Here is a 72,089-nt window from a genome sequence, read left to right on the forward strand (position 1 = left end):
TTGAAGTGAAAAAAATACATGTTATTTCAATGAAATTCAATAAACTTCACAGATCCAGAAGTGGAAGGCAAAATATAAGATGAAAAATATCATTTAAAACCAAAGTAACCCAATTCTAAAAATTTATTCTGCAGTAATGACCTCCAATAAGATTGAACTTAAATAAACCCCAGAAAAAGTTTTCAGAAGAATGATTTTAAGAATGCTGAGAGTGATCAATTTTAACAAGAAAATCCTAAGTTAATCCCAATAAAACTGTTACAAATTAGAGGAGACACTGTATATAAATGAGTTCAATAAAAATAAAAACTCTAAAGAAAAATTAATGGAAAATACTAGAAAGAAATATACAAGTTAAAAATGTTCATTTGAATGCCTACCAGTAGAAAGAATGAAGAAGATGAGAGAATATTTGAGTTGGAAGAAAGGATGGGAGAATTTGGAGACTATTCCAGTATGGAGGAAGATAAATTAATAATATGAGTGGGAATTTCACAATATTTGCAACACTAATGAAAAAAATTAAGAATACTGATCATAAAAGATGTAGAGAATTGTATCCTAAAGGCATCAAATAAATTCAAAGAAATAGAATAGAAAATTTCTGTACATTAGTAAAGGAGATGCCAGTCCATATAGAGAAGTTGTTCACACCATTGAACAGAAAAGACTAGACAAGAATTTATCCTCATCATATCACAATTAGGTCACTAGCTATGTAAAGCAAAGAAAAAATATACAAAGCAGCAGGATAAAAACACCAATTATTTAATAAATACAGGTCCACTGGAAGCATAACATATTTTAAATGGAATTTTAAATATATAAGTGGGGTTGTGTGAACTTCTAAATAGATACCATCCCTGCCACAAAAGCTGGTGTACTCAATTTCAATTCCCAAACCCAATGTAAAACAGCCAGCTGCCATGACTTGCTTTTTTAATCTCAGCATGCAACTTAGGAGGAGAAGATGGGTGAATTTCTTGTAAGCTTGTGGTGTGCACAACAGACAACAGCAGCTGAGTGACAATGCAGGGAGAGAAATCCTGCTTCAAAGAAGTTGACAGGTGATGATGACTCCAGAATATTGTCCTCTGGCCTACACATGTATGTTGTGTCATGTAGTGGCACACACACCCACACATGCATGCATACAGATGCATACACACACGCACTCACACACACACACACACACACAGAGGGGGGGAGAATAAAGAGAGGGGCAGGAGTGCTTGGAATGAAGTATACCAAGGTCGGAAAGGAAATAACTTACAGCTAAGAGTCCAATATTCAGCAAAGCCACCTATCATTCTTGATGATGAGAAAGCGTAACCATGATAAAAATACAACTAACGAAATTACACACATTATGCTAGGCACTATTGGACACTGAGAGAGATGATGTGTACAGAAAAAAAAAAGACAAACATATTCATGAGGCCAGAGGGAAGAATAAACCATTAAAGAATAACTTAATCAGAAGAGTAATGGAAATAACCCTAAACTCCAAAGTCAAAAGGGTGTAGGGAAAAACACATTTCTTTGAAAAATAAATCTGAATATAAATGGTTTTAATTCCTCCTTCAAAAGAAATTCAGTAGATATTTAATGATGACTCACTTGTTAAGGCACTTGCCTGCAAGCCTAATGATCCTGGTTCAATAAGTTATCCAGTGTCCACCTTCAGCCAGAAGCATAAAGTCACACATGCATCAGAGGTTTGATGGCAGTGGCTCAAAGTCATGGTTGCCCACTCATATTCATTCCCTCCCCCTCTCTCTCCCTCTTCTTTTTCTATAAAAATCACATACAGCAGCTTATTAAATTACAATGCACATCCCATCTATTGTCTCCAGAAATCCCACAGCACCATAAAGTATAGACTCTTCCTTTCAGTAAATGCATAGAGAAACTTTTTGTAAGTAAATGGAATTAGGAAACAGGCCAATGTTTCTCTTCTAATATGTGACAAAATTACATATAAATCAAAATTAATAAGACAAAGTAAAAGACAAAGGAGAGATGCCTGGGTGTACGTCTGTGAGTGGTTCAGGGAAGGAAGATGGAGGACAGCAATTGGTAGAAAATGAGTTAATTATAATTATAGGTGTCAGGAATAAGCCATATTGAATGTTACTATATTTCTAGCTTTATTTTAATATACAAAAACAGAGTTTTGGAAGAAGTGTTCTGTTGGGGTGTATCATGTTCCATCCAGATGTAGATGCTTACAGAAAACATTCTGTACCATGGGCACCATATATCCCACAGTGAGTTGCTTTGTTATGGAGGCATCTGATGCCCCCAAACAACAGATGCTATTACCAAGGGACTTGGTTGCAAACCAGAACTCAATGGTGATGTTCTATTGCTGAAGACTACACACTATTTGGCTGTATGGCATTTGGACATCAATCTAGACCTGAGCTAGAAGCTTCATCTCAGGTGTCCAGCTTTCATACTGCTGGAAAGGGTGATGCATACTGCTGGTGGAGAGATAATCAACAGTCTTACCAAATGATAGGTACTGATTGCTGCACAACTGACCAGCCAGGTATAATGTGGCCACTGCTGTAATAGTGTCATGACAGATCTCTTAGTCTTCACAACAATCAACTCCAAATGGATCATTTTTGCCTGATATGAGATGTGAAATTGATAAATGAAAAAGTAAGGAAATCAGTTCTAGATATGGGAATAGCTGACAATTTATTTAGGCAGGCAGGAAGGTGACCATTTGAGAAAAGGAACTCCATGAGCTTAAATAGCGTCTGTCCAGGAAAGAAAATAGTTAACTGAGAAAAGAGAGAACTCAGAAAGTAGGACAGAAGAAAATAAAGGGAGGTGGAAGAAAAAGCAGAGGGCAAAGCTTGGCACATGTATTAATTAAGCATAAACAATATATCTTGATAAATGGAATCTAAATGAAATGGAAATGACTATTTTTATTTAAAATGCATACATCTCTGGAAAAGAATATTAATTGTGGTTACCATTGCACAATAGAATTTTGAGTGATTTGCCCATTTTCTATGTGGGATTCCTTGTTTTTAATAATGAATATAAATCATAATCGCATGCAAAGAAGAAATCAATTCAAGTAGGGTTTAGGTGATGTAGATTAAAGAAATATATCAAAAAAAGAACATCATTTGTATATGACCTGAAATGAGTATAAAGGAAGAAAAATGGATTAGAAGTGATGGAAGTAAGTTAAATCTCCACATTTTACAATTGTCACTAACTGAATATTTGCTGGGCTCCTCCCCAGCGGGTAGGGAGTGCTGAGGAAGGACCAGGCTCACTGGATCCTTCTAAGGGGTTGAGGAGGAAGGGGGATGTGCATCGGACGATTCAGAACCTCTCCTAGTCACTGGAGAAAATCCACCCTGTGTCGGGACTCTTGTGGAGGCAGGAACTGACAGGAACTCGCTTTATTGTTAAAAGCAGTTGCCTATATAATGTTGGGGACAAAGGTGCAGATTTTAGGATGGGGGAAGAGGTAATTGCCAATAGTAAACTGTGACTACTGAAATGATAATTTAAACTTCTGTGTGGAAGTAGCAGGCAAGAAGCCATTAGGCATCTTGCTGAGTCCTAGCTGGCCAGAGACAGGTCGCCAAACTTTAGCTAGGCTCAGGAAGTTCCACTAGGCTTCATGTCTGGGCCTCTCAAGGCCCAACATTAACCCTTTTGTTTTTGGAAGAGCATTAGTCACCATGGCCCCTGTCTTAGATTGTTCCACTTTGGGGATCTTACCCATCTCTGGGTACCATGTGTTTAGCTCACTGAGAACCCACTCCTTGGCCTGTCTTAGATTGTCTCAGTCAGTCTGACATCTTACCCGTCATTGGTCACATGGAGGGCAGAGGAAGTGGCAGTGGGTCATCTGAGAAACTTAATTCCTGACTTGCCAGACTGTGGTAATGTATCTCAACTTGATGTTTTATTGCCTCTAGCCACCGGTGAATGTATTGTGTAATTTTGTTAATTACATAAGGCCCAACAGTGAGGATAAGGAGGAGGGGAATGAGGAACCTAAGTACAGGGAGGAGGTTGGGTAAGAAGACATGAGCATCGGACGACTCATAATCTCTCCTAGTCACCGGAGAAAATCCACACTGAGTCGGGACTCTTGTGGAAGCAGGAACTCACAGGAACATGCTTTATTGTTACAAGCAGTTGCCTACATAATGTTGGGGAAGAAGGTGGGGATGTTAGGACAATGGGCTGCCCTGGGGGTCCTGACACCTCCTATCCAAGTATTCCTGGAGCCTCTTAAACTTGTCCTGGACGATCCTTGACTTACTGCCATAAAAGAAGCATTTTTCCTGTAAAAACAAGCATATGCCTCCCTTTTCAGCTGTTAGTAGGTCTTGTCCCCTCCTGTTTTGTAGGACTACCTCAGCCAGGGAATCTAGCTTCCAGGAATGATATCTACATCTGGGATTAAGGTGTCTGCTGCACAAAGGCCCATCCAATTGGTGGGCAGAAAGTTAGAGGTCATGCCTCCTCCACAAACATACACCATTCCTGAAGGTGGGCAGCATTGAGCACTGGGCTCAGTTGTTTTAAAAGTACATAAAGAAGGATTAATGTACCCCACATATATACTGGAGTTATTATGGGAAGGCAGGGCCCAAATGCAAGTTCCAGAGGAAACATTTGGAAAAGTTGGACAGGGATGGGGAAGGTGACAGAGCAATTTTCTAAGGTCATATGGGCAACTGTACTGCAAGCAGCTGGGGAAGCCCAGATATTTTAGGTCTCTTGCAGGTACCCAAATGGGTCTTTTTTTTTTTTTCACAAGGTTTTCCATGGACAAAAGTTTCCTGGCCTTCACATAAGTTTTTATCAAAAAACACATTTCTGATACAGAGTTTTTGCACTTCAATCACTTCTCAGTACAATAGATTATCCCAAGATTGGGAAATAAACAAACCCTTTGATCTCAGCAATACAAACATAAATCTTAAGGAATGGCCAGTTCTTACCAGTAACAATGAATGTGTATAATCTTGGTTACATGTAGGTTTTAAAGTCTTGCTGTCAAATGTCCCAGAGCTATGGAAACAAGGCCAGCCAAATGGCTCCAGACAATTCCTTCCCCTTTTTAATTTTTTTATGAACCGGGCCCTTCTGGGCCTCAGTGCAGAAAGACTATGTCTGTCTTAGGTTGTCCTCTACTATATTTAGGCCTTACCCATCATCGGTACATGAATTCCATCATTCAGGCCCAATCTTAGGTTTACCTAACTCAAGAGAATCTTACCCGTCTTTGACTACCAGCCTCTGCAGGGATTTAAGATAAGGTCTTAGGAATCCAGCGTTGGTCCATAGCTGTATCCGATGTACTTCTGTACGGATATCCATAATGGATCTCAAAAGGCATTTAACGAGTATGGGCAGGAGACACAGAATGAGCAAAAGACAAACACCTGTAGCAGTAAAGCTTCCTATCCAAGAAGTGAGAGAATTTCATCTAGGCAAAGCAGACTTAAAAGCATATATTAAGTCATCAGCCAGCTTTAGCTGCATCAAAAATAAAATGATTATTTTGCAAAGACAAAATCTCTGAATGCAACCGAATCAAATCCAAGGAAATATTATTATTATGTCAAATATGTCTTAAATGCATTTTCCCAATGCTGTTGACTGTCATTATATTTTTTAGAAGTAACACAAATCCATTGAAAATCTACATGACACTCCAAACCCTAGTCTATAGAACATCTAACAGGTGAAACTATATCTAGGGTAAGGATCGAGCCCAACATCGTAAAGGGAGGCAAAGTTTGAACTTTCTCAGGAGCTACTTTAAAGCTGTGAGTATGAAGGATAGTTAGACATTAAAAGTACAAGCCTAAAGCCAAATGGGTCTTTTTTTTTTTATCTTGTGTTAAGACACATCTAAACCATCTCCCTTCTGTGAGGAGCAGATCTGGTCCTCTCCAGGCCCCAGTCAATGGCTCCCTTCTTCTTACCCAGATGGAACTGTAGTTAATGGATGAGGACCAATGTTTTTGAAAAGGTGATAATTGTCCTTCTTCTTGAGAAAATTTTAAAAAATATTTCGGGTAAAGAATGCCTTTTTTAGTTGGTTGTGTGGGAGTAAGGATTCCCCCTTTTGTTTTTGTAATAGAGACTTGAGAGTTTGATGATATCTTTCAATGATAGCCTTGCCCTGGGGGTTGTATGGGATGCCTGTGGAATGTGAGATTTTCCAGGTCTGGAGAAAATCTACAAAGGCCTTGCTTACAAAACAGGGGCCATTATCTGTTTTAATTTGATCAGGCAGCCCGAGAGTGGCAAAACATTGAAGCATATAACTAATAGCATGTTTAGATTTTTTCCCCACCATGTGTCAATGCCCAGCAGGCATGGAAAATAGTATCAACTGAAAGAAAAATATCAGTGAGCCCAGTCACCAGGAGAGAGTGGACTTTTTCCCTGTCCCCACATGGATCCATCCAAGGGAGCCACGTGGCAATCTCCCAGGAGTTGGACTGCTCTCCACCTCCCAGTAGGGGAGGGCTGGGAACAAGCTGCCAGGAGGGGGGCCATCTATCTAAATTACCGAATTCCTCCTCTGGCTCTCAATAGATTTATAACCATCACACATCATAAATTGTACTCAGTATAATTTCAAGGGTCCCCATAGTCTTGACCAATTTAAGATATTAAGACCTGTAAAATCAAACAAGTTAAACACTTCTAACATATAAAGGCACAGAGTAAACATTTTTAACTGGCATAAGGCATAGCAAGGAGAGACAAAAACAATGCAAATTGAACCACCATAACCTAAAATTAGTCTCAGTGCCTGTAATTTTAACTTGCTTGAGGTTTATTAGGTTAAAATCTTAAATCTCAGCTGTGCATGGTGGTGCAGGCCTTTAATCTCAGAACTCAGGAGGCGGAGGGAGGAGGATTACCATGAGTTTTAGGCCACCATGAGGGCCCATAGGGAATTCCAGGGCAGCCTGGGCTAGAGTGAAACCCTGCCTCTAAAAACCAAAAAACAAAAAAACAAAAAAAACAAAAAAAGCAAAAAATAAATCTCAAATCTCTCAAACCAATATCTCTAGCCAAGCACATCAGTCCATTACAAATTTAATCCTGATCAAACTCTCTGGGCCTGGGTAGCAGGATGCAGCCAGCCCTTGTGCCAGTAGCCAAGTTCCAATAAAGTCCCCTGCAGTCTTTCCTTTCCCTTAGAGAGCTCATAAGCCAAGCATCAAAGTTTAATGCTGTCTGTACTTAGCATTCTTAGACTCTCTTCAGAATAGTCCATAAAATTTGGCTTACCACTCCAGAAGACACCTTTAGTTGCAATCACCAAGTCCATGCTTATTCCTCCAAAACAAAGGTTCCAAAAGATTAAAATCCACATGGTCAAGTTCATCTCAGTCTACTCCTCGGTACCAAGTTAGCAGACAGCTTCTGGTTCACTGAAATTAACTTCCAGACCAGACACAGTTATAGAGGAAGGGATATTTAATGGCAGAAAAAGCTGGCCTATCTTCACAGGCCCAAGTTAAGATAGATAGATAGATAGATAGATAGATAGATAGATAGATAGATAGAGAGAGAGATAGATAGATAGGGAAAGAGGGATGGAAGGAGGGAGGGAGAGATTCTTACTTGTTTCCCAGTTCCAGCTATGGGTTACATAACAGTGAGCAGATCTATTAACCTTTCAAAGAGCAGTTGGTTACCCACCATGGCTGTGTGCCAGTATTGCATTTGGGTGACCATCATGTCAGGTTGTCTGCTACTAAGTAGCTTAGACCTCAAGTTTCTTGGACAGATGTTGGTCATTTTCCCCCAGTAGCTCATTTAGTACCTTCTGCCACTAGACAAGCTAACTGTCTGGGGACTGGATCTCTTCCATATTCCAGCGAGATTTCTCCATGGTCTATACCAACAGCATATGGTGTCATTGGAAATATTGTCTTACAATTAACGTTTTGTGGGTCATTAAGTGCTCTGACAGAAGTCTTTCTTGTTTGGGAAAACTTGAAGATCTCTATGATCAATAGATCATTGTGAATGTTAACCACATCCTGGTACTAGAAGTTATAGGCAATCACCAACGGAAAAGAAAGAAGAAAAACATAGGTAATATAAAATAGAAGAGAAGAAAGAGAGAGAGTGAGAAAGAAAGAGATAGAGAGAGAGAAAGAAAGAGTATGAGAGAGAAACAGGAGAAAATTAAGGTTAGGCTTCACTGTACCCTCTGCAGGGACCTTTGATTCAGGTGTTCCCTGTAAAAGGTTCTGATGAAGGTGCATTCAACCTTTGAGTCTGCATTCAGGATATAGGATTTTTTGAAACCAGTTCCCTTTGGTCCAGTTTGTGTCCCCCACCCTTACTTACTCCTCTAGATCTACTCTCCCTATTGTCTGGTCTTCAAGATGCCTACTAGGTATGATAGCATCTCAGGCTGACTCAGGTTAGAGTGACACATGAGTGAGACCATATGATGACTGTCTTTCTGTGATTGGGTGACTTCACTGAGAATGATCGCTTCCAAATTCAACCATTTTTCTACAGACTTCATTGTGTCATTTTTTTCTTACTGCTATGCAGACAAACCACATCTTGGTTAGCCATTAATCTAATGATGGACATGTGGGTTGATTCCAGTTTTTAGCTACTATGAATTGAGAAGCTATAAACACGGTTGAGCAAATATCTCTGAACTGAGGCATGGTGCTTTTAGGGTATATTCCTAGTAAGCATACAACTGGTAACTATATAGTCAACCTTATTCAGATCCTCCATATACAATTATATATTGGTTGTACCATGTTACATCCCCTCTAACAGTGAATGAGGGTTACTATTTCTCCACATCTTTAGCAACATTTGTTTTCATTTAGTTTTCTAATGTTTGCTATCCTTACTAGGGTAAGGTAGAATCTAACAGTTGTTTTAATTTGCATTTTCTGGATGGTTAGGGATGTTGAACATTCTCTTAAGTGTGTGTTTGGCATATGTATTTCTTCCTATGAGAACTCCCTATTCAGTTCTCTGCCAAACTTTGTGAATGGGTTGTTTTATTTTTTATTCTTTCCATTTCTTGTTTTTGTTTTTTTTTCAATTCTTTTTTCCCTTGATCAAATTGGCAAGGGATAATCAATCTTGTTTATTTTTCCAAAGAACTAGCACTTTGTTGTGTCAATTTTTTCTTCATTGTCTTCTTAGTTTCGATTTAAATTAGCTCTTCCCTGTTTTAATTATTTCTTTCTGTCTGGAGCCTTTCGGGTTAGACTATTCTTTTTTGTCAATGTAGTTAGGTGGATTGTTAGTTGTTGATTTGGGATCTCTCCATCTTTTTTATGAAGGCATTTAGTGCTAGAATTTTCCCCTAAGGACTACCTTCATTGTGTCCAATGAGTTCTGGTAAAATATGCTCTCATTGTCATTCAATTCTATAAATTCTGCAAGTTCATTTTTTATTTCTTCTGCTAATCATAATAAATGAGTAAATCATAAGTTTAAAAGTTTTAAACAATAAGTTTAAAAGTGTATTGTTCAGTTTCTGGAAGCTGGTAGGATACCTGGTTCATCTCCTGTTATTAATTTCTAGCATTACAGAATTGTGACATGATGTCATGCAGGAAATTTTGTTGATTTTCCTAAATATATGGAGGCAGGCTTTATGGCCTACTTACTATATGATCTATTTTAGAGAAGGTTCCATGGGATGTTGAGAGGAATGTGCATTCTCTAGATTTTTGGTAGAATGTTCTGTAGATGTCCATTAAGTCTAATTGATCTATGGCATTGTTGAGCTCTTTTACTTCTCTGACAATTTTCTGTTTGGATGATGTATCTATTGCTGATAGTAGAGTATTGAAGTCCCCAACTATGATGGTGTTGGTGTTTATTTCTGTTTTGCTGACAAGTAGGTTTTGTTTTATGAATTGTGCTGCATTTGTGTTTGGTGCTAAAAGATTAATGCTTGTTATATCCTCTTTTTGGATCATTCCCTTGATAAGTAATGAATGGCCTACTTTGCATTTTTTGAATATTTTTGCTTTGAAGTCTAATTGATCTGTTATTAGTATAGCAATGCATGCCGTCTTGTTATTTCTGCTTGTTTGGAACGCCATTATCCACCCATTCACCCTGAGCAGGTGTCTGTATTTAGGGGTGAAGTGGATTTCTTGAAGACAGCAAATTGAGGGGTCTAATTTTTCTGATTTATCCTGATAGCTTATGTCTCTCAGTGGGTGAATTAAGGCCATTAATATTCAGGATCATAATTTTGATTTAACCCAGCCATATTGTGGTAGTTTGTGGTTTGGTGTTTTCTGGGACCTTGTACTTTTGCACCTTCTCTGAGTTTGGTTATGGTGATCTGCTTCTTGTAGGCATTTGAGCTTGGTTGTTTGGCTCTTCGGCATGGAAAATTCCCTGAAGTACTCTGTAGGTTTGTCTTTGTGTTCATTGAGTTGTAGATATGACTTAGATTGTTGAAAGTTTTATTTTCACCATGTATTATGAGTGGTATTTTCCTGGGTGGAGTAGTTTGGATTAGAAGCCATAGGTTATTAGACTTTTCTGTGTTCCATTTCAGGCCATTTTGTCTTTCAGGGTTTCTATTCAAAAGTGTGAAATAATTCTAATGGGGTTACCTTTATAGGAAATATTTTGTTTCTCCATAGTTGCTTTGATGACTTTCTCTTTGTTATTGATGTTCAGAGTCTAAATGGCAATACATCTTAGAGAATTCCACTATTGGTCCAGTCGATTTGGAGTTCTGTTAGCGTCTTGTAACTTCATGAGACTCTCTTTTGAGAGGGTAGTAAAATTTTCTTTGATAAGTTATTGAATAAGTTTTCCCTGCTTTTGGCCTCAAATTATTCCCCTTCTCATATACCTATGATCCAATTGTTGGAGCATTTAAGTATCCTATAGTTCCCTCATGTTCTGTTCACAAAAAAATGAAATTATTCAAATTTTTGGAAACAGGAACTTTTTCTTCTGTCTTGTCTTCCAGTTCTGAGTTTCTGTCTTCCACATGAGTGATTCTATTCTCTCTTTTTTTTCATTTTTTTTTACTGTTGAATTTCAAATATTTTTTTTCTCAATTTATATTAACATTTTCCATGATTATAAAAATTATCCCATGGTAATACCCTACCCCCACTTTCTCCTTTGAAATTCCATTCTCCATCATATCCCCTCTCCATATCAATCATTCTACTCACATATATACAATATCAACCTATTAAGTACCTTCCCCCCTTCCTTTCTCTTCGCTTTATATCTCCTTTTTAACTTACTGGCCTCTGCTAATGAATTTTTTCTTTCTCACTCAGAAGCCCAATTGTCTCTATCTTGGATCCACATATGAGGGAGAAAATGTGGCGCTTGGCTTTCTGGGCTTGGGTTACCTCACTTAGTATAATCCTTTCCAGATCCATCCATTTTTCTGCAAATTTCGTAACTTCATTTTTCTTTACCGCTGAGTATATATTGAATAAATGTGTAGAATGTATAAATGTATACATTGTATAAGTGTGCCATATCTTCATTATCAACACATCAGTTGAGGGGCATCTCAGCATGTTACATTTCCCAGCTATTATAAATTGAGCAGCAATAAACATGGTTTTTGCATTTAAAAAAAATTATCTTTATTTAGGTTTCTGATTCAGTACATGTATCAAAGACTAATCAACATAAAGGAAATAAGGCACTAATCAGAAGTCTTACATCTCTCTGAACTCTGAGCACGAATGTCAAGATTGAACTCCAACATAGTCAGGTTGCAGACAAGCTACCATGACAACATACAGTGCGCATGGGCACACAGTGGCGAAAAGCATGCTAGCATTTGGCACTCCTCTCCTCCCTGTTGATGGTGTTCCATTTGACAGGCCACTTTTTCCATCCAGGCTAAGTTCAAAATAAAGTCCGTGAGGACAACACAGTGTCCATCTAGCCAGACATTCTTCCTGAGGAACGCATTCTTAACTCATGCCTGCAACTTTTTGTCAGGATGCAGTTCAGCCTGAGAAGTATGATACACTCAAGAACACAGTGCAGACCACATCAGACACTAACGTTGAGCAGTAACCCAAGTTAAGGCATGAATGCAAACACGCAAACATGCACACATGCACACATAACATCCATGCTAGTAGGAACACAGGAGTCACTCAATCACCCAACATGAGGCAACTTGGGTGGGTTAATCACAACTGCTGAGCATTCTGGAAAATGCTCCCCAAAACTTTATGCTAACATGTTTCATCAAAAATAAAATGCCATATAAGCATCTAAAAAAAATGTTCTATGTCACTAGTCATCAGGGAAATGCAGATTAAAAGTACAATGATATTCCTTCTCACTCCTGTCAGATTGGCCACCATCATGAAATCAAATGATGATAAATGTTGGCAGGGAGGTGGAAAAAAAGGAACCCTTCTACATTGCTGGTGGGAATGAAATCTGGTCCAGCCATTGTGGAAAACAGTGTGGAGGTTACTGAAACAGCTAAAGATTGATCTACCATACGACCTAGCTATAGCACTCCTAGGCATATATCCAAGGAACTCATCTCATTTCCTTAGAAGTACATGCTCAACCATGTTTATTGCTGCTCAATTTATAATGGCTGGGAAATGGAACCAGCCTAGATGTCCCTCAACAGATGAGTGGATATGAAGATGTGGCACATTTATACAATGGAGTTCTACTCAGCAGTAAAGAAAAATGAAGTTATGAAATTTGCAGAAAAATCGATGGACCCGGAAAGTATTATACTAAGTGAGGTAACCCAGGCCCAGAAAACCAAGTGCCACATGTTCTCCCTCATATGTGGATCGTAGCTACAGATGATTGGGCTTCTGTGTGAGCATGAAAATACTTAGTAGCAGAGGCCAGTAATTTGAAAAGGAGACATAAAGGGAAAATAAAGGAAGGGAGGAGGATACTTAATAGGTTGATATTGTACATATGTAATTACAATGATTGTAATGGGGAGATAATATGATGGAGAATGGAATTTCAAATGAGAAAGTGTGGGGGTGGGGAGGGAGTGAATTACCATGGGATATATTTTGTAATCATGGAAAATATTAATAAAAATTAAAAAAATAAAATAAAATGCCAGACTCTGCTGGAGGGAGCAGGTATTGCTAAGGGAAAGACCAGGCCTTCTGGTTCCTCCCAAGGGGTGGAGGAGGAGATGAGCATCAGACGACTCAGACCTCTCCTAGCCACCAGAAAACAGCCACACTGAGTTGGGAGGCTTTTCAAAGCAAGAACTCGCTTTATTGCTATGAGCAGTTGCCTATATCATGTTAGGAACGAAGGCAGAGATTTTAGGACAAGGGTCAGAGGTAAGGGACAATAGTAAACTTTAACAATTGAAATGGTAATTTCAACTCCTGTGAGGAAGTAGCAGGCCAGAAGTATTTAGGCGTCTTGCTGAGTCATAGCTGGCCAGAGACAGGTCACCGAACTTTAGCTAGGCTCAGGAAGTTCCACTAGGCCTTTCGCCTGGGGCCCAACATCTCCCCCTCTTGTTTTTGTAAGAACATTAGTCACCATGGGCCCTGCCATAGGTTGTCCCCCTCTGGGGATCTTACCTGTCATTGGGTACCAGGTGTTTAGCTCAGAGTATTAGTCATTAGACCCCTGTCTTAGGTTGTCCCCCTCTGGGGATCTTGCACGCCATTGGGTACCATGTGTTTAGCTCAATGAGAACCCACTCCAAGGCCTTAGGTTGTCTCAGTCAGTCTGAGATCTTAACCATCACTGGTCACATAGAGGGCAGGGGAGGTGGCAGTGGGTCATCTGAGGAACTTAATTCCTGTGTTTCCAGCCCGTCATAATGTACTTCGAACAGATGAAGTGTTATTGCCTCTAGCTGCTGGTGAATAAATTATGTAATTTTGTAAATTACACAAGGCCCGACAGTAAGGAGAGGAGAAGGAGGGGAGGGGTCCAAGTAGAGGGAGATGGTAGGGTAAGAAGTCATGTAAGCCCATGCACAGTAGATTGTCCTGGAGGTCCCACTGCCTCCTCTCTAAGACTTCCTGGAGTCTCTTAATCTTGTCCTGGATGATTTGTTGGCATAAAAGCAGCATTTTTCCTGTAGAAACAAACATACGCCTCCCTTTTTGGCCGTTAGTAGGTCTATTCCTCTCCTGTTTTGTAGGACTACCTCAACCAGGGAATCTAGCTGTTGTTGGAGATAGGTCTCCCTCCGATATAATCAAAAGAGGGCATAGGGAGGGCCTCATTTCCAGGAATGTTATCTACATCTGGGATTAAGGTGGCTGGGTCACAAAGGCCAGTCCAACTGGTGGGCAGAAAGTCATAGGCCATCCGGCCTCCACACATAAGCTATTCCAGAAGGCGGGCAGCGTTGAGCACTGGGCTCAGTTGTGTTAAAAGTACAGAAGGAAGGATGAATGTATCCCACATCTATGCTGGAATTATTAGGGAAAGGCAGGTCCCAAATGCCCAGAGGAAACATTGGGAAAAGCTGGATGGGGATGGGGAAGGTGGCTAAGCAAATTTTTAAGGTCGTATGGACAACTGTACTGCAATCATTCGGAGAGGCCCAGATCGGAGGCAAAGCCAGCAATCCCCTGCAAGGGAGGGAGTTATTTAGTTTAGCAGGGTGAAGGACTATTTTAGGAATGGTCCTCATGGGTGGGATACTCCCTAGAGAAGTGATTGTCACTGTCCCCTTGTTGGGCAAATATTTTAGGTCTCTTGCTGGCACCCATATGGGTCTTTTTTTTTTTTTAATAAAGTTTTCCACGGACAAAAATTCCATGAGCCTCATATAAGTTTCTATCAAAGAATTCCCTTCTGTTACAGAGTTTTTGTACTTTAATTACTTCAGTACAAAGGTTGGGAAACAAACAAACCCTTTGATCCCTGCATTACAAATATAAATCTTAAGGAATGGCCAGCTCTTATCAGTAACACTGAATGTGTATAATCTTGTTTACATGCAGGTGCTAAAGTCTTGCTGTCAAATGGACCAGAGCTATACATACAAGGCCAGCCAAATGGTTTTAAACAATTTCCCCTTATTTATTTATTTATTTTCTTTATGAACCGGGCCCTTCTGGGCCTTGGTGTAGAAAGACTGTGTCTGTCTTAGGTTGTCCTCTACAATATTTAGGCCTTACCCGTCATCAGTCCATGAATTCCATCATTCATGCCCTGTCTTAGGTTGACCTAACTCGAGAGAATCTTACCCGTCTTTGTCTACCAGCCTCTGTAGGGGCTTTAAGATAATGTCTCAGGAAGCCAGGTTCAGGTCCATAGCTATATTCCATGTACTTCTGCACAGATATCCATAAAGGATCTTAAAAGGCATTTAACGAGTATGGGCAGCAGATGCAGAAGGAGCAACAGACAAACACCTGTAGTAGCAAAGCTTCCTATCTAAGAAGTGAGAGAATTCCATCTAGGCAAGGCAGACTTAAAAGCAAATATTAAGTCATCAGCAGCTTTAGCTGCATCAAAAATAAGATGATTATTTTGCAAATACAAAATCTCTGAATGTAACTGAATCAGATCTCAGGAAATATTATCGTTGTGCCAAATATGTCTTAAATGCATTTTCCCAACGCTATTGACTATTATCATATTTTTTAGAAGTAACACAAATCCATTGAAAATCTACATGACACTCCAAACGAGTTTTAACTTTTAACTCCGGTATATAGAGCATTTAACAGGTGAAACTGTTTCTAGGGTAAGGATCAAGCCCAAGATCTTAAAGGGAGGTACTATTTGAACTTTCTCAGGAGCTACTTTAAAGCTGTGAGTATGAAGTATAATTAGACATTAAAAGTACAAGCCTAAAGTCAAATGTCACAGCACACTTTAGGAACTCCTGCTAGGCACACTTTGTATTGAAATTTGAAACCCACCATCACACCTTAAGATAAAAAAATGAAAATATTGGGGGCCATTTATTTAAATTACCACATTTCTCCCCTGGCTCCCAATAGATTTATAACTATCACACATTGTAAATTGTTAGAAAAATTTAGAATATTTAGGGTAAATAATGCCTTTTTTTAGTTGGTAGTGTGGGGGTAAGGATTTTTGTTTTTGTAATTGAGAATTGAGAGTCTGATTATATCTTTTAATGATAGCCTGGCCCTGGGGGTTGCACAGGATGCCTGTGGAATGTGAAAATTTTCAGGTCTGGAGAGACACTACAAAGTCCCTGCTTACAAAGCAGGGGGCAATATCTGCTTTAATTTGATCAGGCAGCCCGAGAGTGGCAAAACATTGTAGCATAGGATATGACTAATGGCATGTTTAGATTTTTTCCTGGCATGTGCCAATGCCTAGTAGGTGCAGGAAAAGGTCAGTGAGCCAAGTCTCCACGAGAGGGCAGACTTTTCCCTAGTCCCCACCTGGGTCAGTACAAGAGGGCCATGGGGCAGTCTCCCAAAAGGTGGATTGCCTGCCAATTCCCAGTAGGGGAGGGTTGGGCACTAGCTGCCAGGAGGGGGATCATCTATTTAAATTACCAAATTTCTTCCCTGGCTCCCAATAGATTTATAACCATCACACATTATAAGTTGTACTCAGTTCAATTATAAAGGTCCCCACAGTCTTGACCAATTTAAGATATTAAGACCTGTAAAATTAAACAAGTTAAACACTTCTAACATATAAAGGCACAGAGTAAACACTTTTAACTGGTATAAGGCATAGCAAGGAGAGACTAAAACAATGTAAACTGAACCATCATAGCCTAAAATTAGTCTCAGTGCCTGTAATTTTTACTTGCTTGAAGTTTTCTATCTTAAAATCTTAAGTCCCAGCTGGGTGTGGTGATGCATGCCTTTAATCCCAGCACTTTGGAGGCGGAGGTAGGAGGATTACCATGAGTTTTAGGCCACCCTGAGGCTCCATAGGGAATTCCAGGTCAGCCTGGGCTAGAGTGAAACCCTATCTCAAAAAACCAAAATCTCTCGTTCCAATATCTATAGCCATGCACATCAGCCCTTTACAAAGTTAACCTTGATTAAACTCTCTGGGCCTGGGTAGCAGGATGCAGCCAGTTCTTATGCCAGTTGCCCAGTTCCAACAAAGTCCCCTGCAGTCTTTCATTTCCCTTAGAAAGCTCATGAGCCAAGCCTTGAAGTTTAATGCTGTCTGTATTTAGCATTTTTAGACTCTCATCAGAATAGTCCATAAAATTTTGCTTACCACTCCAGAAGACACCTTTAGTTACAAGCACCAAGTTCATGCCTATTTCTCCAAAATAAAGTTCAAAAAGATTAACATCCTCATGGGCAGGTTCATCTCAGGTCATTCCTCAGTAAATATGACGACTGCCTCATAACTTATGAGGGTACGCTCACCTGCACACTGATTGACCTCCTCAATGAATGCCTCTCACAAGGCACTAGTCTGTCGCATGTTAGGCGGCAGTTGCCATGCTCTGCTGGCGGGGGCAGGTAGTGCTGAGGGAAGGACCAGGCCTACTTGTTCCTCCCAAGGGGTTGAGGAGGAGATGAGCATCGGATGACTCAGACCTTTCCTAGCCACCAGAGAAAAACCACACTGAATCAGGAGACTTTTTGATGCAGGAACTCACAGAAACTCGCTTTACTGCTATGAGCAGTTGCCTATATCATGTTGGGGATGAAGGCGGGGATTTTAGGATGGGAGGGGGTGAGGTCAGGGCCAATAGTAATCTTTAACTATTGAAATGGTAATTTCAACTCCTGTGTGGAAGTAGCAGGCCAGAAGCCTTTAGGCATCTTGCTGAGTCATAGCTGGCCAGAGACAGGTTGCCAAACTTTACCTAGGCTCAGGTTGTTCCACTAGGCCTCACACCTGGGCCTTTCAGGGCCCAACAATAAAAGAGATAAAGTTAAAACAAACAAACAACAACAAAAAATAAACAACCCTTAATCTCTCTGATAATTGCTCTTGAGCCCAAAGCTCACATAGCAGTGTCAATGGCTGTTTCTTTTAATAATTTGGAAATGGAAGTTTGTTTGACTATGCATTTCTTTGGTGGTCATCACTACAAAGTTCTCAGTTTGGGTTAATCTAAAACCCAAGTACTACACAGAAGGTCAGGTCATACAGAAAGCTCTCTTCTTTCCTTGTAACAACATGAAGCTCTCCAAAGCACAAGTGACTATGCCTCCTATTGCCTGAGTGATTCTATTCTTGAGAGCTTCTCCAGTGGTTTGGAATTGTTGGATTTGGTTTCTATTTTCTACTGTCTTTTTAATGTATAGTATCCATCCCTCTGTCGAGTTTCTTTTTCACATCATTTTCTGATTTTTTTAATACTTCTTGGAATTTCTCCTTCCATTTTTTTTTGTCTTCATTGAGCTTAGCCAGCAGATTATAGAGGTCCTTTTTTAATTCTCTTCTTCAGCTCATTTAACTGTCTTTTGAAGACTTACTTGTCTAATCCAGTGAGGACAACATTCATACAGTTATTGGACCTTTGTTGCCTTTCTGCATGTCCTGCTAATTGCTTGGCCTGGGTCATATAGCTTAAGTCTTCATTTTGGGGCTCTAATCCTGTTGTCACTTCTATGTTTTGATTAGAGACTTCCATTGTGGGACTGGACAACCTTGTTGGATTTACTTCCATTTGATTTTTCATAATATTCCTTTTGGTTGTGTTCTGCTTATCACAATGTGGGAGTCTTATTTATTTCAGGAGGAAGCTGCTGTTTGCCCTTGAAGTGTCTCCAGTGATAATTTCATTTTATGTTCGACTAAATTAGGTTTCTTATGGCAATGAGTCCTGTCTGTGCAGATCTCAGGAGTCTGTGATGCTCTGGTGGTGACCAAAGACCTTGTCGAGAGGGGTTTGTTGGTTGCTGGTTCAGGGTATTGGATTGTGTGGTCAAGAGGCTCAATGGTGCTTGGGTTAATGGGATATGCAGTCTGGTCTTGTGGTGTGGTAAGGTAGAGTGCATGGGATTGTTTAGTTCTATGATGTGTTGGGGTGAGTGGATGGGTCTATGGGGTATGCTGGCACAATGAAGCTGGGGGGAATGGGACTGCTGGATCCTGTGACATGGAAGGGTGGAGGGATAGGGCCGCTGCTCACCCAGTGGTGAGGTGAAGTAAAGTATGAAGATGATGGGACTTGGAGGTCTGATGACTGGGCAAAGCTGGAGGAGGATGTGACTGCTGTGGGTACCATGATGAGGAGTGATGGTGGTGAGGGATGGGGCAGAGGTCCTGGTGACAGGAAGAGGGAGGAAAACCATTGGATGGAGGAATGCTAGGTGGCCATGGGGAACTGGAATCGTGTTCCTGCTGGGATAGAGTCCCAAGGAAAGCCATAGGAGGAAGAGGGGGAGAGGGAAATGCAAGCCTGCTGTCCTGGGTCAGTGTAGCCTGTGGGTAGTGCAGGAGGAACCTGTTTCAGTGCATGAGAGAATGGCAGCTGGGGTGGCAGTTGCAGTTGGAAAGGAGGTTCTGGTGATGGAAATAGGGAGGAAAGCCAAGAGAGGGAAAGAGGGAGGAATGTAAGCTGCCTGGCCTGTACACTGGCAGCCTGCAGGCAGTGCATGGAGAACCTTGTCCAAGGTGCTGCATGTGGGTCAGCTGCTTGAGGGGTCTGGGACACTGGTGGGCTACCTAAGGGAGTGGCAATCAGTACATTCCTACTTTGCTCCTCTGCACCCTCCCATTGGAAGTCTGCTAGGATCTGCAAGCATTAAAAACCCCAGTGATCTTGCCTTTCCTTCCCCACAAGGTGAAGCATGGTTAGGCAGAAGCCATCTTGACCAGAAGTGCTATTTGCACATATTATATGGCCCTATTTGCATAGTCTGATGATAGGGTTTTGATTCTCTTGTGCCCACATAAAGCCTGATATAAAAAGTAGCCAAGTGGATGGAGGCTCTTGTGTGTCCTATCTTTCTCTCTCTCTCTCTTATTCTTTCTGTCTGTCTGTTTCTTTTTCTCTCAAGTAAATAAAAAAAAAAAATTTCCGGGTGTTGTGGCACATGCCTCTAATGCCAGCACTCAGGAGGCAGAGCTAGGAGGATTGCCATGAGTTTGAAGCCACCCTGAGACTCTAAAGTGAATTCCAGGTCAGCTTGGACTAGACTGAGACACTCCCTGGAAAAACCAACTAAATAAATAAATAGATGAAATAAATAGATATATAAAAACTGAACTGTACAATAAGAAATTATTCCTCCTGAGGTTTGAATTAAATAAGAATGTGCATCCTCTTTAGTCTTATTAAACACAGTGCAGAAGACTTGGTGATGGTTAATTACATTGTCAACTGGGTTGTATTTGTTAACACGTATGAAACTTATGAGGCTCATCTCATAGTGTGTTAATAATGGCTCTTTTCTTGAAAGGATAAGTTAGGTGGTAGACATTCATCCTGAATATAGGTGGAATCATCCTATAATATGAAGCCCTAAGCTCAATTAAAAAGGAAATCCATCTGAGTGCCAGAATACACATCTGTCTTTTTATGCTAGATATGTTAAAACAATGTCGTATTTCCTACAGCTATGCCTTTCCAATCATAATGGTCATTACACTCTTAACTGTAAACTAAAATGAACCTTTGTAAACTTGTTTCATGACATATATTTCTTCAGAGCATTGCCAAAATATCTAATTTCCTTATCTGGAGCAATAAAGGAGGAGAAAAATAAAGTTACCTGCAGGTGCCACTGTCTGGGGAGGTTATGAACACTCTTAGAGATGGAGACATGCTGGATAAAGTTTGTCACTTATTGTGGACCTGACAATTCAGTCTAGTCCTTCCTCTGAGTCCTGCATGCCAATGTGACTTAGCTTCCAACTCGTACCTGCCATGCCTTCCTCAGCATGATAGAAATGGAATGAAGCCCTTTCCATCCACAAGCTGCTTCTTGTATGGTATTTGTTAAAACTGTTACATGCACCAAAACTGTGTCCTGGAAATGAGTGTCTACATAATAAATGGTGGTGGCAAAATGTATATCCACACAGAGAGAAAACAACCAAGAACCATCCTTCCCATCACATGAAAAATACATTGAAAATCAATGTAAGATCTTAATGTAAGACAAACTTTGAACTTGAGGTAAATGTAGGAAAGATTTTTCAACATTTTTTTTCAAGGTAGGTTCTTGTAGCCCAGGCTGATCTGTAATTAATTATGTAGTCTCAGGGTTCTTCAAAGGACTCCAATGGCTGAAGTAATAATAGCAAAATTGGAATGTATGATGCTTAAAATAATCTGATCTGAAAGAAAACAGCACAGTAAACTGGCATTTTCTTAAGAGAGACAATATGTGTCACCTATTCACTTGGAAAATAATGAATTTGAGAACATATAAATCATATTTAGAAGCTGAGCTAAAACCTTCCCACTCACCAATGGATCAATAGTCAAAAGCAGAATATATTAAAATAAGAAAAATATGTCCAAAATGCATGGAAACATATTCAAAATTTTTGCTACTAAGGATATTCAAATAAAAAGTAAACTGGTTTTACACTCACCCATGTCGGAAAGGCTATCACTATCAAAAGAATCCACAACTATGACAAAGAATTGAGGTAAAAAGAAACCCGTAGAGTTTACAATGGGAATGCAGCTACTATGGGAATGAGTATGAAGCTAATTAAATCTGAAAGTAGATACAGAAGATGATCAAGATGCATCACCCTTGGGAAATACCTAAGTTATCCAAATCAACATATCTCAAGATATCAGTTTACCACTTACTTATGGAGAATACTCAAGATATGGAATCAGACTGCATACCCACTTTCTCATGAATAGGTAGAAAAAAACTACATACCTACCTACACATATGTATGCATGTATATAAACATGTACAGTGGGATTTTATTAAGACTTAAAACAATTTTAATATAATATTAGCAAAGTAGATGATACAGAACATTGTCATGTTACAGGAACCAAATCAGATTCAGAGCAATATATATATATGGTGAAGGAATTAGTTTCAAAGGAACTGGGAAATGAAAACTAACATGGAAATGAGTGATTAAAAACAAGATGAAAAATTCACTTACTCTCATAAGCAAAATATAAATAAATATATGTGACATGAACCACAGGGTACTATTTGGGGTTAGGAAATGATAAGGGGAGAATTGAGTGAGGGATAAACCTAGCTGATGGTAGGGGAGTATGCTCAAGTTACAATATCATGCACAATTTTATTTCATATGAAATACATCATGTTGCATGTTAATACTAAGTAAAAAACATGAAATAATGATAGTAAATACTAATGACAATATGCTCTATACAGTGCACAGAAATTTTATTTTCCACCCTCAAGGATGAATTTTTCCCCCTTTCATGGCTGATTCACCCTACTTTCTCTACATCTGTCTCTTAGAATCCTCCAGGAACATTCTTCCCAGATTTAGAACCAGTGAGTAATGATTTTAAAATATTAATCAGATTTGACATAAGAAATACATCAGGACATTTGAGCCTTATCCTGAGTTTCAACATCTATCTCAACTCATAAACTGAGTTACCCTAAATTTGTGCAACTTTCTATGCAGTACAGATCAATAGAAGCAGGCTCCTCATTCCACATTCGTTTATTGACTGTACAACTGAAAACACATAATGTGAAAGCAACAATAAAAAAAAACCTCTCACTCAGATAGAGGAAGTGCAGAGTTTAAACCTAAAACATAACATTAAATTAGAACTGGAATCCTGTAAAAAGACAAGAAGAAGCAATGGGGAAAACTAAGGTTAAAGATGAGAAACTGGGTCATCACAGGTTGTTGGTCTGTGGGAACTGAGGAACACTGATGAATGTCATGACATAGAGCAATAGTATGAAGCTTAGTGTCTGTAATGATATTGAGAGAATGACTGTGAATTGCTGGACTCCAATGATCATTTCCTTTATTGTTTATTCAGACATTAGGAAACGTGGAGTTGTGGGATATTACAGACATGAAACTGCCATGGAGTAGGGCGTGGAGCACACAGTAAATGCTGTGATGCTGATGGGAGTGAGGTATGTGAGGATACTCTCCTCCTTTTCAACAATGGGGGAAATAATGCTGCACTTTTATGCATGAGCTATGATGGAAAGGAAAAATTTCTGACCTTTTCACTACACATCTGGTTTTAGACATGCTGAAGAAATCCATTTACATGCTTTCAGGTGTTTTTCATCCAAATGGCTTGCTGACATGCGTCTGGGACCAAAAGTGCTCATATTATCTCAGGGGCATTCATGCCTGGATATGCATGACCTCATAGCACCTGAAACCAGAAATAATCCTCACAACATGTTTTTCAACATGTGTTTTTGACCATGATGTAGACCTCAGATGCAGAGCCCCATGGCTGTGTTCTGTACTCCTCAAAGGAGGTGACACAGGCTGGGAAGAAGGACATTAGGGATATAAATATTCCCCCTAGCCAGCAGTAGTAGTAAAGATAGATACATGCACAAGCATGCACATGTGATTTGTGTATCTACTGGATGTTGAACATTGCATCTGAGCTCAGACTGAGAGCTTTGAGAAATGGGGAAGCTGACCACTCTTATGCTTGTCATATTTCTTGTGATGCTTTCTGCACTCTTCTGCAGTTTGACAGAAACAAGCTGCTTTTGGAGAATAAAGAAAAACACAGACAATGATGGAGATATGTGGAAGGATTGTAATTTTGAAATTGTGATATCATGGAAGCCTAGGAGAGAAAAAGATTTAAGAAGAAAGCTTTCCTGGTAAGTGTCAACTTTGGTTCTTAATTTTCTCTTTCAAAGTCACAAATAAAGTGTAAGAAGTCTGAATATGGGTAACAAAAACACTTGGAGGATCCCTTGCTCTTTTATTCCTAAGTATGCCACTTATAAATGAGCCAAATGTTATGTTGCTTTTACAAAGCAGTATTTTCCCACAATCAAGTGAATATGAGTTTTTATACTCCAATGTATATATCTAGGATTTTTGGGCATAGTGCTTTCTTCCTTGCCCCATATTAAATCCTCCTTATCCTGACAATAAACTCCACTGGCATTTGGTCAATATTAAGTGGCTGAGAAAAAGTGTCCCTTCCAGTATCTGCTCATCTTTCATCCATAAGTATGTAACTCCTAAGGTCTTCCAAAGGGGACCAGTTTTCTGTGTTTGTCTAACCATGGACAGTCTTTTCACTTAGAGACTCATCTCTCAAATACTTGTGTAAGAGATTCCTTGATATTTCCTTATAAAATATTATATTTGATGAATATTTTATGTCACCAGACTTAATGTCTCATGTCTATTATCCTAGCATTTGGGAGAAAGATGTAAGATCACCTTGAGTTCAAACCCTGGTTGAGATTCAGGGAGTTCCAGATCAGTCTGAGCTATTGTGAAACCATGTTTTCTAAATATCTAAATAAAAAATCAGTAAATTTTAAATATATTTTCCAAAAAAAGGTGGATTCCTCTGGGATATAGTTCAGTGGCTGAAGCTGCTGACTTGCAAGGCCTTCTGACACAGGTTCAATTCCACAGCATCCATGTAAAGCCACATGCAAAAGGAGTCACATTATCTTGACTTGTTTGTAATGACAGAGAATCTATCATGCCATAAATGTTCACAATAAACAAATAGATAAGAAAACAAATTAAATATTTTAAAAAGTTGTTTCTTTACTACATGTACTGTCCATATATGCATTAATTAAGTTTTATGAGTATTTTTTGAGGTAGGATCTTGCTTTAGCTCAGGATGGCCTTAAGTTCACTCTGTACTTTCAGGGTGGTCTTGAACTCACGATGATTCTCTTAACTGTGCCTTCCACGTGCTGTGATTTATAGTGTGTGCCAACATGCCCAGCTTATGTAACTTTTTTTGCGCCTTCCACATATGAAGACAACCATTTCTTGTACTTTTGTGTGTGGCTCACTTACTTACCACAGGAAAAGCTATGGGTTTCTTACAAATTATGGGATATTCTTCTTAATGACTGAAGAATAAATTTTGTCCACACATCATGTTTTTTATACATTCATTAGATAAATGCTAAGGTATGTTTTATAACCTGTTATTGTGAACAATAAAACAATGAAAACTATAAATGCAAGCATTTTTGTTTTATTTTGTAATTAGCCCTAGTGTATTTTACAAAATGTTATAAACTTCTTATATCTCCTAACAACACTTTCTTTAAGTTTATACCCAGGATTGATATAGCTGGATCTTAGGAGGGAACAACAGTGTTGTTAACAATAAGGACAGGAAATTCCATTCCTAACCAAATATAATAGGACTTCATTTTCTTACACACCCTTATTAAGTACATTGAATAATGCTTCTGTTAAGATTTTTCATTACTATTATCCCTATTTCTTGGGCTATAAGTCATATATATTTAGCTATTCTCTTTGCTATTTTCTGGACCATTATCCTCCACAACATCAATGATGACCAGAAATGTTTTTCATTTGCATTCTGTATTCTTGGTGTGCAACCATTTATTAAAGTAATATAACTTGACCCTTCTCATTTAATACGACAAAACACCACATCTTGGACTCATAATCAGGAAATGTTTCTGCAATATGCTATTTTCTCTATGACTGTCTATTGGATTGAGAGTCTATTTTGAAATTTTTATTTGGGGAGAGAGTTACTATTCCATTTTCATTCTTATTTGAGTGGTTACCCAGTTTTCACAGCATCATTTAGAAGAAAAGCTGTCTTGTCTTCCAAGTGAATTTTCGCATATGACTAAATATTTGAAATTTTGAATTTGGCCATTCATTGTACTCCTTGTCTTACTATGTCAGAGGATTAGCCTGCTCAAGCTTGTTTCATTGAAGCTGAAAATTATATATTATTATACTTCATGAATTTTAAAGTAAAAATAAGAATTCCTCTAATCTGAAGTCTTGTAAAATGACTTATGAATGATTATACTCCTTTAAGTATACATTTTAGGTTGCCATAGTTTAACATTTTGATCCTGATGGATTTCATATTTTACATTTTTAGAATATTACCTTATAGTAGACACATAATATTCATGTATTTTGGGATTAATTTTATCTTTGTGTTGCCAAGGCCTTTTCCTAAATCTATACTTCTAGCACCTAAAATGCATGAACAACATCCTCAAGGACTGCTGTAAAAGCAGAACTTTGGGACTCCAATTCAAGTCATTCTAATTTATATGGGTTCAGGAAGAGCCAAAAGAATCACAACCTGCCTGGTGGTATCAATGGTGTTGTGATTCTTCCTGACTCATGCTCATCAATGGTTTCCAAAATCACTCCTTTGTTCCCCATAGGTACATTAGAATCTGTACTCCAGAGCATACTTTACTGTACTAGGAACATTGCCATATCAGCTATTTTCCACTGCCCATGAAATGCCCACAAAAGAATAAAGTAATTCTCCCTTGATCAAGCATATTTAATATCAGTATACAAAAGAATGATGCTATGGGAAATGAATAAGTATCACATAACTGAACTAATAGAATTTGAATGAAAATTCTTTGATTTCCTACAGATAAAATCCTGGAAGGGCACAGTGATTGTGCCCAAGTTGGCAGGTCAAATGGGAAACACCACCAGGGAAGATGCTGAATAACTCTGTGCACATATAATCATTCTTTATTGTGTAGGGTATAATAGTGTGTCATTAATTTGTAAGTATTTTATTTACCATTTAAGAGAGAGACAGAGGAAGAGGCAGAAAGAAAGAGAGAATGGGCTCATCAGGAAATCCAGCCACGGCAAATGAACTCCAGACACATGTGCCACCTTGTGCATTTGGCTTACATGGGTTCTGGGGAATCGAACTGGGATCCTTAGACTTCACAGGCAAATGCCATAGCCACTAAGAAATTTCCCCAGACCATTCATCATTAATTTTGACAGAGAGAAAAAAAGTAAACTTAAATCAAAAAAAAAAAAAAAAAAAAGATTAGTAGCCAGAAGCAAATTGCCACAAACTGATCTTGGGGCTTAGGAAAAATGTTCTCAATTTTGCAAAAAAGAATGATTATTGGGTATTGGGGATAAGCAAGAAATTCTTTAATACTTATTTACTTTCTTCTGTATTTGACATTTTGACACATGTATAAAAATATTTTCATATTATTCTCACTAATTACCCAATAACACATTCTTCTTGCCCATTTTTCTTTTTTCTTTACAAAATTAGACAAATTAGGGTTGCTTATACGATTATTTAGTGAAAGGTTATGTACCTTGTGTTAGGAAATTTGTCAGTGGCTACATCACCTATTAACATGATTCCCAGATATCATTAGCAGCCATTTCAAACGTTTAGTTCCATTTTTCTTGGTACTCTATCAGCAACCAGAAGTTGCAATTGCCAATATAAAGTGATTACTGTATGCTCAGAGTCAAACAGGACATCAAAACTAGACCCTTGGGCTGGAGAGATGGCTTAGCGGTTAAGCGCTTGTCTGTGAAGCCTAAGGACCCCGGTTCGACGTTAGCCAGATGCACAAAGAGGCGCACGCGTCTGGAGTTCGTTTGCAGAGGCTGGAAGCCCTGGCGCACCCATTCCCTCTCTCTCCCTCTATCTGTCTTTCTCTCTGTGTCTGTTGCTCTCAAATAAATAAAAAACATTAAAAAACAAAAACTTGACCCCTTTAGGTTGAGGGAACTTTGCAGAAGGTGGGATAAGATCTTACAAAGAAAAACAAAATCTCAATTAAGGCTGCACATAGTCTATAAGTTAAAATGTGAAAGGCACAGCTTATCAAAGTTTACTAACTATAGAAGCAATCTTTCTTTTGTTAGTGATAGCAAAAGAAGATAATTGTGAATAGGAAAATAATATAATTAGGCCTATTTGATCTAGAAATCAATTGTTTAAAATTCTGACTGAAAATACAAAATTAGTGAGACAATTCCTCATAGATATTATGATAGTGCTCCCAGTGAAATGTGGAATTGGAAACTCCAAAATGAATTCTTTTGAACATAACCTGTTATAATTATTAGATATTAAAATTTCATAAAAAGACAACATCAGTGATTATTAAGAAATATTTTAATCATAAAGTCAAAATATATCTACAGAAGAATTCTAATGATCTACAAAACTATCTGTCTATCTATGAATAGAGAAGACTTAAAAATGAGGCAATAATAGAGGAAATCAAAATTTTACATTTACAGAGATATCAAAAAGTTTAAGGGACCATGTGAAATATGCCAAATCCTGAGTTTGCTCTGCTTACTTACTAAGCACTAAGGTTAGTAATGTAAACTAGCTGTAAGTTAAGCAGGTATAGTAGTAAACTAGTAAGGTAAACTAGCAGTTTAGTAGTGATACAAATTTAAGAAAAAATGCAACATAAATGCAGAGGACAATGCCAGAAGAATTGTATTCATAATCACCACAACACAATAGATCTACATTGATAAACAATGTTTGGGGGTTGCATAACCCATCCATCCTCTAGTGTAACACAAACCTCAGCTCCCACATGTTATCTTTCTGCCCTTGTTACCTGCACTTGGATCTCACACGTGAATGTAAGCACAGTCTCCTAGTCACTACACCACTTTCTCCTGCCTATGTAATCTATGGCCAGCATCTCACATGGGGCTCTGCATAATCACATACACTAGTTTGGGTAGTTAACCAGTCTCCATGTCCTTCCTTCCACCCACACTGCCAATTGGCAGATTCCAGTGAGAGTCTGGGAGCAAGTTCCCATCTTCATGTCCTTCTGCCTACCTGTCCTATCACTTCTGCGATGCCAAATGTGAGCCCAGGTGCAGAGCCAGTCCATGTGCCCTTCCTACTACTGGTGCCACCTGCTGCTCAGAAGCTGCACATTAATGGACACTCTGCCCCTTGCCTCTTAAAGTCACTACTAAATTACAAAAATAACTCTGAGTATTTGTGGTGTTAATTCTCCAACCAGACCCATCACTGAAATAGATTTAAATACTCCCAGCATGGCTCAGGAAATTTTGAGGAAAGGGGTGGAAAGATTGTTAGATCCACTAGTTGGGACATTGTACACAGAGGTATTCCCCCCACCCCATAATACATGGCCCACAATTCCCATGGCATTGACTTTCATCCCCAGAGAGGAAGGCCTCTTCAGTAAAGGGGCAAGGAGGAGGGAAAGGATGGTACCAATAAGTGTTGTTTACCTACAAAAAATGTCCATATCTAATAAAAAAATGTCTCCAAGTAGAAGATTGGATCAGAAAAGAGAAAAATTTCCTCATCTCAACAAAAGTATATCTTGCCATTAAATAGATGCTATTTTTTTTTTTTTTGAGGGAACAGGTGGAAAATATTTTCTATGACATTGCATTTGATTGCCAACTTGACAAGAATGATATTCTGGATTAGGTCAGCCCTGGGCAGTATTCCTGTGAGATGATGTTGACTATGCAATTGAGGTTGGAATATCTAACTTAACAGTGCGCAGCACCATTCCAGAGCATATATTCTGTAATGTGCAAAAGGGAGAAAGCTGGCTGCAAATGCAAACCCTTCACTAAGCACTGCTGCCTGCTTGTTGGCTCAAAAAAAAAAAAAAAAAAAAAAAAAACCTGGTCCCAGTTGTCATGCCTTATCTGTCAATAATCTCCTTATAAGTTTTGACTGTTATTTAAGATTACCAGAAGTGTAGTCTGAAATGAATACTTCCTCTTTAAACTGATTTTAATTTAATTTGAGAGAGAGAGAGAAACAGCAGAAGCAGAGAGAGAAAACTACCCTGCCAGGACCTGAGGCACTGCAATCAAACTCCAGATGCTTGTGTCCCCTAGCACACATGTGCAAACGTGTGCAAGCCTCACCTTTGTGTTTCTGGCTTACATAAAATCTAGAGATTCAAGCATGGCTCTTAGGCTTTGCAGGCAAATGCCTTAGCTGCTAAGCCATCTCTCCACCCCTTACCTTATTTTTGTCAGCTATTTTGTCCCAGCAAAGAGGAGTTATATAATACAAGAAGCAAATGGAATTGCAGAAACAATGGTCAACTCTTCTAACTGCTGATCAAATAGATTTCACGCCATAATGAGAGGAGATACCATAATTTCAAAGACAATATAACATCCAAATTTTGCCATAAGTGGATAGGACTGACTGAATATCCAGCATTAATCAGAGCATGACCTTAGTCAATGCAGTATGATATGTAAAACATTGCCATAGAGTAGGGATTTATAGTGGGATTTCTGCATAAATATGGGGACCTGATTTCAAGCCCACAGCCCTCAGATACAATTTTGGCATGTTGATGTGCATCTATAATTCCAACACTAGATGAGTTTGGTAGAGTAGTATTCCTGGAGCTTGCTTGCTTGCTAGTCTCACCAAATTGGTGAGTTGCCAGTCATCAGACTAATGATGCTTAACATAATGGAGGAAAACAACTGACATTGACTTATGGGCATACTCAAACAAGCATCTGGCCTCTTCTTCACATTCTCACATATAATATTGTCTCTCCCAAACATGAAGAAGCATATTACCCACATATACAAGCCAAAATACCACAAATTAGATCCCTGGCTCTTTTATTGTTTGTTTCCTACAATTATGAGCTTCAGGATGAAGATATGGGCAGATTTACTGTGTGGCACAGGTCTATTTTCAAGTCCATGAATGACATACAGTCTTCACCAGATTCTCAAGCTGGAAACAAGAAACGAACTATTTAGATATATTTTAAAGATATTTAATTAATTTACTTATGAGAGAGAGAGAGGAAGAAGCACATAGAAAGAGAGAATGAGCACTCCCGGGCCTCCAGCCACTGCAAACAAGTCCAGACACATGAGCCTCCTTGTGCATCTGGCTTACATGGGTTCTGGGGAGTAGAACCTGGGTCATTAGACTTCACTGGCAAATGCCTTAACTGCTGGACCATTTCTCCAGCCCTCTTTAGATATTTTTAAAACATAAATGCATTTAAGATGGTCTGCCATTACAAAATTAAGAAAGAATACTCAGTTGGTCTTTATGTGATGCAGTTTCATATGCTCACATCAAAGTGAATGATTACATGAGAATTTCAGGAAAAAAAAAAACATCATTTATCACAGGTATCGCATGTCCAATCTATCTGTTTCAAGGGTATCCTGCTTGGAAACTCATTCATAATAATCACTGTGTTTCTTTTCAGTTTGCCAGTCAAAAAATATCAATATATTCTGACACTGATTTTTGCCACTGAAGAGATCAACAGGAATCCCAATCTTTTACCCAACATGTCTGTGGGATTTGAATTCCTTGAGTCCAAGTGTGATGACTCACTTAAAATTCTCCCTTATCTAAATAGGATAGCAAAAATACATTACTGGGTTCCTAATTACCGGTGTAGACAACATTCATGTTATGTACGTCTTACTGGACCAACATGGGCAGCAAGTATCAAGTTTGGGACATTTCTGAAGCTCTTTGGCTTTGGACAGGTGAGATTTTTGTGATATACAGTATAAATCCTGACCCCTCCCCCCGTACTACCATTCTCATGTGCTTAGTGGTATTTCAAGTAGGGGACATGAGTTATGCATGAATTGTCAAATGCTTTTCAAAGAGCTAATAACCAGTTATTTCATGGGGTATTAACACTTCATTTTTAAGATTTGATTGGAGGAAGTGGGGAAACATACAAACAGATTTCCTACAACACTCTCATTGCTAAGTAATTTTCCAGAAGCCTATGGACAGTGACATATGACTAATAACTGGGTAACAAACATCCTTCCCACCATTCTCCCTATGTGGTGATTAGCACAATTCAGATCATGGATTGAGTTTTTTTCCAATTCCCTTCCTCATATTGATTTCTATGTTCTGTGTCCTTTAGATTCACTATGGCCCATTTCATCCTATTCTGAGTGACCATTATCAGTATCCTCATCTGTATCAGATTGCCCCCAAGGACAGAACACTGGCTTTTGCCATAGTCTCCTTACTGCTTCATTTCAACTGGACCTGGGTGGGGCTTATCATCTCTGATGATTTCCAAGGTATTCAATTTCTCTCAGACTTGAGAGAAAAGATGCAAGGAAGTGAAGTCTGTTTAGCCTTTGTGAATGAAATTCCATTAAACATGGAGTTATACAATACAAGGGCTGAGACATATTATAACCAAATTGTGACGTCATTGGCAAATGTTGTGATGATTTATGGTGAAATGAATTCCACAGTAGAAGTGAGCTTCAGAAGGTGGGCCTATTTAGGCATCCAGAGGGTCTGGGTCACTACTTCACAGTGGGATGTTGTCACCAAACATACAAGCAGAGACATTAGTTTTGACTCATTTCATGGGACTTTCATTTTTTCTAACCACCATCAGGAGATTCCCAATTTCAAGAAAAATATTCAGACAATGAACACTTCAAAATATCCAATAGATCTTTCTCTGTTGAAGTCAGAATGGATGCACTTTAATTGTTCAAATATTGAATCTAAATGTAGAACACAGAATAAGTCTTCACCCAACACCTCTTTAGAGTGGTATGCAGGTCAAGGATTTGACATGGCCATGAATGATGAGACTTATAATCTTTACAATGCTGTGTATGCTTTGGCATATGCCCACCATAATTTCTTTTTTCAACACGTAGATATGCAGGCAACAAAACCTCAACACCTAGTTGACTGCCCAAAGGTATGTATTGTCATCAGTGTTCCCTTCTAAGTTGTTGCACACATTTTGAAACCCTGGTGCTGTGGAGTACTTTTCTCAATTATGAATATTTTGTTTCATTTCCTACTAAGTGAATCTAGATTTGAGATTATTAATTACGTTTGGGGGGAAAATACCTGACAGAAGAAATTGAGTAAAGAATGCTTTCATTCTAGTTCACATTTAAGAATGCTTTCATTCTAGTTCACATTTTAAGAGTAGAGCCCATCATGCTGGTGACAATATGGAAGCAGGAGCATAAACAACAACAAAATACTGTGTCCATGGCAATACACGGTCTGTACGCAGAAAGTGATGAATATATATTTCTTTCTGTGATAATAGACCCATGGCCTACGGAATAGTGCCATATGTGTTCATTGTGAGTTGTCCCAGTTAAAGTACCTAACAGAAATACCTCAGAGATATGTCCAGAAATTTGTGTCCATGGCAATTCTTACTTGTGTCAAGTAGACAACCATGATAAACCATCACTGTGTGAATATATGAAAAAGAAGACAGTGAAATTAATGATCTCAGTTTTGAGTGGACTATGTTTAATGTGACAGATGATCCTGATACCATTCCAAATGTTATGTTTGATATGTAATCCCAGATATTTTATCATGAAGTGCTTGAATATCTATCTTACTTTTCCCATGCCAAAGTATTTTGATTAGTTCGATTGATAGTACATATAAGTTGTTAAAGTAACTCTGTCTTACTGTAAGTACTGAAAGTTACTTGATTTTCATAAATATAATGGATTTAGAATCTTACATTGCCTCCTACCCATAACTGATGGCTGACTCCACAATGCAGAGCCCATATTCCCCAACTAAGAGCGGAGGGGGAAGACAGGAACGACGCTAACAATGGTACCAACCTGACTGTATTCACTGAGAACAAAAGTAATTTAAAAAGATTATATCACTATCTTTATATAATATTTGGTGGTCATTTTAGCAGTTTCTCCAAAAAGAAACTTAGAAAAATATAGTAATTAATTTATCTGCAAAATTTCATTTATTTCACAGTACTGGAAACTTGCAATAAAGTTTCCTGCTGAAGGATGAACTGAAAAAAAGCAAGGTCTAACCCACAACACATATTATGTTTATATGTGTACAAACTTAATTTCAATATACGTCTCTTTTAGCTTTACAGCTCCCTGAAGACCTTGCAATTTTTGAACCCTGTGGGAGACCTAGTGACTATTAATGAGAAATCAAAATTTGATGCAGAGTATGATATTCTCCACATTTGGAATTTTCCACAAGGTCTTGGAATAAAGGTGAAAATAGGGCAGTTTTCTCCACATCTGCCCCTTGGTCAGCAATTGTATTTGTTTGATGAGACACGAGAGTGGGCAACAGGGAGCAGGCAGGTATGTTGTACTCACTGTAATGCTTTACTGTAGACGTAAGATGCAAACATCATGTGGGGCCATGTGTGCCCTTCAGTGTTTGGTCAAGTGCAACATGTTTTATAGGATCCTTTTTCCAGTGTCCTAGAGTTTCTTTCTGTCTTATGAAAAATATTTGGAAACAACAGAATATTTTATCAAACTCTCCATACGTAAGACAACTTTCAGTGTACTAAATGGAGTGTGGTCCTTAAATTATATTGTATGTTGTCAGACACTGCCAGGCACAGACTGAAGCCTTCAGGAGAGGGGCCTGAGCTGCCAGGCCCTGCTAAGGACCCTAGGGCTACAGGGCTACAGAAGGCCACTCCCTCCCCAAGCCCTGCACACCTGAATTTAGGTGGCATTGACCATACCTCTGTGACATTTGGACAGGTGCCTAGGAAACTCCTTATCACCTGGCAGCCTTCACACAGTCCTGAGACCATATATCACCTGATCCACCACTTCCTCCCCACCCCCACATCCTCCAACACTCCCCACCATTGCCTACATGCTGGAAAGATAGTTCCTAGGCATAGGCTAGCAACATTTAAAACCACCAGTCCCCTTAGGGTCCTCCCCCCTCCCTCACATGCTTATAAACCCATTTCCCTGACAATAAACAGAGAGAGCTGTACATGACAAAACTCCTCCAGTAAGTCTTTTACTTTTGGGTGCTCACCCACCCTGGCCCTGAGCAACTTCAGGGAACCATGGCCAGGCCCCAGAGGACACAGGAACCCATAGTATGTGGGGAAAATAAGTTCATTAATAATGCATTGTTTTAGCATACATTTGTGAATGGAGTAAAAAAAAAAATCCTACCTGTTAAAAATACATTTTTGTGGGGTTTTTGGTTATTGTTGTCCCCCCCCCCCTCAGATCCCCTCCTCTGTGTGCAGTGAGAATTGCAGGCCTGGATCCAGGAAGTTCAGACAGGAGGGAAAGGCAGCCTGCTGTTTTGATTGTTCTCCTTGCCCAGAAAATGAAATTTCTAACAAAACGGGTAAGTTGATGTCTCAGGTAGAAATTCTCCAGTTATTATGGGGATTAGTTTCAGTCTGGAGGGGACCTGAAGAGACAGATAATATCTCTTTCTTGCATAATATAATTACTTTTTCAAAATGATAAAGACTTCTGACCATAAAAATAGGACTCACTTTCCTCCACAAACCTCATTTTTATTACCTAGATCCACTGTAGTTGTTAATTCCCCCACAATAAAAAAAAAGCTCTTTGAAATCTAATAATCCAGGAATATGTTATCCCTTTCAAGTATTATGACACTTGATATTTTCTTCACATACATATAATCTGCTTTGAGTCTACATACATTGAAGATTACAAGAAGGAAGCTTTCACATACTTATTTTCCTATTACCCAGTAGGTTGCCGACAGAAAAGAAATGCCCATAGATGTCATTATTTTAGCTTTAGAAATATGTAATTTTCCAAATACTGTGAGTGTTAGAATAGCATCTACTGAGTACGTACAAAATAATTTCGAAAGGGAAGTTAATTTAAGACAACAGACAATAGCATATCCCAAACATTAAATCCTGTTTCAGAAAACCTAAATATTCTAATTAAAATGTCACAAGTCAGCTGGGTGTGGTGGCGCACACCTTTAATCCCAGCACTCGGGAGGCAGAGGTAGGAGGATCACTGTGAGTTCGAGGCCACCCCGAGACTACATAGAGAATTCCAGTTCAGCCTGAGCTAAAGTGAGACCCTACCTCATAAAACCAAAAAAAAAAAAAAAAAAACCCAAGAAATAAAATGTCACAAGTATTGTTTAACTTTTATATTTAAGGAGGTAATGAGAAATGGTGAGAGATAAAAAGTAATAGTAAATAGATCTTTCTGGAGTGTGAAGACTAAGAGGTTGAACATCGAATGGATGAATGGCTGTAATTTTGTGTTACCCTCTGTTTGACAGGTGAGAAGGGAAAACAACATATGGAGGTGGCATGTTAGAGTTGTACCTAGATTCTGTAAGAAATATGAGCAAAGGGATTTAAATAATAATGTAAATGTTAATACCTCCATATTTTCATCTTAGAGCCTGCTTCGTGTCCTCATACCCAGAGCATGTTTCCAGTGTCCCAGAAATCAAAGAGTGTGGGAGGGGTGGAGTGTTGATAGATGAAGCTAAAAAAAAAAAAAAGAAATATGACTGAGAATTTTTTTGATGTGTACCCACTGGATAACATCATAAAAGAATTAAAATAATAAAATATAGAATAACTATGACATGCCTTCACAATTACTACAATTGTGTGAAAAGAAATTTAGAAAACATGACTAAGAAAAATAACATTAGAGGTATAGATGGAAAAATCTACTTTGATTGAAATATTCAGCATGAGATACTGTATAATTAATGAGATGGTCTGTATTAACTGGCATGGCTATAGAACAATCTACCTTAATTGTTCCCAGTAGGAACAAGGAATACAAACATGATTGACCTCTAAAACGTGTGTTTGCAGTGTACTTTGACTAAGAAGGAAATACTGCCACTATCCTGATGATACTTTGCTTTGTCTGCCAGATATGGATCAATGTGTGAAGTGCCCAATCAGCCAGTACGCCAATAAACAGCAAACTCACTGTCTCGAAAAAACTGTGACATTTCTGTCTTATGAAGACCCCTTGGGGATGGCTCTGGCTTGCTTGGCCCTGGGCTTCTCTGCACTCACTGCTCTTGTTCTTGGGGTTTTTGTGAAGCACCAAGACACACCGATTGTGAAGGCCAATAATCGAACAAACAGCTACATCCTGCTCATCTCCCTCGAGTTTTGTTTTCTCTGTTCATTGCTCTTCTTTGGTCATACCAACACCGCCAAGTGCATCCTGCAGCAGGTCACCTTTGCAGTTCTGTTCACTGTGGCTGTGTCCACTGTCTTGGCCAAAACAATTACTGTGGTTCTGGCCTTCAAGGTCACTGCTCCAGGAAGAAAGATGAGGGTGTTGCTGGTATCAGGAGCACCTAACTTCATCATTCCCATCTGTACTTTGATCCAATTTGTTCTCTGTGGAATCTGGCTGGGAACATCCCCTCCCTTTGTGGACACTGATGCACACTCAGAACATGGTCACATCATCATTGTGTGCAATAAAGGCTCAGTCACTGCCTTCTACTGTGTCCTGGGATACCTCGGATCTCTGGCTGTAGGGAGCTTCACTGTGGCTTTCCTGGCCAGAAACCTGCCTGACACATTCAATGAAGCCAAGTTCCTGACCTTCAGCATGCTGGTGTTCTGCAGTGTGTGGCTCACCTTCCTCCCTGTCTACCATAGCACCAAGGGGAAGGCCATGGTGATGGTGGAGGTCTTCTCTATCTTGGTCTCTAGTGCAGGGGTGCTAGGTTGCATCTTTTTTCACAAGTGCTACATCATTATATTAAGACTAAGTAGAAACTCTCTTCAGAGGACTAACAAAACAACATATGGTTCATCCAACTGATTTTTAAATTTTAACTCACATGTATTGGTTTGATATATATCTCAAAGAAACTCTTACACTATAGTAGCCAATAAATACTAAAAAATGGTAAGATGTTTGTTTATGTGTACAAATCTTATTTGTTCTCTAACAGTATTACCAGCATTTTTGCACAGACTTCAGGCCAGTTTCCATTACCCAGCACCTAATGAAAGCCAGTTTCACAAAGTGGCATATGCCTTTGTAGTTAGGTAGCAACACCAAGAATAATCATTTTCTCCCATCTTACTCAGATTAGTAAATAAAAACATTTAGAAAAAGAAAAAGAAAAACCTGCTAATGTACCATGCATTGTGCTCCTATCAGTCTTGATCATGTGGAATGTATCTGATCCATTCTTCCAGTTTTTCAATGTAAATCTGTTGTAGAATATTGCTGAACAGAGCAAATGTCTTTGGGCCTGACTAAAAATGTTGCAGTCGAGTGCTCAGACTATTCAGATATACAGTGAGGGTATAAGTAAGAGAAAGAAGTATATTACCCTTTGGAAGAAGTCAAGTCTGTACATTAACCTTGTTTCAATATACATTAAGGTTATGGAAGTGTGTGGAATAGCCTTAAAAACTTGAGGATGTATAACTAGAGCTAAGATTGTGCAGACCATCAAAGGTCCATGCCCATTATGTAAGAGAAAATAAATGATACCATTGGCAAACTACTACATTTGAAAGTTAATTTGTTGTTACAATGATATTATTTAATACATTTGTAGTTTAGTGGATGGCAGATCATGAAAACTTTGGTATTCATAAAACCTTTCATTAAATGACTCTTGGTGTCCTTATTTAAAAGTTAATAAACATAGGAATCAATTACTTGTGTATCATTTTAAGTGGTATAACTTTTGCTATCAGTTGCTAAACAGATGTCATTTGTCTGTCAAGGATTCAACTATCTGGGACTGGTTTCTGAATGTTCTAGTATTAGAGAAGTGTGATCAAGAATAGGTTTCTAGTACATCTGCATTGCTTAACCCTTTCCTTTTTTTAAACTTTGTTTTATTTTATTTATAGGACAGAGAGAGAGAGAGGAAAATAGATGATGATGATGATGATGATAGAGAGAAGGAAAGAGAGGGAGAGCATGGGTGCACCAGGGCCTCCAGCTGCTGTAAATGAATCCCAGATGCATGTGCCAGCTGTGGATTTGGCTTACATGGGTCCTGGGGAGTAGAACCTGGGTCCTTTGGCTTTGTAGTCAAGGACCTTAAGTGCTTATCCACTCTCCAGCCCCTGCTTGCCCCATTTTGATGTTAGACTGCTTTCATCCATTCTTTTCTGTCCTTAAACGTGCTATACCCTATTGTGATGACATTCGCAGTGAGACATCACATCCAACGTACTATGCCAAATCTTTGAAATTCCACTCAAATATTTTCATTTGAAATTCTTAGCTTAGTACCCAAAGTAACGTAAAATAAAACTCAAATGTGAGGGAAGAGATAGATCCTGGCTCAGGAGCAGAGAGTTCAGCCCATGGGACCTTTAAACAGAATAGCAATTGTTTAAATCACAGTCATTTGTTGTGCTGAAGAAGAGAAAATACAGAGTGCCTGTAGAACTTCCATGACTGCCAAATTGCCGTTCATTGTCCATATGGAAGGCAGCCAGGTGTGAGGAATAATCCAAGTGGAAGAGAAAAGCCATGGCATTAGTGTTAGCTTCCCGTTAAAACTAAGACGATGATTTACTATGTTATCTTTCCCCCACCTCCCACCCCTGCCGGAACTTTCTTCTTTGACTTACCTGAAGGAATATATCAGCATGTTATTCTCATGAAACATGACCTGATATCAAGCCTGAATGTCTTCCTGGACAATACAGTTTGAATGTCATATTTAGAGTGGAGTAAATAATAGTTGACAAGGGACTAGATCATTAACAGTCCTTTTTTTCCTTCTATATTTTGGTATTTTGAAGTATGGTGTTCCTTTAGCCAGGCTGAGCTGGAATTCACTATGAATTCTAAGCATGGTCTCCAACTCATAGCAATTCTCCTGCTTTAGCCTCCCAAGTGCTGGGATTGAAGGTGAGCACCTCCACCCTGCCCATGTAGTAGTTTTAATTTTGGTTGTTTTCAGCTTGTGTGACACCTAGAGTTGATCGCATTTATGCAAAAATAATATAAAATATTCAAACATTTGTCCAGTGCTGATTTCTAGACCTGTGAATAGATTTGTGGTTGTCTACTTCTCTTTTGTGAGTAAGATTAGGGACTAATCAGCTTTATGCTCACATGGTCTCTGAGGCTGCTGTGACACACCACTGCTATAGTGTGAAAATAGCCATAAGTGATACATAGTGGATGGATGTGACACTTTTTGAACAAATCTCTAATGGATGTAGTACTATTTTGACTTAAGTAGCATTCACATGCTATGAATTACTTGAATTTTAGAAATTTTTGCATATTAATGCTTAGAAGGGTACAATTGTGATTGAAAGCTTTAGCTAAATAACCTGTTACTTATTTTATGAATAATTAAAATTAGAACATTAAGCATGCAAAATTACCATAAAAACAAGAAAGAGAAAGTGAGAGACAGGGTGCACAAGAGGCTCTAGCCACTGTGAACTAAATCCAGATGTTTGGGACCCTTTGTGCACTGGCTTTCGTGGGTACTGGGAAATCAATGTAGCATGGTTAAGTTTTGGAACCAAGAGGCTGAACCACTGAATAATCTCTCCAGCCCAGCAATTTTCAGCTAATAATCTATTGTGTCTATAATTAGCTTTATCCAGCCAAAACATTGCCCATAATACAAATACTTATTTTAAAATTCAAGCCTTGCATTGTGATACATGCCTTTAATCCCAGCACTAAGGAGGCAGAGGTAGGAGGATCATTGTGTATTCGAGGCTACCCTGACACTACATAATGAATTACAGGTCAACTTGAGCTAGAGTGAAACCCTACCTGAAAAATCCAAAAATAAATGAATCAATAATAATTAAAATAAAATTAAATTAAAAATAATAAAATTCATATTTTAAATGCCCTATTAAGTAGCAGGTTTCCAAATGGCTTGTTTATATGTCTCTGGCTTTGCACAACCTGCATTCCAATATGTAAAGGAATTAAGGTGGAGCCGGGCTCAAAGCCTCCTCCCTACTAGCAAGCTGTCTTTGTGAGAGAAGGTGCCATGAAAGCCATCGTTAGAGTAAGTCATCAACATCTGTGTCCCATGTGTGTCCTCCACCACTAACCTTTCAGTCCTGATGTATCCACAGGGACAAAAGTGGTCTCCCTATTATGAGTGTATCAAACTGCTTTCTGGTTGGATTTGTACAATGCTAGTATCTCTAGAATTAATCATTACCACAAAAAAAGGAAAAAACAAGGCAAACAGAGCCACCATTTTTGACATGGCCATATGTTTTTTGTTGTTTTTTTTTTTCCAGATTGTCTGATTCTTAATATGTGCCCTTGATTTTCACCTTAAAGACATGCACTCCTCCACACAATCCACCTGGGTCTTACCATGTAAACCTTGTGCACAAATTCATTGTACAGATTTGTCAGTACTATTGTCTTAGTTCCAAGATGCTGAAGGGAAAAGTGACCAGTGCAGATGACCTGACTTAAGTGTAAGATTCTTGGAGCTACTTGTACTGGGACTGCTAGACCAATTATTTCCTCAAAGGGCCGCTTCTGGTCATTTGGGCCGGCAGTACTGGGCATCCTTCTCCCAAGAGTTCCCTGAGCTGTTTGTGTTCAGGATACACATCCATTCCCTGACTCTGCAGATCCAGAACTGTTCTTGTGAAGAAGACCTATCTACTGCACTTATATACTGACCAGTCTTTTTAGGACCTGCTACATTGAAACCCACATATGGTCTGGAAGTTCCAGCTCCTGATTAATGAAACAGATCCACTTATCCACCGGTAGTTCCTAGCTCCCAGTTTTAACAGGCAACACATGGCTGGTATTCCAGGTCCCACCAATGGTATAACATCACCTATTGATGGGTATGCTGAGACCTGTCATGAGTCAGCGCTGTAGCTTCCAAATATGCCAACTCTAGGTTGATAACTGATACCACTGAAAACCTGGAGGTCACAGCTGTTCCTATTACCATTACATCTTCACAGTTGGGAAACTAATCACATCTCAAGTAGGAGTTCAGAGCATTCAATGTTCTACTTGAAACCTAAGTCGATGTAATAAAGTCTTCAGTTTACTTCCTTTGCAGTATTCATGTCTATTTTATTCATAGGGTGAAGACAAGAACAAAGGAGACTTGGCCTGTAACAGTAGTGACAGAACCTTGCCTTGCATGTTGACTCACACATACTCATATTCAAGAAGAGATCTTGGTAACAAATTACCATAAAATGCTCACAGAGCCAAAATGCATTATGAAAGACACTCAAAATTAGCTTATACTGAAACATTTTTAAAAATAATTTATTTAGTTGTGAGGAGGCCAGAACAAGAGAGAACCAGGTCTCTTGCCACTATGAACAGAACAGCAGATGCATTAACACTAGGGAATTAAACATGACTCATCAGGATTTCCCAGCAAGTGCCTTGAGCATTTCTTTGTACAGCCCATAATGAAAACATTTTAGAGAGGACAGGAAAGATATATTGAAGTTCATTGTAATCTATGTGAAGCAATTTCCACTTGGTTTAATTGATTTCAGCCAGACAGATAATGAAAAATAAGTAAAAAGTTATCAAAAAAAGGTTACTTCACTTTTTTCCATTTTTTGGTGCATGGTAGCATGAATGGACAGCACTAACTCATTGTCCTTTCAATATTCTCATCACTGTAGGTGAGCACAGTGTCTTCTGCATTGAGTGTAACTTGCTACTGAAAGAAAGGGTAAAATGTATCCATTAAGAATTCTTTCTTGCCTGGGAAAATGTGTATAACATCATTTGTGGGAAAGATATTTGCTAGTCTGCTAATCAAGTTTAATGTCTTTCACCTGGACCATAAAATAGCCATGTCATCCCATTGTTGTCCATTGATTCCAGTGGCCTGAGGTCTGCTATGGTCCAAAACACATCTGGGACTAGAATCTATTAAACCCCATGTATTCTTCAAATTGTTAGCATGTATACAAAAATATATATACAACTCAACATGAGGCTATCATTTGATCTAAATATTACTCACCTATGGGCAATTTTGGCTGCCACATTAAAAGTGTGATTGGGTTATCCCCTTATAGAATGACTTTAACTATACTGAATTCTGAAGCACATCAAAATTCTGATTTCCTCAAAGCCTAAACGACTCAGATCTATTAGGCTTTTACTACCTCATGAGAGTCAAACATCACATAGCACTTAGGAAAGACACATACCATCGCTGTTGTGAGGTTGCTGACGAATTGTTTTTTTTGTAAGTCTCCTACTGTTGTATTTACCTTCTCAATGCTGAGACAAACACCCAAGCAAAAGCAGCTTATATCATGAAAGGGGTTATTTTAGCCTTACAGGTTCCTGGAGAAATGTGATCATAGCAGAGAAAGCTGGATAATTCCAACACACATGAGAGAGAGAGAGATCACTAGAGTTCAAGCTGTCTCAGAGAATACATCAGGGCTGCAGAGCACTTCCAGCTCTGTTGCCATTGACTCACCTTCTTCCACAGGGCTCTTCCTGCCAGAAACTTAGTGGGAATCTTAAAGGTGTTCAAAAATGCCTGAAATTATGGAGACAATAATTAAGACACCACAGCTATCCAGACTAATGAAGTGGGTCTCAAACACAACTCTTATCCACTTTCATCAGTGATTCCTGTCCTTCCTCTGTTATCTTATGCAGATCTCAGTTGGAAATAACCAAGTGTCACTGATGGCTTGTATGAGTTCATCCAATAGGATGAACATTACACATGCTTGTGAAGCCTTTGTCTCATGAGGGATCCATAGGTAAAGTGCTCTGATTCTCCACTTCCATGATACTAAGTCTGGCCAAAGCCTCATGATCTGGGTGGTGAAAGGCTCCCTTATTTCTTGTTTAACAGTGTTTCAGTTACACAATTCAGTTATGCAATAACCTTGAACAATGCAGTTTTATATATTTGCCATTTAAGCCTTATATAATCATGCTGAATCATGTTTTTGCCTTCCATTGTAATAAATGTCAAAACTTATAGGTTCTTTTCATTACTCCTGCCTTGCTCTGTGTCTTCCCATTGTCTCCTTCCTCCAATGTGTTCTTCCATTGTGTCATACCAGCTGTAGGAACTGGCAATACCATCTTACCCTTTTCTAACTTCCTTGACAAACCAGGAGACAGTAAAGAGGATATCACAGGCATGAACTTTGGAGCTGTAGCTGCTCCCTTTAGTGGACAAGTTCTATCAGTTCAGAAAGCTCAGTCTCATCACCTGTATTGTCACTCACTGCAAGAAAAACGCTTAACTAAATATTTTGCTCATTATCACATCCTGTAAGAACTACATTCAGGGGCTGTGATATTTTCTCTATTTCATCAAACAATTTAAGGATACCTTAGTTCTCTTGTAGCAAACATCTTAATCAATGAGAAATCTTGTTCAATACCCCGTGAAGAAGATAGTGACCCTATGAAACACCAAAATGCACTTTAATCTCAGACATGTCACCCTTATCCATGAGTTATTTTCCCCAGAATTGTCCATACAAATGTATACACAGGAAGAAAATGTATCATTCAATACCATATGAGTATACCATTCAAAACTTATACACATATTTTGCCATGAACAATTGATCACCATTTTATTCAGCCCCAATTTCTTTTTTAACTTTTAAGAGATTCCCACATAAGCCCACTCTCCAATATCAAGCTGCCATCAATCATGGGGTACAAGAGGGCCTACACCTATCAAACTCTCTATCAAAAAAGTAAGTGTTATCTCAATTTTCCAGGTGCTAACTTACTCTCCGTTGGAGAATCTGCTTTTCTTTTTCAGATAGATGCAGATCCTAAGGACAGAGCTGCCCCAACATACCTCAAAAGGGGCCCACTGAAACTAAGGACAATTGGCGAAACAAGCAAGGTGATGTTTTCCTGTGAACCGGATACCAGCACAAAGGGGAAGGAGACCAGCACAGAGAAAAATCAACGCCTACCAAATCAGAGAGCCAGAGCCTCAGAGGCCCCCAACACCTCAGCGCTGAAGCAGGCCAAAAATGAACCCAACATGGCTCAGGGAAATTTTGCAGAGGGGGTGGGGAAGAATGTCAGAGTCACATGTTGGGTCATGATATGCAGAGACATTTATCGTACCAATAACTGTGGGCTAACTCCACAATGCACGACCCATTTACATCAACAAGGAGGGTTCAATGGGAGGGGGTAGATCATAGATGAGCCTAAACAATGGTACCAAACTGCCTGTATTTGCTGAAAAGAAAACTAATAAATTAAATTAAAAAAAACAGATTCCCTATAAAAGATGGTTTTATTTTTATAAATAGCTTATAATTTTTATTGTTTCTGCCATGTAATAGGACCAAAATGATTGTTTACTTATTGACCTTAATTAAATATTTCTCTCTGGAAAACAATACATAAAAAGTTTATAAAATGTTATATAAAATTCAAAAGTGTGTGTGTGTGTGTGTGTATGTGTGTGTGTGTGTGTGTGTGTGCAATAGAGGGAGAGAGAGAGAGAGAGAGAGAATTATAAAGAGAGTGAGACAGAGACATAAATAGTATGGGCACAGCACAACTTCTTCCCACAGTAAATGTATACCAGATGCATGTGCCAGAGGGTTCATTTAAGTTTATGTGCTTTCTGTAAAATATTAGCTGGCCTGCAGGCTTTAGAAGCAAACACTTTTGACTACTGAACCATCTCCATAGCCCTCAGTTGTGTTTATTCACCCATTACTCAACTTCTTTCAAACAAATATATTAAAGATAAATTTCTGTCCCCTTTGCAAGTGACATTTTTTTTTTTTTTTGCACGAGCTTTCTTTGGAGGTATATATTCACCTAACGTAGGAATAATGACAGATTTCTACGGATCTCCTCAAGGTCCATCTTTGTGATCTTTGAGTTTACTGGGGTTATATGATGAAGGTTTGTTTGTAGTATCATGAGTAATTAAAGGCTCTGTACCAACAGAAATAGTTGCATTATTTGGATGATGGCTCTCAGCACATATGTTAATGGAGTTTCACACAAAGATTTCTGTCCTCTACATTCCTGAAGACTGTCCTACATTCCATTACTTTTCTACTGTTATATATTGAGGAAGGGATATTTATCTCCTATGTTTCATGATAATCTGAGCCTGTGTCTAGTCAAGTGCCTGGGTCATGGTAATTTTGTGAGGTTCTTGAGTTTCTTACCCTGGGGAGATAAGAAAATATGTCTTCACCCAAAATAGGGCTCTGAGGGCAGACACCAATGCCAATTCAGCCAACCAATGATTTTACTGGGGTGTCACTTACAGAGCATGGAGAAGAATTATTTGTAAAGATGTGGAACATCTAAAGCAGCCATTTAATGAGACCTCCTTTGTGAAGAATACTCCTTGAATGCTCCTTCCTCTGCCTAGGTAGGAGGATTACTTACAGAGCATGGGTACCCCACAGCAACAGCACCACCTAGAAGTCTCATCTCATCCTGAATGAGGATTTCCCAGTGGCCATTCCAGAAGCTCCTTGTCACTGGGAGTATGAGACCATAAAGCAGCACTTAAGTGCGGCTCACTATGTCTGGATTACTCCACTGATACGCATTCCTCAACCTTAGGGGATGGTTTACTTACAAAGCATGCATAACTAAGGAAATTGCCATAGTGGAGCTCATTATAACTTTACCCGTTACTAAGAACTTGATCTTCCCTGGAATCCTGAGACCTTGTGCGTTTCTTATATGCAGCTGGCACAGGGAGCGCTTGAATGCCAGGTCGGAGGGACCTGATGACTGTCCCAGGCCTTCTCTCATGAATCGACCCAGCTGCTTGAGATAAAGCTGGCAATAGTTGTTTACACCTTTCAATGAGGGGGAAATTTGCTACACAACAATGAGCAGTTCTGAGACATGTGGAAGTTATAATGTGGAGAAAGAAGTTACACACTCACACACAATGGCTTTTCTTAGGTTGATTTCATATCATCCTAAAGTAATGGAAGACTTTTTCCAATCTGAGTACTTTCTTGTGTAGATTTTACTGCTTCTTTTGCAAACAGCATAGTGCAATCTGCAAATATGTACAATATGACTAATTCTTACAATATTTTTATTCACTTAATATCTTCATTTTAGCAAATAGTTTTACCTAAGGTTCAATAATATAACCAATAAGAATAGAGAGCACAGACATGAACATCTCATTACTGATGTTAGAAGGAATGCTCTCAGTTTTCACCATTTAGTACATGTAATGTTGGTTAAAGGACTAGTTTATACAGATGTTATTAGGTTGAGATATTTCCTTTCTATTTCTAGTAACGTCAGGATATTGTTATGAAATTAAGTAAAGTATATAAAGCAAAAACTCTCTTTTATGGGAAGATCATACAATATAATTTTTAGTCTATTGTTGAATTTTATTTACAGTTCTTACATGAGAATGATCTTTGCATCCTTAAATGAAACTCACTTCATTTTACAAGTTCTTTTAAATGTGTTATTAAATTATGTTTTCAACTGATGAATTAATAAAGTAATTGATAAATTTTGCCCTTATATTCATCATGAAAATTGACCTATAATTTATGTGTGCATTTTTATGCTCATCATACTCAAAAAGAGTGTGGTAGTGTGCTGATCTTTCCATTTTGTGTAATAAATTGTGTGCCAAAAATTTTAGGTGTTCTTTGAAGGAATGATGCTATATTGTAGCCCAGACATTGTCGTCTGGGGAGATTTTTAAGAATTACTGCTTAAATTTTATTGCTCATAGTTTCATTTATGCAGTTTATATTATCTTGAAACAATTTGTTAGAAGATAATTGTATAGATATAATTCATGTCTTCTACAATTATCAAATTTGAGGAACATTTGAGAAACTTGAGAAAGGATGGGAGGAAGGTACTTAATAGGTTGGTATTGTATATATGTAAGCAGAAGAATAGATTAATGGGGGTGAGTCATCTCAAGGTCACTGCCATCTGAAAAGAGAAGATTCTCTACCCAAAATGAGAGTAGCATTAATATAAGGGTACAAATATTAAGAGAAGTGCTTACTGAGCAGTTTGATAAGCATAGTATATACACTTTTCCAGACATCAGCAGATGTTAAACCCCTAGGGCTCACGACTACCCCTGTTTTAAATTTTTAGTATCAGGGATGTGTTTCTCCTCATGGAGCGGGCCTACAGTCCAATTGGAAGGCAGTTGGTTTCCACCATGACAAATGTGCCACTATGGCACCCGATGGCTCATTTGGATTGGCTGGCCAATTAGAAGGCTTGCAGTGTCTACTGTTGAGTACCTTCACTGGTGGTATCTCTTTCTCCCATTGAACTACATGTAGAATGGCTTCTTCCAGCTTTCGGTCAGCTGGTCTACATGGGGGAGAATATCAGCTCAGTTCCAGTAGGATTTCTCAGTGGCCTTGCAGCCCAAGTATGTGAAGTCTTCAGCAATAGGGTCTTACCATCTATTCCTGGTGGGAAACCAAGGGCCTTGGCAATGGCCTATAATAGTTTGGGGTCATCAGGGACCTCCTTGGCCAACAACTCACTGGAAGGTATCCCATCCCTGGCACTGAAAAAATTTTTAATAACAATGTATGGCTCCTGTGTGTTCCATTGTCCCAAACAGGAGGTTTCCATATGACTTATTTATATCCTCTTAGATTTGATTTGACCTACCTCTACATTTCCTCACTCAATCTCTTCCCCTGACTTCACTGAGAAGTTTTCACCCCCATTTATGTGTTTTTCTTTTTCTTTTTTTAAAAAAAAATTATTAGCATTTTCCATGATTATAAAAAAATCCCATGTTAATTCCCTACCCCCAACTTTCCCCTTTGAAATTCCATTCTCCATCATATTACCTCCCCATCACAATCATTGTACTTACATTTATACAATACCAACCTATTAAGTACCCTCCTCCCTTCCTTTCTTTTCACTTTATATCTCCTTCTTAAATTACTGGCCTCTGCAACTGAGTTTTTTCCTTCTCACACAGAATCCCAATCATCTGTAGCTAGGATCCACAGATGAGGGAGAACATGTGGCACTTGGCTTTCTGGGCCTGGGTTACCTCACTTAGTATAATCCTTTCCAGATACATCCATTTTCCTGCAAATTTCATAATTACATTTTTCTATACTGCTGACTACTACTCCATTGTATAAATGTGCCACATCTTCATTATCCACTCATCAACTATTATGAATTGAGTGGCAGCAAACATGATTGAACATGTACTTCTAAGGAAATGGGATGAATCCTTAGGAAATATGCCTAGGAGTGCTATAGCTGGGTCATATAGTAGATCAAGTTTTATATGTCTTAGGAGCCTCCACACTGATTTCCATGATGGCTGGATCAGATTGCATTCCCACCAACAGTGAGGAAGGGTTCCTCTTTTTCCATATCCCCACCAGCATTTATGATTATTTGTTTTCATGATGGTAGCCAATCTGACAGGAGTGATATGGAATCTCAATGTAGTTTTAATCTGCATTTCCCTGATGACTAGGGATGTAGAACTTTTTTTTAGATGCTTATACACCATCCATATTTCTTCTTTTGAGAAATCCATATTTAGCTCCATAGCCCATTTTTTAATTGGCTTGTTTCACTTATTATTATTTAACTTTTTGAGTTCTTTGTATAACCTAGATATTAACACTCTATCAGATATATAGCTGGCAAAGATTTTTTCCCATTCAGTAGGTTGCCTAATTGCTTTATTCACAGTGTCCTTTGCAGTACAAAATCTTTGTAATTTCATGAGATCCTAGTGATTAATCTGTGGTTTTATTGCCTGAGCAATTGGGGGTTGTACTCAGAAAGTCTTTGCCAAGACCAATATGTTGGAGGGTTTCCCCTACTTTTTCCTCTAGCTGTTTCAGAGGTACAGTTCTGATGTTAAGGTCTTTAATCCATTTGGACTTAATTCTTGTGCATGGCGAGAGAGAAGAATCTATTTTCATCCTTCTGCAGATACAGATCTAGTTTTCCCAACACAATTTGCTGAAGAGGCTGTCTTTTCTCCAGTGAATATTTTTGGCATTTTATGGAATATCAGGTGGCTGTAGCTACCTGGACTTATGTCTGGGTCCTCTATTCTGTTCCATTGATCTACATATGTGCTTTTGTGCCAGTACCATGCTGTTTTTGTCACTATTGCTCTGTAGTGTAGGTTAAAATCAGGTATGGTGATACCTCCTGACTTATTTTTGTTGCTCAGTATTATTTAAGATATTCTATGGTTTTTTTTTTGTGATTCCAAATGAATTTTTAGATTGTTTTTTTCTATTGCCATGAAGAATGCCTTAGGAATATATTTTTTTTTAAATTTGATTAGCATTTTCCATGATTATAAAAAAAATTCCCATGGAAATTCCCCCCCCGCCCACTTTCCCCTTTGAAATTCCATTCTCCATCATATTACCTCCCCATCTCAATCATTGTATTTACATATATACAATATCATCCTATTAAGTACCCTCCTCCCATCCATTCTCTTCCCTTTATGTCTCCTTTTTAACTTACTGGTCTCTGCTACTAAGTATTTTCATTCTCACACAGAAGCCCAATCATCTGTAGCTAGGATCCACGTATGAGAGAGAACATGTGGCACTTGGCTTTCTGGGCCTAGGTTACCTTGCTTATTATAATCCTTTCCAGGTCCATCCATTTTTCTGCAAATTTCATAACTTCATTTTTCTTTGCCACTGAGTAGAACTCCATTGTATAAATGTGCCACATTTTCATTATCCACTTATCAGTTAAGGGACATCTAGGCTGGTTCCATTTCCCAGCTATTATAAATTGAGCAGCAATAAACATGGTTGAGCATGTACTTCTAAGGAAATGACATGAATCCTTTGGATATATGCCTAGGAATGCTATAGCTGGGTCATATGGTAGATCAATCTTTAGCTGTTTTAGGAACCTCCACACTGATTTCATCCTCTGTGTGTTTGTTGTTAGCATATAGGAATGCTACTGATTTCGTGTATTTATTTTGTATCCTGATACATGGCTGTAGGTGTTTATCACCTGTAACAGTTTGCTAGTAGAGCCTTTAGGGTCTTTTATATATAGAATCATGTCTACTGCAAATAATGATAATTTGATATTTTCCTTTCCAATTTGTATTCTTTTTACGTGCATCTCTTGCCTTATTGCTATGGCTAAGACTTACAGTACTATATTAAATAAAAGTGAGGACAGTGGACACCCTTGTCTTGTTCCTGATTTTAGTGGAAAAGCTTCCAGTTTTCCCCCATTTAGTAATATATTGGCTGTAGGCTTTCATAAACAGCTTTTACTATATTGAGATGTGTTCCTTATATTTCCAGTCTCTGTAGGACTTTTATCATGAAGGGATGTTGGATTTTGTCTAACGCTTTCTCTGCGTCTAATGAGATGATCATGTTACTTTTGTCCTTCAGTCCATTTATATAATGTATTACATTTATCGACTTACATATGTTGAACCATCCCTACATCTCTGGGATAAAGTCTACTTGGTCAGGGTGAATGATCTTTCTGATATATTCTTGTATCCTGTTTGCCAATATTTTGTTGAAAATTTTTGCATCTATGTTCATGAGGGAGATTGTCTGTAATTTTCTTTGTTTGTTCTATCTTTGCCTGGTTTTTGTATCAGGGTGATGCTGGCTTCATAGAAGGAATTTGTTAGGATTCTTCTTATTCTATTTTATGGAAAAGCTTAAGAAGCAATGGCATTAGTTCTTCCCTGAAGGTCTGGTAAAATTCAGCAGTGAATCCATCTGGGCCTGGGCTTTGTTAAGTTGGGAGATTTTTGATAACTGTTCCGATCTCCATGCTGGTTATAGGTCTATTTAAGTGATTAATCTCATCTTGATTTAATTTACGTTGATCATACAAATCAAGGAAATGATCCATTTCTTTCAGATTTTCATACTTTGTGCAGTATATGCTTTTATAGTATGTCCCTATGATTTTTTGAATTTCGCTGGCCTCTGTTGTGATGTTACCTTTTTCATCTCTAATTTTATTAATTTGTGTCTCTTCTTTCTTTCTTTTGGTCAGATTTGCTAAGGGTTTATCAATCTTGTTTATCCTTTCAAAAATCCAACTCTTTGTTTCATTGATTCTTTGGATATTTTTTGTTGTTTCTATTTCATAAATTTCTGCCCTAATCTTTATTATTTCTTCCCATCTACTGAGTTTTGGTTTGACTTGTTCCTCTTTTTCCAAGGCTTTAAGGTGAAGCATTAGATCATTTACTTGTGACCTTTCTAATTTCTTTCTTTTTTTTAAACATTTGTTGTTTATTTGACAGTGACAGAGAGAAAGAGGGAGGGAGGGAGGGAGAGAGAGAGAGAGAGAGAGAGAGAGAGAGAGAGAGAGAGAGAATGGGCGTGCCAGGGCTTCCAGCCGCTGCAAACGAACTCCAGACGAGTGCGCCCCTTGTGCATCTGGCTAATGTGGGTCCTGGGGAATTGAGCCTCGAACTGGGGTCCTTAGGCTTCACAGGCAAGCACTTAACCGCTAAGCCATCTCTCCAGCCCCACTTTCTAATTTCTTAATATAGGCACTTAAAGCTATAAATTTACCTCTTAGGACTACCTTCATTGTGTCCCAGACATTTTGGTATGTTGTGTTCTCATTATCATTTGACTGTATAAATATTTTTATTTCTTTCTTGATTTTTTCATTGACCCATTCAACATTTAGTAGTCTGTTGTTTAATTTCCATGATTTTGTGTATGCTCTATAGCCTTTCTTGCTATTGATTTGTAGTTTAATTCCATTGTGGTCAGGTAGAATGCAGGGAATTATTTCAATTTTCCTGTATTTGTTAAGATTTGCTTTGTGTCCTAATATATGGTCTAGTTTAGAGAATATACCATGGGCTGCTGAAAAGAATGTATATTCTGCAGCATTTGGATGAAAAGTACTGTAGCTATCTGTTAGGTCCATTCCTTGTATGACCTTATTTAGTCCAGATGCCTCTCTGTTTATTTTATCCAGGGATGACCTGTCAATTGATGAGAGTGGTGTGTTGAAGTCACCCACTACCACTGTGTTTGGTGTTATCTGTGACATCAGTTCTAGTAGCCTCTGCTTGATGAATTTTGGAGCCCCCATGTTAGGTGCATATATGTTTAGGATTGTAATGTCCTCCTGTTGGAGGGTGACTTTAATCAATATATAGTGACCTTCCTTATGTTTCTTAACTAATGTTGAACTGAAGTCTACCTTGTCGGATATTAAGATAGCAACTCCTGCTTGTTTTCTAGGTCCATTTGCTTGAAACACCATTTTCCAACCTTTCATCCTAAGATAGTGTCCATGCTTTGTAGAAAGGTGGCTTTCTTGGAGCCAGCAAATTGAAGGATCCTGCTTTTTAACCCAGTCTGCAAACCTATGCCTTTTGTATGGGGCATTGAGGCCATTGATATTAAGAGATACTGTTGAAAGGTGTGTATTTATTTTTGCCATTTTTTGTAGTTCTTCCGGTTTTACCTTTGCTTTCTTGTGTTAGCTAGTATTTGAGTACTGTTTGTTTTTTCCTGGTTCCTTAAATGTGTGCTTTTCTTTTTCTTCTGCATGGAGGATTCTTTGAAGTATTTCCTGTAGAGCCAGTTTTGTCTTCAAATACTCGTTTAGCCTGCTTTTGTTATGGAATGTCCTTATTTCTCCGTCTATTTGAATGGATAGTTGCAGGATAAATTAACCTTGGTTGACAGTTGTTATTTTTCAGGACTTGGAATACATCACTTCACACTCTTCTGGCTTTTAAAGTTCGTGTTAAGGGCTGGAGGGATGGCTTAGCAGTTTAAGGTGTTTGTCTGCAAGGCCAAAGGACTGAAGTTCGATTCTGCAGGACTCACGTTAGCCAAGGGGGCACACACATCCTGAGTTTGTTTGCAGTGGCTGGAAGCCCTGGCATGCCCATTCTCCCTCTCTGTCTCTCTCTCTCCCCCTGTTTCTCTGTCAAAAAAATTAATTAATTAAAATAACATATTTAAAGTTTGTGTTGAGTAATCTGCTGCAATCCTGATAGGCTTGCCTTTTTAGGTAAGTTGATTTTTCTCTCTGACTGCTTTCCATATTTTTTCTTTGGTGTGTGTGTTTGGTAGTTTGATTATAATATGGCAAGGAGAGGTTCTTTGCAGGTTTTGTCTGGCTGGGGTTCTAAAGGCTTCCTGTATCTGCATTGGCACCTCTTTCCCAATTTGGGGGAGGTTTTCTTCTATGATTTTGTTGAAGACTACTATGCCTTTGGAGTGAAATTCTTCTCCTTCTACTATGCCCTGAATTCTTATATTTGGTCATTTCATAGTGTCCCGAATATCTTGAAATTCCCACTCATGCTTTCCTATTAGTTTGTCTTTCTCTTTCTTGGACTGTATTACATCTGCCATCTGGTCTTCTAGCTTACATATTCTGTCCTCTCCTTCATCCATTCTACTGGTGAGATTTTCTACAGAGTTTTTTATTTCATTAACTGTGTTCTTGATTGCTAGTAATTCTGACTGGTTTTTCTTTATTATTTCTATTTCCTTATTTATGTCTAGTATTGACCTCTTTATTTCATTAAATTGGTATCCTATGTCTTCTTTGATTCCTTTGATTTCTTCTTTGACTTCTTTGAACATATTTATAATCATTGTTTTGAAATCTTTCTCAGGCATTTCCTGTAACGCATTCTCAGTGGAGGTCATTTCTGCTGTATTAATAATTTTTGGTGGATTTATATTGTCTTGATATTTGGTGTTTCTTGTGTTATATATATTTTTGCATCCTGGATTATCTAATGATTGGGTTTTCTAGTTAGATTTATCAGTTAATCTGATGTTATATAACTTCAGTGTAGGAGCTTAAGGCATTAGGTGTGGCTCTCAAGTCTCTCAGACTATTTATCCATGAGTAGGAATTATGACAACCTGATCCTCTAACTGTCCCTTAGGGTGTGTGGTGCCCCACCCACACCCTTAATCCTGACAACAAGGAGGTTAAGATTTCTGATCTGTTGAGGTTCCAAGTCAGCTTGTGACCAGGCGAGACCCTTCCCTGGTGTAATCCCAGTTACCTCTGCTTCTGCTTGGATCCTGCTGTTGGTTCAAGTTGGAGTAGCGGGGTCCCTGGACTGCTGCTCCATTCTCTGGAGCTGGGCACTGGCGGTGGGGGAAGGGAAACTGCTGCTGATGCTCTAGGTCTCTCGCTGGTCCACGTGTTCTTCTACCTTGTGATCTTCTCCTCCATTGTTCACTGCCGCTCTCCCTTCACGTTTCTTGAGTTTGCAGAGAGCTCTGGTGTGAGTGGGAACTCCTTGTACCTGGCTTTTCCTGTGGCTCAAGCCAAGCCTGGCAGCTTTCTTGTGCTCCGCCACCGTTGTTGTGATCCGCGGACCAGCCAGAGCTGCTTCTGCTGGCCTATGTGGGCTCTGGATCCTCTGGATCTCTCCTACTTTACCGCTGTGGTTTCAATTTCCTATGCACCTCACTTTTTAGTAACACTGTGTATTTTGCTGAGTTTTTTTTGGCTTTCCCCCCACTAGGCTGCTTTGGCATGGTACCTGTGCCACCATCTTAACCGGAAGTCCCCAACCGCCCTTGATTTGGCTATCTTATACATTCAGTGGAATGTGACCCATATCTGGAGCTGGAAAGCAAGTCAGAACCATATACAAACCTGAGCCCACTCTCCATTATCAAGCTACCACCAATCATGGGCTGCAAGAGGGCCTTCACCTATTAAATTCTCTATAAAAAAAAAAAGGACTATCCTATTTGTCTGGTGCTAACTTTACTCTATGTTAGAGAATCTGCTTCTCTTTTTCAGATAAATGCAGATGCCAAGGAGTGAACTACACATCATATCTCAGTAGGGTCCCAGCTGAAACTAAGAACAATGGGTGAAACAAGCAAGGGTTCTGCTTTCTTGATGAACTTGGTACCAGCACAAGGGTGAAGGAGATTGACACAGAGAACAATCAACTGCTCCAAAATCAGATATCCAGAGACCCAGAGGCCCCAAACCCTCGCCACTTAAGCAGACCCAAAATGAACCCAACATGGCTCAGGGAAATTTTGTGGAAGAGAAGGTGGAAAGAATGTCAGAGCCACACATTGGGTCATGATATGCAGAGACATTTTCTTCTACCCACAACTGTGGGCTAACTCCAAAAGGCATGACCTATATACCTGAACAATGGAGGGGCTGGGGGGGGGGGGAGGAAATGGACAAGCATAACAATGATACCAACTTGACTGTATTCACTGAGTACAAATCTAATTAATAAAAAAATTATAAAAAATAAAATAAAATGACTTAAAAGCAAAAAATATGGAAAAATAACTGTAGTAATTCTTATGTTTTATAAACTTTTACATAAAAACCATAAAGAGTTTATTTAATTTGAGTTTTTCTATAAATACCCATTTTTTGTGATCTGCAATTCACTAAACTGCAAATGTATTATGTAATATCATTGTAACAAAACTTTACTTTCAACGGTTTCCATTTCTCATTGTCAGCCACTTCTGCTTACATAGTGGACAAGGACCTTCAATAGTTTGCACAATCTTATATGTAGTAATCATTCCTCAAGTTGCCCACTGGATTCCAGACACTTTGCTAACCATAATGCATATGGAAAACAGGTTAATGTAAGGCCTGTGCTTCTTCCATAGGGTAATATCCTTCTATCTCTTATTCGTGCCCTCCCTATATCTCTGAATAGTCTTGTAGCACTCAACTGCAACCTTTTTTAAAAAAGTATTGATTAGCATTTTCCATCATTATAAAAAAAAAATCCCATGGTAATTCCCCCCCCGCACCTCCCTCACTTTCCCCTTTGAAATTCCATTCTCCATCATATTAACTCCCCATCTCAATCATTCTACTTACATATATACAATATCAACCTATTAAGCACCCTCTTCCTTTCCTTTCTCTTCACTTTGTGTCTCCTTTTTAACTTACTGGCCTCTGCTACTAAGTATTTTCCTTCTCATGCAGAAGCCCAATCATCTGTAGCTATATTACCTCCTCATCTCAATCATTGTACTTACATATATACAATATCATCCTATTAAGTACCCTCCTCCCATCCATTCTCTTCCCTTTATGTCTCCTTTTTAACTTACTGGTCTCTGCTACTAAGTATTTTCATTCCCACGCAGAAGGCCAATCATCTGTAGCTAGGATCCACATATGAGAAAGAACATGTAGTGCTTGGCTTTCTGGGCCTGGGTTACCTCACTTAGTATAAGCCTTTCCAGGAACATCCATTTTTTCTGCAAATTTCATAACTTCAGTTTTCTTTACCGCTGAGTAGAACTCCATTGTATAAATGTGCCACATCTTCATTATCCACTTATCAGTTGAGGGACAGCTATGCTGGTTCCATTTCCCAGCTATTATAAATTGAGCAGCAATAAACATGGTTGAGCACGTATTTCTAAGGAAATGAGATGAGTCCTTTGGATATATGCCTAGGAGTGCTATAGCTGGGTCATATGGTAGATCAATCTTTATCTGTTTTAGGAAACTCCACACTGATTTTCACAATGGCTGGACCAGATTGCATGCCCACCATCAGTGTAGAAGAGTTTCTCTTTTTCGACATCCCCGCCAACATTTATGAACATTTGTTTTCATGATGGTGGCCAATCTGACAGGAGTGAGATGGAATCTCAATGTAGTTTTAATCTGCATTTCCCTGATGGGTAGTGATGTAGAACATTTTTTTAGATGCTTATATGCCATTCGTATTTCTTCCTTTGAGAATGCTCTATTTAGCTCCATAGCCCATTTTTTTTTTTTTTGATTGGCTTGTTTGATCCCTTATTATTTAACTTTTTGAGTTCTTTGTATATCCTAGATATTAATCCTCTATCAGATATCTAGCTGGCGAAGATTTTTTCCCATTCTGTAGGTTGCCTCTTTGGTTTTTTTTCACTGTGTCCTTTGCAGAGCAAAATCTTTGTAATTTCATGAGGTCCCAGTGATTAATGTGTGGTTATATTGCCTGAGCAATTAGAGTTGTATTCAGAAAGTCTTTGCCAAGACCAACATGTTGAAGGGTTTCCCTACTTTTTCCTCTAGCAGTTTCAGAGTTTCAGGTCTGATGTTAAGGTCTTTAATCCATTTGGACGAAAATCTTGTGCATGGTGAGAGAGAAGAATCTATTTTCATCCTTCTACATATATATATCCAGTTTTCCCAACACCATTTGCTGAAGACACTGTCTTTTCTCCAATGAGTATTTCTGGCATTTTTATCGAATATCAGGTGGCTATAGCTACTTAGGCTTACATCTGGGTCCTCTATTCTGTTCCACTGATCTACATATCTGTTTTTGTGCCACTATTACTCTGTTTTTGTTACTATGGCTCTGTAGTATAGGTTAAAATCAGGTATGGTGATACCACCAGCCTTATTTTTGTTGCTCAGCATTATTTTAGATATTTGAGTTTTTGTGATTCCAAATGAATTTTTGGATTGTTTTTTCTATTTCCATGAAGAATGCTTTGGAATTTTGATAGGGATTGCATTAAATGTGTAGATTGCTTTTGGTAAGATTACCATTTTCACAATATTGATTCTTCCAATCCAGGAACAGGGGATGTTTTTCCACGTTCTAGTGTCTTCTGCAATTTCTTGCTTGAGTGTTTTAATGTTCTCATTGTAGAGATTCTGTACTTCCTTGGTTAGGTTTTCTCCATGACACTTTATTTTATTTTATTTTATTTTTTGGATGTAATTGTGAATGGGAGTGATTCTCTGATTTCATCCTCTGTGTGTTTGTTGTTAGCATATATGAAGGCAACTGATATCTGTGTATTTATTTTGTATCCTGCTACATAGCCATAGGTTTTGATCAGCTCTCACAGTTTGCTAGTAGAGTCTTTAGGGTCCTTTATGTATAGAATCATGTCATCTGCAAATAATGATAACTTGATTTCTTCCTTTCCAATTTGTATCCCTTTTATGTGTGTCTCTTGCCTTATTGCTATGGCTAAGAATTCCAAAATTATATTAAATAAAAGTGGGGACAGGGGACACCCTTGTCTTGTTCCTGATTTTACTGTAAAAGCTTCCATTTTTTCCCCATTTAGTAGTATGTTGGCTGTAGGCTTGTCATAAATAGCTTTTATTATATTGAGATATGTTCCTTCTATTCCCAGTCTCTGTAGGATTTTTATCATGAAGGGATGTTGGATTTTGTCAAATGCTTTCTCTGCGTCCAATGAGATGATCATGTGATTTTTGTCCTTCAACCCATTTATATAATGCATTACATTTATAGATTTGCGTATGTTGAACCATCCCTGCATCTCTGGGATAAAGCCTACTTGGTCAGGCTGAATGATCTTTTTGATATACTCTTGTATTATGTTTGCCAATATTTTGTTGAGAATTTTTGCATCTATGTTCATGAGGGTTTATCAATCTTGTTTATCCTTTCAAAGAACCAATTCTTTGTTTCATTAATTCTTTGGATTTTTTTTGTTTCCATTTCATTAATTTCTACTCTAATCTTTATTTTTCTTCCCGCCTACTGATTTTTGGTTTGCCTTGATCTTCTTTTTCCAATGCTTTAAGGGGAAGCATTAGGTCGTTTACCTGTGGCCTTTCTAATTTCTTAACATAGGCAGTTAAGGCTATGAAATTACCTGTTAGAACTGCCTTCATTGTGTCCCAGAGCTTTTTATTTGTTGTGTTCTGATTATCCTTTTACTCTATAAATTTTTTGACTTCCTTTTTGGTCTTCTTTGACCCATTCATCATTTAGTAGTGTATTGTTTAGTTTCCATGATTTTGTGTATGCTCTACAGCCTTTCTTGCTACTGATTTGTAGTTTAATTCCATTATGGTCAGATAGAATGCAAGGAATTATTTCAATTTTCCTGAATTTTTTAATATTTGCTTTGTGTCCCAATATATGATCTATTTTAGAGACTGTTCCATGTGCTGCTAAAAAGAATGTATATTCTGCAGCCTTTGGATGAAATGTCCTGTATATTTGTTAGGTCCATTCCTTGTATGACCTCATTTAGTCCAGATGCCTCACTGTTTATTTTATCCAGGGATGACCTGTCAATTGATGAGAGTGGGGTGTTAAAGTCACCCACTACCACTGTGTTTGTTGTTATCTGTGACCTTAGTTCTAATAGTGTTTGATGAATTTGGGAGCCCCCATGTTAGGTGTATATATGTTTAGGACTGTAATGTCCTCCTGTTGGAGTGTGCCCTTAATCAATATGAACTGACCTTCCTTATCTTTCTTGACTAACATTGGACTAAAGTCGACCTTGTCAGATATTAGGACAGCAACCCCTGCTTGTTTTCTAGGCCCATTTGCTTGAAACACTGTATCCAACCTTTCACCCTAAGATAATGTCTATCCTTTGTAGAAAGGTGAGTTTCTTGGGGACAACAAATTGTAGGATGTTGCTTTTTAACCCAGTGTACAAACCTATGTCTTTTCGTTGGGGCATTGAGGCCCTTGATATTAACAGATATTATTGAAATGTGTGTACTTATGTTTAACTTTTTTTTTTTTTGTGGTTTCAGTTCTACCTGTACTGTCTTGTGTTAACTAGTATTTGAGTATTGCTTGCTTTTTCTAGGTTCCTTATATGTGTGCTTTTCCTTTTCTTCAGCATGGAGGATTCTATCAAGTATTTTCTGTAGAGCTGGTTTTGTCTTCAAATACTCCTTTAACCTGCTTTTGTCATGGAATGTCCTTATTTCTCCGTCTATTTGAATGGATAACTTTGCAGGATAAAGTAACCTTGGTTGACAGTTGTTATCTTTTAGACCTTGGAATAAATCACTCCAAGCCCTTCTGGATTTAAAAATTTTTGTTGAATAATATGCTGTAATCCTGATGGGCTTGCTTTTGTAGGTAACTTGATTTTTCTCTCTAAGTGCTTTCAATAGTTTTTCTTTGTTTTGTGTGTTTGGAAGTTTGATTATAATATGGTGAGGAGAGTTTCTTTCCAGGTTTTGTTTGGCTGGGGTTCTAAAGGCTTCCTGTATCTGCATTGGCACCTCTTTCCCAATTTGGGGGAAATTTTCTTCTATGATTTTGTTGAAGACACCTACTATGCCTTTGGGTGGAATTCTTCTTCTACTATGCCCTGAATTCTTATATTTCTTCCTTTCATAATGTCCCAAATATCTTGAAATTCCCACTCATACTTTTCTATAAGTTTGTCTTTCTCTTTGTTGGCCTGTATTAGATCTGCCACTGGTCTTCTAGCCTAGGTATTCTGTCCTCTCCTTCATCCATTCTACTGGTGATGTTTTCTACAGTTTTTTATTTCATTAACTGTGTTCTTGATTGCTAGTAATTCTGACAGGTTTTTCTTTATCATTTCTATTTCCTTATTTATGTCTTATATTGCCTTCTTTATTTCATGAAATTGGTGTTCTGTGTCTTCTTTGATTCCTTTGATTTCCTCTTTGACTCCTTTGATTTGTTCTCTGACTTCTTTGAACATATTTGCAATCATTCTTTTGAAATCTTTCTCAGGCATTTCCTCTAACTCGTTCTCACTGGAGGTCATTTCTGATGCATTAGTACTTTTAGGTGGATTTGTATTGTCTTGATTTTTAGTGTTTCTTGTGTTATAATGTATATATTTTTGCATCTTGGATTAAGTTAATGCTTGGATTTTCTAGCTAGCTGGGTATTCTTAGCTGTATCAATTGATTTGATGTTATATATTTTTAGGGTAGGATCTTAAGGTGTTAGGTGAGGCTCTTAAGACTCTCTGAATATCTGCAAAGGCGCTCTTAGTTGTTGAGTTTCCCTGCAATGGGAGTATTCAAGTAGGCTGAGTGGAATAAAATACAGGAAGATTCTAAAAATTAACTAAACACTGTACCCATTCAATCAAAAACAGCCCCAAGTATGTATTCCAGAGTACTTATTATAACAACCAGATCCTCTCTCAACATAGAAATTAAGATTTCTGGTCTGTTGAGGGATCCAAGTCAGCTTGTGACCAAGTGAGACCCTTCCCTGGTGCAGTCCCAGTTACCTTGGATGATTTTGGTCTCAGTCAAGTTGCAGCCTGGTCATCGGGCTGCTGTTCTGATTTCTGGAGCTGGGCACTGGATTTTCCTGCAGGGAAAACCGAGCCTGGCAACTGTGGCCCTGCACATCAGCACACCTGCTGATGGAACTGCTGCTGCTAATGCTGCCTCTGCTGGGTCCACTGCCGCTGCTGCTGCTGAAAGCTGATGCTGCTGGGCTCACCACTGCTGCTGCCTCTGCTGCTGCTGCTGTAGCTGCCACTACTGGAGCCACTGCTGCTGCTGCCTCAGAAGCTGCTGCTGCTGGGTCTGACGCTGCTGCCGCTACTGGATCTGCTGCTGCTGGGGTCGCTGTTACTGTTGTTGGAGCCGCTGATGTTCCTGACAGACTCTGCTCCTGCTTGGGTCCCACTGTTGGCTCAAGTTGGCGTGGCTGGGTCCCAGGGCCTCTGCTCTGTTCGCTGAGCTTGGCTCAGGTGGTGGGGGAGTAGAGGGAGCCGCAGCAGCCCTGATTCTATCGCTATTCCACGTGTTCTTCTACCTCGTGGTCTGCTCCTCCGTTGCTCTCAGCCACTCTCCCATCACGTTTCTTGAGCTGTGTAGAGCGCTGGTGTGAGGGGAAAATCCCCACACCTGGCTTTTTCTGCGGCTGGAGCCGAGTCTGGCGGCTTTCTGGTGCACCACAGCCGCAGTTGGTGGAGCTGCAGGGGCCACTTTTGCTGGCCTGTGCAGTCTCTGGATGCTCTGGATCTCTCCTACTTCTCTGTTGCTGCTTCAATTTCCTATACACCTCACTTTTTAGTAAATGTGTGTATTTTGCTGAGGTTTTTTTTGGTCTTTTCCCCCCCTAGGCTGCTTTGGCGTGGTACCTATGCCGCCATCTTAAATGGAAGTCCCTCAGAGATTTTTGATTAAGGTTAAGCTTGCAACTTAAGTCTCCAGCAGCCTGGTGGAGGAGGTGTCACTGGGGGGCGCCATGGGGGGATCTTAAGTCCAGCCTTAAGGTGGGTTTAGAGCAGTGTGAGCTCAGACCATGTTTGCCAGCTGTTTGGTGGTGTCTCTCTGCTGTCCATCTAAGGAAAAGGAAATCCAACTGCAACCTTTTAGTCAGGCTCAAAGACATTTGTTCTACCCATCAATCTATAGCAAGTTTAAATAAACAATGGGAAGAAAGTATCAGATACATTTCCTGTTATCAAGACTGATAGCAGCAAAATTCCCAGCACATTATCCATGTTTTTTACTAAATGATTACAATTACTCATTTGACAGATTATGAGAAAATTATTATTCTTTCTACTGAAAATTAACTCCAGAGGCATATGCAACTTTGAGAAACTGGGTTTAAGTGAGTGTGATGAAATGGAACCTGACCTGAAGGTTGGTCAAGGAAGCTGATAAATATCTTTAGAGAACAAATAAGAGTTGTACATATGAACAAGTATTTTATCATTTTCTAATATTTAGTTGCTATAATAATGAAAAGGGTTTTATGTGATATACACTAAATGAATACATATAAATTAAATTTAAAAATAAGTTGGTTGTTTCTTCTTGATCCTCTGAACAGAATTTCTACTGGGTCTTAATAAAATGGTGTAACACTTGGGGAAAAAGATGCAACCTAGCAATCCCACACTGGAGAACAAGATAGAGAAGACCTCCACTACCACCATGGCCTTCCCCTTGGTGCTATGGTAGACATGGAGGAAGGTGAGCCATACACTGCAGAACACCAGCATGCTGAAGGTCAAGAACTTGGCTTCGTTGAATGTGTCAGGCAGGTTTCTGGCCAGGAAAGCCACAGTGAAGCTCCCTACAGCCAGAGATCTGAGGTATCCCAGGACAGAGTAGAAGGCAGTGACTGAGCCTTTGTTGCACATAATGATGATGTGACCATGTTCTGAGTGTGCATCAGTGTCCACAAAGGGAGGGGACGTTCCCAGCCAGAGTCCATGATGAAGTTGGGTGCTCCTGATACCAGCAACTGCCTCATCTTTCTTCCTGGAGCAGTTACCTTGAAGGCCAGAACCATGGTAATTGTTTTGGCCAAGACAGTGGACACAGCCACAGTGAACAGAACTGCAAATATGATCTGCTGCAGGATGCAGGTGACTATGTTGGGATGTCCAATGAAGAGTAATGAACAGAGAAAACAAAACTTGAGGGAGATGAGCAGGATGTAGCTGTTTGTTCGATTACTGGCCTTTACAATCGGTGTGTCTTGGTGCTTCACAAAAACCCCAAGAACAAAAGCAGTGAGTGCAGAGAAGCACAGGGCCAAGCAAGCCAGAGCCATCCCCAAGGGGTCTTCAAAAGACAGAAATGTCACAATTTTTTTGAAACAGTGAGTTTGCTGTTTGTTGGCATACTGATCGATTGGGCACTTCACACATTGATCCATATCTGGCAGACAAAGCAAATTATCATCAGGATAGTGGCAGTCTTTCCTTCTTAGTCACAGCCCAGTACAAACAAGTGTTTTAGAGGCGAACTGTATTTGTATTCCTTGTTCCTACTGACAAAAATTAAGGTAGATTGTTCAATAACCATCATTCCCAATTAATAAAGACCATCATATCATGGTATAAAAACACAGATATCTTTTAAACTATTTGTATTTGTTTGCAAGCCGAGTGAGAAAGAGAGACAATGACAGAATGGGTTCATAGACTATGTTGCCACTTCAAATAACCACTAGATACACGTGCCACTTTGTGCATCTCATTGTAACAAAGTATTTGGGAATTGAACAGGACTGGTTAGGTATTGCAGGCATGCATCATAACTGCTGATTGATCTACCCAGCCTAGCAATGCTGTATTTTATCCATTTAATTGGCCCTACATATTCTCTTGATCCTTTATCTTAAAATAATAAAATAATGTTGTTGTAATGTAATAGAATGCTACGACATAGCTTAGATGAAATATTTCTTATGATTTCTACTGCTGGAGAGGTGGGTTAGTGAATAGGCCCTTGTCTGCAAAGCCAAAGGACTTACATTTGACTTACTAGTTCCCTCAGAATTCAGACACACAAGGGGACATATGAGCAAGTTACATATGTGCGCAAGTTGACATATGTGTCTGAAATTTGACTGCATTGGCTAGAGATCCTGGAACACCAATTCTCTCTGTGTGTCTCTCTCCTGCCCTTAGTTTCTTTGATAAAAAAGAAACAGGTTTTCCTCAAAAAATAATGATAATTCTCACTCAGAGTTGTATAAACAGTGCAGTCCAAGATCAGAGAGGTACATGGCTATATGTCTTATTTAAAACAGTCTTTAAAACACCCATAAAGGGAGGGAGGGACAGCACTCATGCTGCTGTTGACTTGGGATTAGGGAGGGGCTTGCAGGTAGCACAGCAGAGAACCTGATCAGGGACACGTGGCTGAGACTAGTGTCTACTGGGCTACAAGGGAGTGTGGAAATCAGTTGATTTCCTTCGGTGCCCCTCCATGCTCTCCCACAGATGTTGCCTGATCTTACCCTGAGAGCTGAGTCATGATTAGGTGGACACTGTCTTGTCCAGAAGCACTCTTGCTGTCTTTTATTCTTGCTGTTGTTGCTGCCCTTGTTTTTTGTTTTGTTTTTTGAGGTAGGGTCTCACTCTAGCTCAGGCTAACCTTGAATTCACTATGTAGTATCACGTGGCCTTGAATTCATGGAAATCTTTCCACCTTTGCCTCCAGAGTGCTGGGATTAAAGGCATGCATCATACCTGGCTCTTTGATGTATTTTGAAAACCTTTTATTTATTTTTTGACAAAGACCATAAATTTTGACAATAAAATATGATTGTTCCTTCACAGCATGGTTTTATATCTTATGAAGTCTGTCTGTATCAACGTGATGCCCTATGGCTTTGTCCTTAGATGGCAGTTCATACATATAATTGTTTCAAAACTTATTTTTAAGAAATACAGCCAGGCATGGTGGCACACACCTTTAATCCTATCACTAGGGAGGCAGAGATAGGAGGACCAAAGTGCGTTCAATGCCACTCTGAGACTATATAGTGAATTCCATGTCAGCCTGAGCTAGAGTGAGAGCCTACCTCAAAAAAAAAAAAAAAAAAACCAATCCAAAACTGAACAAATAAATAAATATTATAAAAATGAAATTGAAGATCCCGATATATAATTCACACCAATATCACTATTGCTTAAACCCATTTCCTTGGCATAGGTATTAATGTACTAATCTGGAGAGGACATAGCGTTTACCTATTTCTCCAAATTCTGCCACCCTAACCGTTGGTCTATGTTTTAGCAGAGTTTGGTCAGGAAGTTATGGAGAAAGCATTATGAGCACGATGTTTTTCCAACTTTGATAATATTGACTATGATGCATAATAGTGAATTAGAGAGAAATTCCTCCCACCTGTAAGTTGTATTTTCTATCATGGTGTTTCACAATTTTGATCGTGATCACATTGAATCATAAAATAGGATTAAAAAGCGTTATATGTTATCCATATTCAGTATTTTCATTAAGGAATATGATATTTTTACATTTATAATTCAAATATTACTTTTCTTAATTATGTTTTGGAAATTTACGTGCATATGATTTTATTGTGTAGGCATGTCATAGTTAGTGTAGGTTATAGAGGTGTAAATTTCACTTTATTTGCTACAAGTAGCATGGACAGCATGCACAAAACTAAAACACTTTCCATATTAATATGAATCTCATCCATCACCTCTATAGTTTGTATGTAACAAAACAATTTGAATTGTATGTTATGGTATTATCTGAATAAACATGGTTTTTATTTTCTTTCCAATAATAGTTTTAAATTCTTTTTTATGACTTTATCCAATCACATCTAAACAAATTAAAATCACTCATTCCTCTTTTACATTATGTATCAACACCACTCCCTACCTACTTTAATTTCGGGTACACTGGAAATGTGACCTGGGTATGAGAGTACCTTGAAGACTTTAATAGGTAAATTTTTATATAATTACTTAAGTCCTTTTGATTGTATTGGTTGCAGCCTTTAAGGTCTACTATACCATCTCACCTCCATGTTTGCTTCTCTTCTCAATTGTAAACTAGAGAGCAACATTAAATAATACCTATTCATCCACTCAGTGCTCTTGACATCCTAGAAATACATGTTTTATTCTTATATTTGATCATCAAACATTTCCCATTATTTCCTTAAATGCTTGAATGCATATCTAAAATAACACTTTTGACATTTTAATCAGACTATTTTGGTTTTTTGAAACAAGATTTTGAGCCGCTACAAACATGGTTGAGCAAATATCCCTGGCTTTTGGTTTGAAGGTTTTAAGGTAGATGCCCAGTAATGGTATAACTGGGTCTGTTGGTATTTCTATAGTCAGCTTTTTCAGGAGTCTCCATATTGCTTTCCAAAGTGGTTGTAACATCCTGCATTCCCACCAACAGTGAATGAGTGTCCCTGCTTCTCCACATCCTCGCCAGCATTTATTTTCATTTGACCTTTTGATGTTGGCTATCCTTATTGGGGTAAGGTGGAATCTCATAGTTGTTTTAATTTGCATTTCTCTGATGATTAGGGATGATGAACATTTTCTTAGGTGTGTGTTTGCCATTTGTATCTCTTCCTCTGTGAATTACCTGTTTAACTCTGTGCCCCATTTTGTGAGTGGGGTATTTGTCTTCTTATTGTTTAGACTTTTGAGTTCTTTGTAAATTCTAGAGATAAGGCCTCTATCAGTTGGATAACCTGCAAATATTTTCTCCCATTCTGTGGGTATTCTATTGGCTTTGCTTATTATATGCTTGTCTGTAAAGAAACTCTTCAGCTTCATATGATCCCAATGGTTGAGTGACTGTTTAAGAACTTGAGCCACTGGGGTTTTATTCAGGAAGTCTTTTTCCATTCCTATATCATGGAAAGTACTTCCTAAATTTTCTTCCAGTAGTTTTCGAGTTTCTGATCTTATGTTGAGGTCTTTGATCCATTTGGATTTGAGTGTTGTGCATGGTGAAATGTGTGGATCAAGTTTTAGTTTCCTGCATGTGGTTATCCAGTTTGTCCAGCACCATTTGTTGAAGATGCTATCTTTTTGCTCAACCATGTTTGTAGTGGCTCAAATCATAATAGCTAAAAGCTGGAATCAACCCAGATGTCCATCATTAGAAGAATGGATAACAAAGATGTTGTATATCTACACAATGGAATTCTATACAGCAGTAAGAAAAAATGACATAAAGAAATTTGAGGAAAAATGGTTGAACCTGGAACAGATCATTCTCAGCGAACTTACCCAATCACAGAAAAAAAATTGAAACATAGTCTCACTCATCTGCAACACCTAACCTGAATCTGCCCAAGATGCCTTACATACCCAGCAAGCACCTCATGGATTAGACAATAAGAGGGATGGGAGGGCGGGCAGGGAATCAAAGGGTGGAAAACAGTAATCCAGACCCAAACGGCAATAGTACCATAAAATTCTACTTCCTAAAAGACAGACCAAATGGCTGAACCTTCACTAGACCCTTACAGGAAACACCTGAACCACAAGACACTGGAGAGGGTAAGATCAAGACTGACCTAAATCTCCTACATCTTCCCTCCCTCCCTCTCCCCCTCTCCCCCCTCTATTTCTCTCCTCTCTAACTCTTGTATATTAGTTATCTTTTTCCTCAATTTCTTAGTGGACACTGACCTGTAACCCCCACTTCCAGCTTGGGCCTACCATCCACAATGAGCTTTTGATCAGAGAAACCTACAAGGTTTCCCAAAACAATGACAGACTTCTGTCAGAGTACTTGATGACCCAACAAAGGCCACTGGTAAGACTCTATTGCTGAAGACTCCATACGCAGCTGATGCGTAAAATGGAATGACATGGCTGGAAGCCAGGAGAGAGTCAGACCCCAGACACAAAGCAAATCTTAACAAATTCAGGAAAATTGTAATAATTACTTGTATTCTATCTGACCACAATGGAATTAAACTACAAATCAGTAGCAAGAAAGGCTATAGAGCATACACAAAATCATGGAAACTAAACAATACACTACTAAATGATGAATGGGTCAATGAAGAAATCAAAAACGAAATCAAAAAATTTATAGAGTCAAATGATAATGAGAACACAACATACCAAAATCTCTGGGACACAATGAAGGCAGTTCTAAGAGGTAAATTTATAGCCTTAAGTGCCTATATTAAGAAATTAGAAAGGTTGCAAGTAAATTACCTAATGCTTCGCCTTAAAGCATTGGAAAAAGAAGAACAAGGCAAACCAAAAATCAGTAGACGGGAAGAAATAATAAAGATTAGGGCAGAAATTAATGAAAAAGAAACAAAAAGAACAATCCAAAGAATTAATGAAACAAAGAGTTGGATAAACAAGATTGATAAACCCTTAGCAAATCTGACCAAAAGAAAGAGAGAAGAGACACAAATTAATAAAATCAGAGATGAACAAGGTAACATCACAACAGATTCCAGAGAAATTCAAAAAATCATAGGGACATACTATAAAAGTATATACTCCACAAAGTATGAAAATCTGAAAGAAATGGATGATTTCCTTGATCTATATGACCTACCTAAATTAAATCAAAATGAGATTAATCACTTAAATAGACCTATAACAAACATGGAGATCCGAACAGTTATCAATAATCTCCCAACTAAAAAAAGCCCAGTCCCAGATGGATTCACTGCTGAATTTTACCAGACTTTTAAGGAAGAGCTAACACCATTGCTTCTTAAGCTTTTCCAGGAAATAGAAAAAGAAGGAATTCTACCAAACTCCTTCTATGAGGCCAGCATCACCCTGATATCAAAACCAGGCAAAGATAGAACAAAAAAAGAAAATTACAGACCAATCTCCCTCATGAACATAGATGCAAAAATTCTCAACAAAATATTGGCAAACAGAATACAAGAGTATATCAAAAAAGATCATTCACCCTGATCAAGTAGGCTTTATCCCAGAGATGCAGGGATGGTTCAACATATGCAAATCTATAAATGTAATACATTACATAAATGGGTTGAAGGACAAAAATCACATGATCATGTCATTAGATGCAGAGAAAGCATTTGACAAAATCCAACATCCCTTCATGATAAAAGTCCTACAGAGACTGGGAATAGAAGGAACATATCTCAATATAATAAAGGCTATTTATGACAAGCCTACAGCCAACATATTACTAAATGGGGAAAAACTGGAAGCTTTTCCACTAAAATAAGGAACAAGACAAGGTTGTCCACTGTCCCCACTTTTATTTAATATAGTTTTGGAAGTCTTAGCCATAGCAATAAGGCAAGAGACACACATAAAAGGGATACAAATTGGAAAGGAAGAAATCAAGTTATCATTATTTGCAGATGACATGATTCTATACATAAAGGACCCTAAAGACTCTACTAGCAAGATGTTAGAGCTGATCAAAACCTACAGCAATGTAGCAGGATACAAAATAAATACACAGAAATCAGTAGCATTCATATATGCTAACAACAAATACACAGAAGATGAAATCAGAGAATCACTCCCATTCACAATTGCATCAAAAAAAATAAAGTACCTTGGAATAAACCTAACCAAGGAAGTAAAGAATCTATACGATGAGAACTTTAAAACACTCAAGCGAGAAATTGCAGAAGACACTAGAAAGTGGAGAAACATCCCTTGTTCCTGGATTGGAAGAATCAATATTGTGAAAATGGCAATCTTACCTAAAGCAATCTACATATTTAATGCAATCCCTATCAAAATTCCAAAGGCTTTCTTCATGGAAATAGAAAAAACAATCCAAAAATTCATTTGGAATCACAAAAAACCTTGAATATCTAAAATAATACTGAGCAACAAAAAAGAGGCTGGTGGTATCACCATACCTGATTTTAACCTATACTACAGAGCCATAGTAACAAAAACAGCGTGATACTGGCACAAAAACAGACATGTAGATCAGTGGAACAGAATAGAGGACCCAGATGTAAGCCCAAGTAGCTATAGCCATTCGATAAAAATGCCAAAAATACTCATTGGAGAAGAGAAAGCCTCTTCAGCAAATGGTGTTTTGAAAACTGGATATATATCTGCAGAAGGATGAAAATAGATTCTTCTCTCTCGCCATGCACACGAATTAGGTTCAAATGGATTAAAGACCTTAACATCAGACCGGAAACTCTGAAACTGCTAGAGGAAAAAGTAGGGGAAACCTTTCAACATGTTGGTCTTGGCAAAGACTTTCTGAATACAACCCCAATTGCTCAGGCAATAAAACCACAGATTAACCACTGAGACCTAATGAAATTACAAAGATTTTGCATCGCAAAGGACACAGTGAAAAAAGCAAAGAGGCAACCTACAGAATGGGAAAAAATCTTCGCCAGCTAGATATCTGATAGAGGATTAATATCTAGGATATACAAAGAACTCAAAACGTTAAATAATAAGGAATCAAACAAGCCAATCAAAAAATGGGCTATGGAGCTAAATAGAGAGTTCTCAAAGGAAGAAATACGAATGGCATATAAGCATCTAAAAAATGTTGTATGTCACTAGTCATCAGGGAAATGCAGATTAAAATTACATTGAGATTCCATCTGACTCCTGTCAGATTGGCCACCATCATGAAAACAAATGATCATAAATGTTGGCGGGGATGTGGGAAAAAAGGAACCCTTCTGCACTGCTGGTGGGAATGCAATCTGGTCCAGCCATTGTGGAAAACAGTGTGGAGGTTCCTAAAACAGGTAGAGATTGATCTACCATATGACCCAGCTATAGCACTCCTAGGCATATATCCAAAGGACTCATCTCATTTCCTTAGAAGTACGTGCTCAACCATGTTTATTGCTGCACAATTTATAATAGCTGGGAAATGGAATCAGCCTAGATGTCCCTCAACAGATGAGTGGATAATGAAGATGTGGCACATTTATACAATGGAGTTCTACTCAGCGGTAAAGAAAAATGAAGTTATGAAACTTGCAGAAAAATGGATGGACCTGGAAAGTATTATACTAAGTGAGGTAACTCAGGCCCAGAAAGCCAAGCGCCACATGTTCTCTCTCATATGTGGATCCTAGCTACAGATGATTGGGCTTCTGCGTGAGAATGAAAATACTTAGTAGCAGAGGCCAGTAAGTTAAAAAGGAGACATAAAGGGTAGAGAAAGGAAGGGAGGAGGATACTTAATAGGTCGATATTGTACATATGTAATTACAATGAATTTAATGGGGAGGTAATATGAGGGAGAATGGAATTTCAAATGGGAAAGTGTGGGGGTGGGGAGGGAGGGAATTATCATGGGATATATTTTATAATCATGGAAAATGTTAATAAAAAAAATTTTTAGGGCTTCTTGTAAGGGGCTATCTCTGTTTAATCTAGGTCTCT

The 72,089-nt window shown here is 38.6% G+C and overlaps 1 protein-coding gene across 1 annotated transcript; it reads left to right on the top strand.

The window, feature by feature from the left end:
* Positions 1 to 23,538: 23,538 nt before the first annotated feature.
* LOC123457504 (vomeronasal type-2 receptor 116-like) lies at positions 23,539 to 43,984 on the top strand. Its single transcript, XM_045141384.1, has 10 exons — positions 23,539 to 23,741; positions 24,290 to 24,305; positions 29,294 to 29,325; positions 31,137 to 31,431; positions 31,830 to 32,636; positions 33,814 to 34,041; positions 34,945 to 35,068; positions 36,617 to 37,496; positions 41,911 to 41,989; positions 43,685 to 43,984. The coding sequence occupies exons 1-10, from the start codon at positions 23,539 to 23,541 to the stop codon at positions 43,982 to 43,984; spliced, it is 2,964 nt and encodes a 987-aa protein (XP_044997319.1).
* Positions 43,985 to 72,089: the final 28,105 nt, after the last annotated feature.

Source organism: Jaculus jaculus, unplaced genomic scaffold (genome assembly GCF_020740685.1).
Source record: "Jaculus jaculus isolate mJacJac1 unplaced genomic scaffold, mJacJac1.mat.Y.cur u25, whole genome shotgun sequence".
In the NCBI taxonomy this organism is placed as follows: domain Eukaryota; kingdom Metazoa; phylum Chordata; class Mammalia; order Rodentia; family Dipodidae; genus Jaculus; species Jaculus jaculus.

Coding starts and splice junctions, on each gene's coding strand:
- LOC123457504 (XM_045141384.1), top strand. CDS start 23,539: ATGGGGAAGCTGACCACTCTTATGCTTGTCATATTTCTTGTGATGCTT. Junction 29,326..31,136: donor TTCTATGACATTGCATTTGA/TTGCCAACTTGA, acceptor CACTGTGTTTCT/TTTCAGTTTGCCAGTCAAAA. Junction 32,637..33,813: donor ACCTAGTTGACTGCCCAAAG/GTATGTATTGTC, acceptor CGTCTCTTTTAG/CTTTACAGCTCCCTGAAGAC.